General features: G+C 32.5%; 1 protein-coding gene across 2 annotated transcripts; it reads right to left on the reverse strand.

The window, feature by feature from the left end:
- Positions 1 to 26,197: 26,197 nt before the first annotated feature.
- On the reverse strand, positions 26,198 to 43,341 carry LOC110422395 (uncharacterized). 2 transcript variants are annotated; one of them, XM_021436271.1, is made up of 11 exons: positions 42,803 to 43,341; positions 41,559 to 42,327; positions 39,899 to 40,517; positions 38,941 to 39,112; positions 37,404 to 37,764; positions 36,844 to 36,921; positions 35,372 to 35,482; positions 33,752 to 34,103; positions 30,993 to 31,218; positions 27,524 to 27,745; positions 26,198 to 26,544 (listed from the first exon to the last, which is right to left on the reverse strand). In XM_021436271.1, exons 1-11 carry the CDS (start codon positions 43,312 to 43,314, stop codon positions 26,394 to 26,396), a joined length of 3,573 nt encoding a protein of 1,190 aa, XP_021291946.1. In that variant the 5' UTR covers positions 43,315 to 43,341; the 3' UTR covers positions 26,198 to 26,393. The 2 variants fall into 2 exon arrangements, with proteins under 2 accessions (XP_021291946.1, XP_021291947.1); XM_021436272.1 differs by lacking the exon at positions 36,844 to 36,921 and having other exon boundaries at positions 26,199 to 26,544.
- Between the last annotated feature and the right edge of the window lie 28,748 nt (positions 43,342 to 72,089).

A 72,089-nucleotide genomic window follows, 5' to 3' on the forward strand; every position in this document is an offset into this window, starting at 1 on the left:
TTCCTCTTACCTTAGTGAGCTTTGTAGAGAGGGAAAACCAAGTTGGGCACTGTTAGCTCTATAGCTCTCAAATTGATCCCATGTTTTGAAATGACAAAATAAAATGATCAAAACTTCATTTAAGTTTTAAAATATCATGTCTAGAGATCCCTTAGCACTTTCAAATGAGTTCGAGGAAAACAACAAAGAAAAAGGACTTTGAAAATTGCTTTTTGGTTCAAATCTACCGATACATGTTCTTTATGTATCAATACATTTTGACCAATATCAATAGAAATTGAAATCTATCCATACATGCTCTTGAAAAACGTCAATATTCGTAAAGTCAAACTCAATTTATCAATATATTCTCAAAATGTATCAGTAGAAATTCAGCAGAATGCTCACTGCATCAAAAGTATTGATACATAAATAAATGTATCAATACTTTTTCAACAGAATGTTCAAACCCTTGCAGCCAAGTTCAAAAGTATCGATACATCTTAAAATGTATCGATACATCCTAAAATGTATCGATACATTTAAGCAGGAATTCAAAAATAAAAGCAACAATGTATTGATACATCCACACATGTATCAATAAAATATGACCCTTGAAACCTATAATAAAGAAAAAAAATGACTATTTTTGCATTAAATACTGCTCCAACTACCTCAGAAGATTCAGCAACTATAACTACAAGCTTCCACAAGATCTATGAAGGTAGAGAAGTTTCAAAAACACAACTCCAAGAAATAATTTCAGCTTAAATCATTCAACACTCTTTGCACTCCTCTTCTAGCATTTAAGTCTTCTATTGTACCATTTATTGAGCCTTTTTTGCTTATTTTCTTCTTCACCAAACATTGTACTTAATCTACTACTCAGCCTTTAAGAGGCATTCTAGTCACACTTATATCTTTTATGGTATTTCCTTGAGTGGTTATACCTTAAACGATTGAAAAGCAATATTTGAGTGCTTATACCTTAAGCAAAATAAAAGGTAGAATGGTTTTTAACAAAATCACACCAAATCAAAATGCAAAACAACTATTTGTTAATCAAGCATCCATTGAACATAAATAAGCACTCAAATGGCTTGAAAACCTAACTATGATACCACTGTTGGGTGAGGGCTGATCATGCATCATATACAAATAAAACTTAATGAAAATAAAATTAACAAATTGAATTGCGCCTCATCCTCTAAGATCTCATCCGTACCAAATTGAGTGCAAAGTTAAGTTAATAAATAATATATATGATCATATCACTTTTCCTAAGCAACAAAAGTTGATGAATCCTTTATTAAACCACTAAAACATCCTTCAAAAAGCTTAACCACCTAAGTTTGCTTATTGCAAACCAAAGCTATCCAAGGAATCCTTGTGCAGCCTCTAATAGTGATCCACACCAACAAATTAGATTACCTTTCTTTAAGGATTGGGAATGCTATGCCTTGACATGAGTTTCATAAACTCAACATCCACACAAAATATTAAGGCTGAACACATAAAAGAAATCGAGTTTATGAAAACTATTTTTTCTTCACAAAAGGGACAACAAGGGAAAAAGAATTTCAAGTGTGTCGCTCTTCTAATTTTTAGTCACTCACTTATGTTTTTGTTTGGAGCTTATACCTAGTTATTTATACCTTGGATTAATTTTAAACCCTAATTACATAGCTATTATGTAACTCCTAATTAATCTAATGATTTAATTAAATAATTTAATCAAGTCCTTAAGAACCCTAATTAACTTAATTGTTTAATTTAATCAATTAGGCCCAATAACTTAATTAAATAATTTAATTAATTAGGCCTAATGACTTAATTAAACAGATTAATTAATTAAGCCCAATAACTTAATTAAACGATTTTAATCAAGTTCTTGAGAAGCTCATAACTTCTAATTTGATTAAATCCAACTTAATCACCTTTCCCATTTTATTTTCAACATTCATTTTAGGTGTGTGACTCATTAGGCTTCTAACACGTTGGCAATGAACTTAAGATATAATTCTTAAGTTACACTTAGAATTGCATAAATTTAAACTACTTTAAATTTATCATTAATCAAATCAACTACTTATAGATCATAGGCTAAGATTAGGATTTAGCAATCCATAATGGCCACCCAAATGTTAGAAGAGTCAAGATGGGTTGACTCAACCTTTTAGTCATTCGCCTTTTAGTGTAATTCATTCCCTCATCACATATCCAAAGATGATAAGAGCATGGTGCAATGTCTACACTTATTGATCTCCATATTCATTCTTGAAATTAGATCATCAGCTTTATAGAACTTTATGAAACTCCTTTCATAATCTCTAACTTACCTTGGCCAAACACTTTAATAAGCTAATATCAACCAAGAACTATTAGGATATGTCCCCTAAATCATTTTGAGTGATGATTCCTGTCTTGACCACACATTTGCTTTCACATGCTTTATGCTACAACCAATTATATCCTGATTTGGCATCCTTGGCAGGACTCAAAGGGATATGATCAAATATATAGAACTCCACATATAAGATAACCTAGTGTCTTAAGTCTAAGGAGTATTTACGCGACTGACACGAGAAATATTTGCTTAAACACTAGAGTGAGATACCAAATGCATTTTTCATGACGGGTTAGGTTTAATGAACTTGTTTAAAGATTGGCTATAAGGCCCATTCCAAAAGTACTTGCAGACCTCGAATATGTCGAGGCCAGTGTATGGGAGCTAGAGTCCAATAGTGATGAGCTTCGTAAGGAATCAACATGGTGGATACATTAATTCACCACGATGTGAGGCTAGATGAATTAATGGCAACAATGCAATAGCGACACTAGCAACTACCAAAGCATGTCAAGGGTCTCGAACAAAGGGTGCTGCATTTAGCTTACAAGTATCAAGAAGTTACACCCTACGACTTCCTAACTAGCCAATTTGATTAATCAAGCTTTGACACTGGATTAACGACCCAAGCATCAAGCTCACTCTTCGCATGTCCTATGTGTGCAACAAAAGGAGACATTGTTCATGTGGGAGCCATGTACATGGACACTACACGAGGTACCAAGGAGGATCCACAAGCCAGTCGTTAGTTAGACATCCACACAACTAAACACCTCTAGACTTAGAAGTGTTCCTGAGACAACCAATAGGAAGGCTACCTCAAACGAGCCCACCACTCTCTTGAGGAACTCGCTAAAGACTTGTGGCAATTTTAAGACTCAATCCAACTGTTCCACTCGACAACTAAAGCATTGCCAAAATCAAGTGGGAGAAAATGACACAATATGCAAATCCAACTAGCCAACCATCGAGCCAATAACTCGGCAGATGGTCAATAGCATTTCCTTATGCACAAACCACTACTACCCTAGGCATCATACGTGAGGTGCCATGTAAGAGGCTAAGCAGGATTACAGACAAGCGAGCTTGACTTGCTAGCCTAGTGTGCAAGGCTCCAACACATGAAGGTTGTGTGCTCATTTATCTTGCATAAGTAGGCCAAAGCTTTAGGGCCAAATGCATTTCACATGCCATAAGGCCAATTATTTAAGCATCACATAAATAGGCACCACACCCAAGGAAACCTATGTATGGGTTGCACACCAAGGGCATGTACTACCTCTATGATAGAGAGTTATTTAAACTTAATTTTGATAATAATTTATCTTAGTTCTTATAATAATGCATAAAAATTAATTAATTTTTATTTAATTATTTTAAGTTAGTTAATTATGCGAGTCAATCTAATCTTAGTTAATCTTGTCTTTATATTGATGAGTATATGCCTCGGATAAGTTGTTATTGATTTATTTGTTCTTTTATAGGTGTTTATTGAAGAACGACTTTTAATGGAAACAAAGAAATTTTATAGATGCCAAACTCCATTGCGTATGTCTGTATTTTGGCCATAACTTTCTCTAATGAACTCTAAATGAGGTGATTTTTGGACCATTGAAAACATAAGAGGAAATATAAATTTTTCATGCCTAGTGCTTCACCTAGTTTGTCCTAGAAAGTAGCAAAAAACCTTGTCAAATTTGAAGTAATGCAGTAGTCCTAAACAAACCAAGTAAGGCCACAACTTTTGAAGAGGTAGGCCAAAGTGCCCTAACAAGGAAATCACATTTTAAGCAATTGAATGGTCGATGTCGAGGCTCACCTAAAGGTACTATGTGACCCCAATGAGAATAGCTAAAAAAATCATAATTTAAGCCCAAAAAGTGAAAAAAAAACTCCTTATGCACATATTTTTACAAGTTACGTGGTATGGTGGAAAGGCTTATATATATTTAAATTTGAACTATACAATGATGATCAGCATGATCTTATTGAATTTAAAAATTTCAAGTCTTAAACAATTGCCATAGATAGACTTTGCTTTGAATCTTCAAGTGCTTGAATGAATAAGTGCTTGACTATTCAAATCCTTGCTGTCAAAGTGGATACACTTAAATTGCGACTGTAATGAAGGCTTAGCTTAACTGTTGTTGTCTTAACCTACTGTGGTTAGGACCTGCTGCTGCTTAACTAAGGGTGCATGAGATTTTTGCTGCATCAATTGACTTTGGTGAGCTACTAGTTAAGTTCCTTGACTTGTACTTAGATGCACTGTTTTGTCAACAGGAGTTGAGCAACGAGATTTCTCCATTATACTCATACTACTGTAATCTTTTCTTCTAGCTTTAAACTCAATAACTCTACAATTTGGTCTTGAATTTTCAAAATGTCAGGAGTCTAAGCTAAAGCTTCCATACCACTAAATCAAATATCTTAACCTCCTCAATAAGCTGCCCTAAAATTTTTGAAATGTTTTCTATATCATATAAAATTTTTAAATTTTATATATATTCTCTTAATGGCCCCTTCAAAATAATTTTTATTTCATAATTAATACAAACAAATAATAACAAAATGATCCCACTAACCTCACTAAACTTTAAAATTTCTTTATTTTCTTTTTTAAATTTATATTATTATTTTTATTTAGATTTGTTCATTTTTTATTTCTATTCTATTTGCTCATATTTTCTAAGTTTCTATAGATTTTCTTCTCCATATTTCTAAACCATCAACCATACTCTTTTCTTTCTTTTTTTGTTATGTCATATGTGAGTTCTATCTTTTACTTGCCATGTTCTTTTTTTATTATTATGTGGATTTTATTTTCTATGATTTTAATCTTTAAAAATTAATAAATTATTGTTTAGTTCTCAAATATAAGTTGTAATGTTACACTATTGTTTTTATTAACCACGATTATATAAGAAAAAATTATCTTGAGCATTTTTTTTTGTGTTTTATGTCTTATATTTCATTGAAAGGAAATTATCTCCGAATATGTATTGAATATAAGAGTTTTGGAGGTTAGGCAAGGAATTTAGAATGGGATTAGGCCTTAAAAAAATAATTTTTGCAAATTTGGACTTGAAAAGTTAACCTAATGCATTGAAGGTCAATCCTGTGAAGTAAAAAGCAAGGGCAGTCATGCATTCTGGTCCTGGATCGACTATAGGCGATCCTATGAAGGGAAAATGGAATAAATACTAACAGTCTGGTCTAAGATCGACTATTGAGGGTCTATTGTCAATCTTGTGAAGGAAAAATGAATGAAAAGTGGACATTCTAGTCCAAGATCAACTATGTACCCTCCATAGTCGATCCTAGACTACCTAGTCAGCCTAAAACAAGCTTAAAAGCCCTAAAACTAGAAATTTTCTCACTTCTCTCCTATCTCATTGTTCTTCCACCCATTCTCTTTGAAATTTTACACTTTCCAAAACCTTCAAATTCGATCAACAAATCTTCAATTCTAAGTACTAAAGGTAAGGATTTTCATTCCCAAAAACTTAGCTATAGTGATTTTTTTTCTCTCTTTAAAAGCTAGGAATTATTTTAGGTTTTCAAGATTTGATTAGATACCTTTGTTTGAAGCTCACTAAAGAGGTTTGGATGAAAGATTGATGGAAGTCATTAGGTATGTATGAAGATTAAGTAGAGTTAGAAATGGGTAATTGTTGTACCACAAAATTTTTATGGGTTTTGAGAATATTGATGATTGAACATCATTTCTAGGTGATATTGGAGTAATTTGAGTTTGTTGAAGAAACTGAGGTTTTGACAGAAAGTGCCAAGAAGAAAAAGCACACTTCAAGAGCTAGGTAGATACTGTGTTTTTAATTATTTTGATATAATTAAGTATGACTATTCTACAACCTCGTATTAAAACGTATTTTGAGTAACTTTATGATGTGAACAATGGTTTTAACTTTGTTTTACGAAATCTATGTATACTATGTAGATATGTTATTATGTATATAGTCTGAAGCATGGGGAACAAGACTTTCAATTGTTTGATGCCTCAAAATTGATAGTTTTCTATGGACAATTTCTTGATCGGTGAATTGAAATTTTGGAATGAAAAATATTTAGTTTTGCATAGACCCTAGCATCGGGCCAACTTGTCTTTCAGATAAATGATTTTGAATTAGTCTTTACTTCAAACTTCTATTGTGTAAATGATTCAATTCACCCTTTGTTTAGAAATGGATTTTTGATCTCTTTAAGCTCATTATGGTTTTGAACGCCTAATCTTGGATGCTGAATGGATTTACCTTTTCATTTGAAAATGGACACTAAGATATTTGGAATATAAAACAAAATGTTTTAGTGGAGTCTACTTAAGTTATGGACCTATAGCTAGTGACAGTAGCCACTAGCCATTATGCACAATGCTTAGCTTTGATTAGGTAGTTGGCAAAGTCCTACGCATTTCATTTGGTTTCATTTGGTAGTTGATATGATCCTACCACTTTTGATATACAATCGATAACTATCATGTATCCAATTACTTTGGTGCTGCAGCATACTTTGATTTTATTGTCTATGTTATCTAGAGCTCCATGATCAATTTAAAATGATATTCGACACTATGGAATTGGAATTTGATATTTTTTTTAAAATTTGGACTTCGACATTGATATTGTTCCAAGACTACGGTCTTTGGATTCGACATTTGTTTCGACCTTGTACTTGAGTTTTGTATTTGTCTGATGTTGGCATTTGGATTTGATCTACGTCTCGACATTGATCTTTAGATTGGGTATTTTCTCTGACTTTGGTATTTAGACTTGGCATGCTTAATTTTCTATGAATTATGTTATTTATAATATCCATTCGTTTTCTTCCATGGGTTTCTAAAGGTAATGACATTAATTCATTTTGAAACTAAACTTTTGTTTTTTGTCAACATGTTTTACAAAAACTTTTAAACTCGATATTTATTAATTGTTTTCTCGAAACTACTTGAACATTTTACAAACTATTGTTCTATTTTCAAAGGCTCATGTATTGAATTTCAATAAAACCTTATATACCATTTTAAATGAGCTACACTCATGGAGACGATTATTTGAGGCTTCTTGGATACTTGTTCATACTTAACACATAACTAGCACCTTGGGATGTTTGATTTTCTTAGGGATTGAATTCCCAAACTCTTTGAATATTGGTATTGTTTGAAAGGAAAACTTAGATATTGTTTGAAATGAATCGCTTGCATTTATTTTAATAGTATTTTTGACAAACATTCTCCCGTTTAGCTTATTCCCCTTCCTTGAATTTGCTCACGGAGTTATTTATAACTCACACATGTAAGATGCAATTGTTTTGCAGATCAATAGTTGCTTGGCTTGCTGTCCCTTGGAAAGAGCCAATACTTCAGTCATTCTTGGGTAAGTGAATATATGGCATCAAAAAAGCGTCAGCCCTTTTGTTTCGAGTCGTACTCCATTAGTCTTATTTGGTTTGGTCATTTATGTTTGATTATTACGGATAAAATTTTGCTTATGTCCTGTATCAATGACATGTATGTTGAATTGTATTTGCCACAAGATGGCCTATGGTTGTTATTTGGATATGTGTGCTTCCATATTTTGAACATGTGAACGTGTAAACTAACATAATAATCCTATGTGATTTAATATGTTCATGCATGCTTGATGTTCGGTTCCATGGTGATGAGTCCCATGAGGTAATTTCGAGTATTTGCTTTGAATTGTTCATTTTAAACTTGCATAAGTTAAAAGGGTAACTCCCATCGATACCCTTGCACCAGTCATGGCCCCTAGGTTTGGGTTATGACAAAGTTGGTATCAAAGCCCTAGGTTTATCTATGTCTTAGTTAATTTCATTTGAGTCAGCAAAGTTGGGTTTTTGTGTCATGTCATATTCTCGATTTATGTACTGTAGCACAACTCATGAATAGGACACCACATGGATTCCTTTGTTTGTTTAGAATCTACCCATTTGTTCACCATGTTGAGTTTAGTGTTTACTCCTATCCAAGTTAGGATGCCACCTCAGACACAAGCTATGGCTAGGGGCACTGTAGAGCAAGATGCTTTCGTTGATGCTTCTATAAGACCATAGGCTTCCATTGTTAGGGGACATGGTACGCATGTTTGGGCTATTAGGTTTGTTAATGATGAGCCACTTATAGGGGATAGTAATGAGGCACACATGGGGGAGCTTGCTGATGCTCAATCTCAAGAGGTGAGAGATGAAGTGCCCACTGGGTAGCCTACCTTGGAAGATGTGGTAGCTATTTTGCAAGGGATTAATAGGGTCATGGACATGATGGCCACTCATTTGGATGACCTTTAGAAGCGAGTCAAAGGTCGATAACCAATATGTGCTATGCAAAGGTCTCAGGGTCAATATGACTGATAGCACTTAAAGTTTACTAAGACTATTAAGGTTTCACTACTGGATTTCCTAAAGATGACACCACCCTTATTTTCTAGTTCCAATACAACAGAGGACCCTTAGATTTTCTTAGATGAGATGGAGAAAATCTACATTGCTTTAGGATGTTCTAGTGTGCGATCAGTAGAGTTAGCTGACTTTAATCTTAAGGATATGCCTTATCAGTGGTATCAGTCCTTACAAAGAGGTATAGTAGCTATTGCTGACCCATTGACTCGAGAGAATTCACAACGTCTTTTCTAAGTCAATTTCTACCAAATAATATGCGAGCCACTAGGGTACGTGAGTTTGAGGCACTAATGCAGGCACCTAGCATGATAGTTTTTGAGTTTGACATTCGTTTCACACAGTGATCTTGGTATACATCATACCTTGTAATTACTAAGGATATGAGGATTAGATGACTTATGGATAGGTTGACAAACCCATAGTTCAAAGTTGTGCATCACAAGCATTGGTACCTATGCCTTCGCAATCAATTGTGCGTAGAGGATTGAAAAGAGGATCACAGAAAGTTAGGTGACTTGAGACAGAGCCAAGTAAGTTAAGATTGAAGGCCATTTCGGCCAACATGGTGTTAGCATTGGACATGGACAATTTAACAGCCATCAAGGCTAGCACAGAGTTTCTTAATCACATGGATCCCAGTAAGGAGTAACATAGTCACTTTAGAGTCCTGATAGGACAAAAGGGCACGTATTCCATTTAAGTGACAGAGTTTAAGTTCTAATACTCAATTAACCTCACTTCATCCCACTTGTGGAAAGGTTCATAGAAAGGTGTGTCATCGAGTAGTAGGACTTTGTTTTGAGTGAAGACCACTTGGAAACATGAGGAAGGACTGTCATATGGCACCACAATCTTAGGAAGGCTCATGCACCTTATCCCAAGCTGCATTACCACTAACTCCTCTTGCATCTCATCCTATTCAAGTAGTTACCAGAAATAGATAATTGGGAAATTCCAAGAGTTTCCAAAAATCAAATCTATAAGTCATCAACATTCCATAATCTGCATCTACATTCCTTCTATGGATATTTGATCAAAACCAAGAAAAAGGGAATACCCATCTAAAATCAATATGAAAATATCCAACTTTTGGATCCAAAGACAATAGAAAAACTCAAACACCAAAAACATAATTATATTCATTTTGGATTAATACAAGTTGGAGCTAAACCGCTCACAAAAAAAGGATTAAATAGTTCCATCCTTATAGCTTTCAACAAAAAAAGGCATCTCCATCTCAAAGACTCCTTATTAGGAATAGTAAAAACAAGTCTATGTAGAGGACCAATACACTCCAACTGTTTTCTCAATTTTATAGTGTCATTAAAAGATAAGAATATCTTAAACTCTTTAACACTTTAAATCTAAACGCATAATTACAAAATGATGACATGGTCTGAACCACTAACCCTAGTTTATAGATTATATTATAAGGCCATGTACTCAGTAATCAATACTAAGGCTTTAATCCACAACCTAAGAGTAGAAACTCTCCTCATCCAAACAGGCATGTTCAGGTCTCATACTACCATACCAAAGACCATACATTGGCATAAAGTCCAACTTCCAAATAGTTAAAGACTTGAACGAGTTACGACTCCTATTCCTATCCAAAATGTAGAAATAAACCATGTAGCTCAAAATAGAGATGGGTCTGTAGAGTTAATGTTTAACAGACCACCAAGAAAGCCTTAAAGACAATCTTTTGATTTAGGACAAGCCACCACTTCTATTAGAAGTCTAAATATCCCGGGAAATGATTCATCCACAACAACCCATAGAACAAACTTCAAAACAGATAGACCCTCCATTTATTCAATACCATATACCATGAAGACAAATTTACAAGGGATAAATAATTCCTCAAATATACCCCAACCAATATACAATAGGCAGGAACCTAGTGTTGGGATTCGACCTCATGCTCAAACATGAAATTAATCAAGAAACTAAAAATATAACGCAGTGAAAAAATAAATTAGCATTTAATCAAAGAAACAGTTGATTCTTATAGCATAAATGTTTGTGTTTTTAATGTAATTTTCAAATTAATTATGAATATTCATAAGTTTAAGAATTACATACCTTGCTCTAGATATCGTAATCAAGAGCTAATTAAATCAAAAATGTTTGTGATGAAGCAAGTAACCCAAAAAGAGAATAAAATGGTCTAAAATCTTGCAACTGAAATCTTTGCTTCTTCACGTTTAAGATTTGTCAAATCTTCAACCACCCAAGTGTTTGGCCTCTAACAGTAATCCACACAATGATCAAATAAGACCTTCTCAAAGGTAAGATTTTACTTGTGCTAGCAAGTTTTGCTTCTAAAACGAAAAAATCAAAAGTTCTTACCGAATCTTATTTCTGTAAGACAAAGAAAACTATCTTTCTTTTCTTATTTTTATTAAACAGCTAAGAAGTGGCTGAAGGCTTAGAGTTTTAGTTCACTAACATAATATATTTACATAGCCAAACTAAGTTGTAACCCTAGATACAAGAGTTATATTCTGATTCAATTAAGTCATTGTGAACTTAATTAATTTCTCACTTTATTTTGGTTTATTCTAATTAAATCTAACTTAATTGATTATCCTTATTTAATCTCAATTATGTCACTTAATATGTGTGACCTATTAAGCTTCTAACATGTTGGTAATAAATATAAATCTTAATTAAATATCAATTTGATAATTAATTTATATTTATAGATAATAAGCAACATCTAGCAATACATCATGACCACCCAAATGTTAGAGAGTCAATTAAAAAACTTGATAAAACCTTCAATGATAAACCTCTCAATGCAATACAATCCTTTCATCAAATATCCTGGATATGTCGTCAAGCATGGCTCAGTGTCTACTTATAACATTCTATATTAGTTCTCATAATTCAGGACTAACTTTATGAATTTAGGAAGAGGACTAACTTTATGAATTTAAGAAACTAATTTTCCTCAATTCATCATGCTTTAGCCAAAGACTTTATACAAGTTATTCAAGAATTGAGAACAAGTGAGATACATCCCTTCATTTCACTTGAGGTGATGAATCTTCTCTTGACCACTCATTCACCTTTGCATGCTTCATAGCATACCCAAAAACACCATGTTTTGACATCTAGTCAACTCTAAACCTGTAAGAGTGAAATCAAAGTATGTTTTTCCCTATACAAAATGACCTAGTGTCTCAAGTTTGAGGACCAATTGCATAACTATGACATGAAAGCATATTCCATAGACACTTGAGTGAGATACCAAATGGTGTTCTCATAGTAAGTCATGTTCAGTGAACTTGTTCTTTAACAAGCACCCATATGTTATCCTCAAGTTTCCCATACACTTCAATCTATGAGATCGATTGCTTTCTTTTTAAGTAAAGAGGTTTAACATGCACCAGTTTTTTAGCATTGACAATGCCTTGTCTGGATAATACAATGACCATGAACAATTTTAAGAACACGATTTTGATGCATAGTGATCTCATAATTGTAACAACTTTACAATTCTCTTGTAAGGCCTTTATGTTCCCTAAGTTTCATCCAATTAGTACTTAATAACTTCTTATTATTGCACTGACATGAAGGAAAACCTCTATCATATATAGTTATGCAATTAAGGATGCATTAAATGACAATATATATTTCTTGACCAATCCAATTGGCTCAAGGGCATATGCTAACAATCTCCCATTTGCACTTGAGTCAATTGCTAACATACCCAATATTGAACTCTTTCACTTAGCACCTGTGTCCCTACTAGGGCAACTCAAATTGTAATCTTTGGAAATATGTTAATTTATATGTTTAACCATCTCCATTATCATAATCGAAATACTAATTTGAATCACAATGAGACCTTGATTCCATTATTATGGCTATTGTTTTTACCTTAACAACTTGGAATCATTTATTGGTTCATTAAACCAATGATTCAAATATCTCTTCTTTTATAGCCTAAACAAAAGGTTTGTATCCAATTATAAATATAATCATGTAGTTATCTCTTGTTTTGGAACCATTCCAATATAGCTGCTCAATCATGACTTTATGTCACTTTTAACATTTAGGATTCTCTTTATGTTAGACTCCTTTAACATGTCATCCTAAATTTTTTTGTTGAGTCACGTTTTAGGCTCTAACTCTTTAATCCCATTTTGTTTTTCTTAAACTAGTAAATGTATCTTATACACTTTTAATGAGTAACTTATCTTACTCCCACTAACCTTATGATTTGCACCAAATATGTTTATCTTATTCAATGTATTCAACTACTTTGAATTTTTTGAATAAAGATTATTATCCAATCATTCATGTTGGATCATTTAGTAGACTCATCCTATATGAGTAATGCATCAATGTGCATCCTACAAATGTTTTGTATTTAATGGATTTATCTCATGAATTATGCACCCTTATGCATCCCATTAAATTAATCTTTGTGCATAGATCTTATCTATTGGATTTTAGGATTTCATGTCCCTTAACCATTAAAGTATCATTAGCTCTCACTATTTTTCTCTTATCATTATGACTTAGTATTGATTATCATCTATGCAAGGTTATACTTAAAGATAAATAATTTAGAACAATTCCAAAATAAAATGAGATGTAATGTAAATATATAAATATACCTAAGTTAAGCATCTCATGCTAGCAAAATGTAAATCTATGTTTCCTAAACATAAAATAAAATATTTAGCCATAGGCCCAAAACTAAAACATCTCATCTTGGAAATCAGGCCATGAAAACATTCAATGTTCTAAAATTATTTATTGTTCCACAATCTAATCTAGGTCGACAAGCTTGGTCACCATCAACTAAAGTTGTCCCCTTCATGATCCTATTCTTCATTGCTCCATGTCATTAGTTCCTTCAATATGTCATACATATTAAAACCATTAATAAATACTCAGGTATCATATACCAAGTAGCGAAAAATAGATCATCATATGATTCATACCTGATGTGGAAGCTGCCTTTTGTTTCTTCCCTTTGATGGATTCAAGATAATCCTTGCAATTGTGCCTCCAATGTGGTAGTTTGCTCTAAAAATGGCATTTTCCATTGTCCTTGTCCTTGTTCACTCCTTCAATAGGCTTTATACCTTTCGAAGTTGATGCTTTTTCACCTTTGTCTTTCTTAGAAAAAATTTTTTCTTGTTTTTATTTTTCTTAAAAGAGACAAATTGAACTGAAGGCTTCTCCTTCCTAATGGTGTTCTCAGCTTCTGTAAGCATATTCAATAAGCCCTAAAGAGTTACCTCAATCTTGTTCATGTTGAAGTTCAACACAAACTATAAATAGCACTCTAATAGTGAGGAAAGTACGAGGTCTATGCTCAAATCATGATCCATAGCCTAACTCAATTGCTCAAGTTGAGTGATATATCCTATCATCTTAAGCACATGAGGCTTTACCGAGCTTCCCTCAAGCATCTTACATCGGAACAATTCCTTTGAACCGTTGACTCTCTCTATGCGACTTTCCTTATTGAACATTTCTCTAAAGTTTAGGATAATATCCAAGGCATTCATAGCTTCAAATTGATTTTGAAGATCTGTAGCCATATTAGCCAACATCACACATGTGGCTTGATCGAGATCATCCATATAAACTCTATAAGCCTTTGTTTCCTCATTTGTAGCACCATCGTTAGGTTCTTAGACAACAGGACCATCTAGTGTTTCAAGATAATCTTAATATTGCGAAACCAGTCAATGTAATTTGGACCTGTCAACTTGTTTGCATCAAGTATGCTTTTAAGTAACAAACTATTTGCCATGATTGATTTATATTCTATATAGATCAACATATATAAAGCTTAGTCATTAATGTAAATTATATAATCATAAAAACAAGGTTTTAGAATCTTATATGATTATTTTCAATATTTTATCAAAATAATAGCCCTCTTCTAATATTTCAAGAAATTTAACCTTTAAACTTCTTATTGAGTCAGGACCACTTTCATCCCATCAAGACCTTGAGTGACTCAACAAGGGATAATGAAACTAATTATGTAGGTAACTTAGCTTACCAATTGTATCTTGTACAACTCCTTGTCTAAACGTATCATATACATTTGGTCTAATTATGCCTATAATACTATGCGGTCATATGTGACACATCTGAACAACATGGTACTGATTGAGTAAGACCCACCAAAAACATAAATGTATTCATGTAAAAGTTTGGCTTTGAGTGACTCAAGAAGCCTCCAATTAAAAAGGTAACTGGTTTTCTTGTTATATGGTGGAAGGTAACTTTTTGACTCAATACATTAATGAGGGATTTTATTTATTAATTCATTAATTAAGGTCTCATTGATTCACGTTGTTGATATGCATAGCATTTATCACATATCAAATATATCATATATATATATATATATATATATTGCAAAATAAATCAATCACATGCCAACTACTAAGATGATTATGGACTTTACTAATTCTAATTTCCTCGAGCCATTAAGGAAATTAGTTGCTCAAATTCCTAGGGGCTTATACAAGGGATTTTACAAATATCATCTTTAAGCTTTGCTTGTAATCTCCTTAAATCTCCATGGCGCTTTTGGATTTTCATCTTCATGTTACAAAAATTTTTCTATCTAACTCTAGTTTTACACTTTGATGTAACTAATTACATTCTACAATCAAGAAACCTCGAGTTACATTTGAAGGGAGTTAGGTGAGAAAATAATTTTATAACCTAAAAAAAATAGAGATAAGGCAAGGTGCGTAGACCCTATTTTAAATAAATAAATACCATGAGAAATAAATTTAATCATCCATAACCTAATCTTCTAAGGTCTATGCCCATAATCATCTTCATGCTTTATAATCACAATCAAAAGTATAGAAATAAATGCAAGCTAAATATCACTTGGTGATAGTGTGTGTTATTTGAGAAAAGCATCAATTAACCTACTTAAAGCACTTGACTCAAATTATTTGATATTGTTTTATTTCAATTTAGTGTTTAAGAAATTTTCATTTTCAAAACACTTAAACTAAACCCTTTGCTTCTTTTTTCTTAAATAGAAATTCATTGAAATAAAACTTTGCATTTTAAGACTTTCTATTTTAATTCTTCCATAATTGAAACTCCTTTTCATTTTGGAAACCTCTTTACCTTAGGTAAACTTTCTAAAATATATCTAAGACAATATTTTAATTTCTAACATTTAAAACATTGATTAGTCATGAGCAGCATCTTGCAATACATCATGATCATCCAAATACTAGAGAAGCAATTAAAGAATTTGATAAAGTATTTTCGTGTAATACAATCTTTTCATCAAATATCCTGGATATGTCATAAAGTATGGCTCAGTGTCTACTTATAAGATTCCATATTAGTTCTCATAATTCATGACTAACCATATGAATTTGGAAAATTAACTTTCCTCAAATTCATCATACTTTAGCCAAAGACTTTATACAAGTTATTCAAGAATTGAAAACAAGTTAGATACATTCCCTCATATAACTTGGGGTGATAAATCCTTTCTTAACCACTTATTCACCTTCGTATGCTTTATGGCATACTCAAAAATTGTTAGTGTAAACCCTGCAAGCTAATCGATTTTGTGCTTGTAAAACACTACATTAAATAAATATATTATGGATATTTTATATAATGCATGAGGTATTTGTTTATCCATGAGTTTATTTATAAAGAGTTATGAGAGACTTTTGTAGATAAAGTCCTTGGAACATAATGGCCTTGCAAAGAAATTATAAAGGTTATAATTATGAGATTCTTATACATCAAAGCCTTGTTCCTAAATATGTTCTTGGTCATTGTATTGTCAAGAATAAGGGCATTGATAATGCTCAAAGACTAGTACATGCTAAGCCTCCTTACTTTAGAAGTAAGCAATTGATCTCATAGGTTGAAGTATGTGAGATACTTGGGGATAGTATGTGGCTGCTTGTTATGAAACAAGTTCACTGAGCATGACCCACTATGAGAGTTCCATTTGGTATTTCACTCAAGTGTCTATGAAAATACTCTCATGTGTCAGTAGTGTAAGTAATCCTTAGACTTGTGATACCAGGTTATCTTGTATGTGAATTGTCATGCTTTGACTTCACCTCTACAAGTCTGAAGATGACCAGATGCTTAAACACGGTGCTTTTGGGCATGGCATGAAGCATATGAAGATGAATAAGTAGTCTTGAGAGGATTCATCACCCCAAGTGATTTGAAGGGGACATATCTCATTTGCTCCTAGCTTGTATTGATTAAAAGTCTTTGGCCAAGGCAATCTTGATAGGTCAATATAGAAGATGCAAGACTAATATGGATAAGATAGAAAGTAGACACTGAGCCAGTTTTTCTATCTATCTGGGATATATGATGAAAGGATCGAATTACACTAAGATATTGTACACTGAAAGGTTAGTCAAATCATATTGACTCTCCTAACATTTGGGTGGTCATGATGTATTGCTAGATGCTGCTCATGATCTATAAATATAAGTATAAATTCTTAATTGAATTAATTTATATTTATTGCTAACATGTTGAGAACCTAATGGGTCACACACATAAGGTGAATTGTGAAAATTAATTTGAGTTCAATTGGATATAATCTAATTGATTTTATAGAGGCTTGATCCAATTAAGTATTGGGCTAAATCAAATATGATTTGATGGAGTATTAAATAAAAGCCCAATTAGCCCAACACATTTTATAATCCTTGTTGGATATAAAGTAGGTCAATTCACTGTATAAAAGAATCCCTTAGCCACCTCTTGAATAAATAGAAGAGTTCTATTTTACGTTCTCACAAGTTGAGATAGGATAACAGCCAAAAAAGAGAAACACAAGAGAGCTCAAAAGTTGAGAGTTTCCTAACACAAACTTCGACTTAGGGATTCACACACTCTTAACGAAGAGATTTTGACAAATCACTGTGTGGATCACCATTAGAGGTAGGACAACTGTGCTGCTATGATTGATAAGTCCTAGTTGGTGTACAAAAGTTAAAACGAAAAGCCAAGGAGGACTCCATCAAAGAAAGCAAACTTTCAAGTATGTCAAAATTTCTCTTATGGTTTTTTTAGATTAGTTTCAATTAAAGTGATCCATGGCTTTAGAGATTAAAATTTTAATAATATTCCGTTGTGTATGAGTTATCTTAGTATGATTTAAATCCTTAACAAAATACTTTATTTAGGCATCTGATCACCTCCAAACCCATAGGAGTGAAATTAAAGTATGTCATTCTTTACACAAGATAACCAGGTGCCTCTCGTCTAAGGACTAGTTGCATGACTGTCACATGAGAACATATTCCATAGATACTTGAGTGAAATACCAAATGGAGCTCTTATAGTAGGTCATGTTCAGTGAACTTATTCTTTAACAAGCACCTACATGTTATCCTCGAATATCCCATATACTTCAATCTATGAGATCGATTGCTTACTTCCCAGGTAAAGAGGTTTAACGTGTACCAGTCTTTGAGCATTGTCAATGCCTTGTTGTGACAATTCAATGACCAAGAACAATTTAGAAACATGGGTTTGATGCATAATAATCTCATAATTGTAACAACTTTACAATTTTCTTGCAAGGCCTTTATGTTCCATGGGCTTCATCTAGTTAATATTTAATAACTCCTTATTATTGCATTAACACGAAGGAAAACCTATATCACATATAGTTATGTGATTAAGTATGCATTAAATGACAATATATATTCCTTAACCAATCCAATTGTCTCAAGGGCATATACCAACACCTAGTCCAACCAACTCACTTAACATGTCTCTAACATATTCATCAATGACCAATAATCCAAACATAACCACAGTTGGTGAAGAAAATTGTAAAATTTTTGTACTAGAAGAAGAGTTTAAAATCAATAAAGAATGGTGTAGAAAGCATTTCCACTCTTAGAAAAATAAACAAAAAGAAAAAATTATTTAGAAACCTATAAAAATGAAAAGGATCAAACTCTACAAAAATTTTACAATTTCATGGAGAACCATAAGATTCTAATAAAATTCTTTACATGGTTTGAAGAATATTACTTAAGTTCATTAAACACAATAAAAAATATAGTCAAATGGCAAACAACTAGAGGAAAAATTGAATCTCAACATCCTCCTTGGACAAAAGTTCAATATTCTCACAAAAATGTAGCAATAAAAGCAACTCCTTGAAAGATGAGGTCCTCAGACTTAGGAGAATAAGTTTCCTCAAAAGACTTCAAAATGATAATTGAACAAAACAACTATACAAATCTAAATCTTCATACCATCGTAAAACAACTGAAAAATATAAAAACATTAATTGAAAATAAATCAAAATTCACTCAAACATAGCCAATAATCATAGAAGCCATTAAGGCCAAAGAACCAATTTTCAAACCTTTTGAAATTCCAAAAAAAATTCGTCAATCACGTCAAAATCAATTTTTGAGAGAAAATCAAAATAGAATTGATGCCCTAAAAGGCCAAACCTCAAGAATGATAGCCCTTGTGATAACTCTATTATATAGAGTTATTTTGACTCATTTTGGGAGCTTAAGTAGCTAGGTCTTTGAGATTTTAGGTTCGAATTTTAGCATTATAGGTGTTTTTTTTAGTTTAAGTTTGATTACTTGTTAAGTGATTAATTTAAGTTATTTTAGTTAAATTTTAAGTTATTTTATTTTAAATTACTTTAAGAGTAGTTATTGCTAATTTCTCTTATGACTTTTGTAGGAAATTGATGAAAAAGACTCATTTGATGAAAATCAGTGCAAGTATGGTGATAGCTTCATTTGTATATGTTTCAGTATTTTGACCATATCTCTTTCTAAAAAACTCCAAATGAGGTGATTCCTAGACCAATAGAATTATAAGAAGAAGGGATACAATGTTTATGTTCACCAATTTTCCCAGTTCTGATTGGATCATGGTCAAAATATTTGTCAATTCGGACCACTGCAGCAGTATGTAAAGACTGAACATGATGCGGTATTTGGAGAAAATCTTTCAATCCAGAAGTCCAATTGATATGATTTTTAATCCATTGGAAAGTTAAGAGACAGGGATAAAACTTTTATGTTTACTACTTTGCCCAGTTCTTAACATATCAGGGTGAAACTCACGTTTGAAGTTGATAGACTGCCACAGCGCTGGGAGAACAAGGCTGCAGCGTTGATGAAAGGAAGCACACATACAAAATTCCAGAGAGCTCAGCGCTGCAGCGCTGCAGCGCTGGAGAAGTAGCGCCGCAGCGCTACGCGACTTTCCAAAAAAAAAATAAAAGGACATTAACGGGATTTCGAAACTTAGGTTATTTGGAGCCTATTTAAGGAGCCTTTTTCAGAGATTTTTGGGAGGAGGCAGCAAGCAACTATTCTGGGAGATTTGGAGCCAAGAACAAAGCAAGGAAACAAGAGATTGGAGAGAGAATCAAGATATCAATAATTTCTAAGTATTAGTTTTCTCTCTTACCTTTGTGTTTTTTCTTATTTTCTTTGACTTGGATTCATGGCTGAATTTCTTTGGATATTGTCTTTATTAGATATTATGAGCTAATTTATTTTTCTAGGATTGCAATTGAACTCACATTTAATCTAGATTTTTAATCACTTCTTGCTTATTTTCAATGGGATTTGAATTGTTTATTCCAATTTGTTCTTAATGCTTTTAATTGCTTGGCCACCAATTAAATTGATCTAGAAACCTAAACAAACTTGGGAAAGGGAGTTTAGTGTAGACTAAAATTGGGATAGTATATGATCATATTAATTGATTTGCGTATATGATAGGGATATACCTATAGGCCATATGTAGCCAGATTAGAGCCTGAACTTAATGAGTTTGTTTTAATTTCAATTCACATAGGGATATAGTGTTTTGGTTAAAATAGATATTTTTATAAGATGAGTCGGGAGACCCTTATAAATAATTTAGGACTCTAGGTTAGCAATTCAAACCATTGAGATAAGTTAAGGAAGAGAGGTAAGATTTAGATGAAGTGTGAGGGATATTGTAATCCTAGGCTTGTTTGATTTGATATTTATTTGAGTATTTATTTTTGATTTTTCTTAATTTAATTCTGCTATAACTTAGTTTGATTTGATATTATTTTGATATTGTTTGGATAAGATTAATTTGCAATAATTTTAGTACTTAGTAAACTTTTAAATCAATTCCCTGTGGGATCGATACTCTACTTGCTAATATACTGTCTATTCGATACGTATACTTGCGTAGTAGAATTTTAACTGACAAGCCTTGATACTCCTTTACAACAAAGCCATTCAATAAATATGACAAACCAACAAATAGATTCAAAAGACACTAATGACCAACAAATTAACAAAATGGTTTGGAAGGAACTAGAAAAGCCTTACTATTTAAAACTCACAGCGCCTAATCTAAACAGATAAGAAAAACTTACTTTCTAAAATAAGTATAATGTCAACACAATTTATGAATGGAATATTGATAGAATGTCCGAATACAACATCTTCTGTGCCATTCAACGAATGACAATGGTATAAAGCATATACAAAACCCAAAATCAAACGGGCCAAACTACAAATCATTCAATAGCAACTTAAAAGATGGTGGGACAATTATCTTACCACAAAACAACAACAAGAAATATCAAAAGCTATCAAAAGGATGATGAAGGAAACAACACTCTAAAAGGAAGAGAAATCCAAGATGTTGTTGCAACCTTCATCTTCTCAATCTCAAAACACTTTCTAAGTGACCCTCTACACCTTAAAGATTGAAACTCAAAATTATTATCAAATTTAAAATGCAGAAAATAACAGATTTTAAATGGTTCAAAGGCATATTTATGGCAAGAGTAATGCAAAAATCCGATAATCAACAACTTTTCTGGAAAAAAAAAAATTCTAGCAGGACTTCCTACACTATTAGGAAAAAAGTTAAAAACCAAATAAGAGATATTTATAAAGGAATAATTCCTTATGAAAATCTTACATATGGCAAACTCATAAGCTTCACCCAAAAAGAGGGATTAAAAATTTGTCAAGATTTAAAACTTTAAAAACAATTAAAAAAGGAAAGATATCTTTACAGAAAAGAATTAGGATCATTTTGTCAACAATTTGACATCAAACATGAACCTTTTTCTTCAAAAACCTATTGTCGTATAAAACCAAAAAAAAAAGATAAACATAAAAAAGTATCCCAAATTACTACAACAAACCAAAATACAAGAGGCATAGAAAAGAGAAACAAAAGCAAAACAAAGAAAGTAAAAGAAACAAAAGAATAAAATGTTTCAAAAGTGGAAAAGCTTATCACATTTCAAAATTCTGCAAAATTAGAAGAAAAATAACAAACTTCACATAGATGAAGAAATTGAACAAAAAATTAATGAAATTCTACTAGAATTGACAACATCAGACTATGGGATGTCTATAAACACGGAATCTTTAAGTGAGTTCCAAATAGATGAAATACAAATTACATCTCAGTCTTCAACAAATAATGAAAAACAAATTAATGTCCTAACCAAAGACTAAGAACTCATTATTGAAATTATTGATAAAATTCAAGACTCAACATTGAAAAGAGAATATCGTGATAAATTAAAATTTTTAATAAAAGAAAAAACAGAAAAACCTACAATTACAAATCAAGAACACATGTATAATATAAAAGATATTCTATTTGACATATATGAATCTTCAAACCTAGACAAATAACAAATGCAGAACTATAGTCAAAAATTAAAGAAATAAAAGTGGAAATTTCCAAACTCGGGAGCTAACAAAGAGAAATTAAAAACCAAATAGAATTCCTACAAAATTCAAGAGTTCTAATAGAAAATTCTTCCTTAGATATAGAGGCAGTACTAGAAGAATCACAAAAATATATGATGGTTCTTATAGAAGAATCAATACAAAGATACTTAATTAAAATACACCTTTTAATCAACGAAAATTTCAACTAGAAACAATAGTACTTTTTAATACTGGTGTAGATCAAAATTGCATCAAAAAAAAGATGATTCCAACAAAATATTATGACAAATTATCAGAAGGCCTTAAAATTGCTAATGGTGGTAAACTTAAAATTATGCACAAAATTCCTAATGCAAAAATTTGCATCAATGGAATCAAATTTAAAACTCTTTTTCTAATGGTAAAAAATATGACCCAAGACATCATACTAGGCACATCATGCATATCCTTGCTTAAACCATATAAGATTACAAATCAAGCAATTGCTACAAAAATATTAAAAACCAAAGGAATTTTCTCCTTCATAGAAAAACCAAAAATAAGAAATCTCAATTTACTAAAATCTTTATCAACACATACAAGCCAACTCAATTCTCTAATAAATCACAAACAGAAACAAATTACTTACTTAAAAGCAAAACTCTCTTTTAAAAGGATAAATGAATAATTAGGTGATAAATTTGTTCAACAAAAAAATTGAACAAATCAAAAAAGAAATTGAAAAAACAATTTGTTTTGATATTCCCAATGCCTTTTGGGATAGGAAAAAGCATGAACTAGACTTGCCTTATGAAAAGAATTTTGATGAAAAACAAATTCCTATTACAGCAAGACCAATCCAAATGAACAAAGAAAAGGAAAAATTCTGTAGAAAAGAAATACAAGATCTTCTCGAGAAAAAACTTTTAAGGAAAGCAGTTCACTTTAAAGCTGTTCTGCTTTCCATGTTATAAAAAGTACAAAACTAGAAAAAGGAACACCAAGATTAGTAATAAATTACAAACCATTAAATAAAGTATTAATATAAATTAGATATCCAATCCCAAACAAATTTGTTACAAATATTATGTAATGCAAATATTTTCTCCAAGTTTAACATGAAATCAAGATTTTGAAAAATCTAATTTAGGAAAATGAGAGGTATAAAACAACATTTGCTGTCCCTTTTGGCCAATTTGAATGGAATGTCATGCTGTTTGGTCTAAAAAATGCATAATCAGAATTTTAAAAGATAATGAATGAAATATTTAGTCCGTATTCCTAATTTGCTATTGTTTACTTAGATGATGTCCTAGTGTTTTCTAAAAATTTAGAAAAATACTTTAAACATCTAAAAACTTTTATCAACATAATTAAAAAAATTAAATTAGTAGTCTCCATATCCAAAATTAGTCAATTCCAAACCAAAGTAAGATTTTTGGGTCATTATGTAATCTAAGGAACCATTACGCTGATAAAACGATTCATAAACCTTGTGAAAAATTTCCTGTTCAAATTTTAGATAAAACCTAACTCCAAAGATTCTTCTTAATTATGTCATTGATTTTTATTTTGGCCTTAGCAAAATATGTAAACCCTTGCATGAAAGGCTCAAAAAGAATCCTACTCCTTGGACTCCTACACACATTGATCTTGTCAAGCAAATTAAATTACATATTAAAGAACTCCCTTGTTTGCATCTAGCAAACCCAAGTACCTTAAGAATAGTAGAAATAGATGCCTTAAACATAAGATATAAGGGTATTTTTAAGCAAGTTAAAAATCAAAGGAACAAATAGTCCAATTCACTTGGAAACATTAAGCGCCTACTCAGCAAAATTACATTACTATCAAAAAGGAAATTTATATGTTATTTTATGTTTTTCAAAATTAAAAAGTGATTTACTCAATAAAAAATTTCTTCTACGAATTAATTGTCAATCAGCAAAAGAAGTTTTGTAAAAAGATGTCCAAAATATTACTTCAAAACAAATTTTTACTAGATGGCAAGCAAGTTTAAGTATTTTTGACTTTGACATTGAATATATCAAAGATTTTCTTGTTAGAGAATTTTTACAGGGAAAACCATGCCACCAAAATTGAGAGATTAAAAGAAAAAAAAAAGAAAGAAAAATAAGAGTTTCCTTCCTAAAATCTTCCCTAAAGATCAATCAAATCATGGTACAAAATTTGTATTCAAGAAAATGAACAAAAGGGAGAAAGCACCTTAAAAATATTCAAAATTTACCAAAAAGCCCAAGATCCAAATGAGCTTGACTCACAAATCAAAAAATGGATTAAGTCTCTTTCTCAATCCCCAAAAATAACTCTGGCACTCACCTCCCAAATCAATAAAGACACTCCTCGTAAACAAATTGCTATTACTACAGCAGAATCCTCAAAAGGCATAGAGGTTGTTTGCACAAACACAAACCTCTCCAAACTATTTTCCCAACATCACAAACAATGTCCTCTTTTCATAAGAGTTCTCCTCAATACTTTCGCAAAAAGTTTTATTAATTGAGGAAGGATTTTATGAAAAATCCCCCAATGTTGCAATTCAAAAAGCTTTTCAAAGATGGCACTACAAATTGTGAGATCTACAAAAACCCACCAATAGTATTATCAAAATATTTCGATTCAAACAAGGTCTGTATTGTTTAAACACTAAACAAAAAAAAAAGATTATCCTGAATTCATTACTATCCACTAAGCCAAAAATTTCAGCCTGAACCAAAATTAGATATCTCTATCCACTTCCTTTCAAAATTAACTATCTATTGGATAACTTCATGGGACCATACATATGATATTTATACCCAAAATGGTGCCTCCACAATAATGCGAACCTTCAAGACCAAGTAGTGGGACAAGTTTAATAATAGAAAATATGATGTACAATATCTTGATAACTAGTTCAATAAGAACCTAGCATTATGTAAGATAGCTACCTCAAATCAAGAAGTTGCAAGATTTTAATAAGCAAAATCAAATGCAAGTGCCCTACAAGTGCACCACTTGCCCAAGAAAAAAATAAACAAGAATACAAGATCATGACAGAAATGCTTCAATCCATTAACTCTGATGAAGAGGATAAACAAGAACATGATAAGTCATCTAACAGAACTGTTAACCAAGACCAAGACGAACACTACATACCACTAAGAATGAGCAAAAGAAAAAAAAAGTACCTTTGAAAATATAAAGGCAAAAGTATCCTTGAGACTTGCAAGACATCTTTGAAAAGTAAAAAAGACAAAATTATCTCCTGGAACTTGTAAGGCCTCTCTACAAAGCAAAAACATATCTGAAAAGCAAATGAGACAAAAACACCCTTAGGACTTGCAAGGCATCTTTTGTAAAAAAAAAAAAATTCAACATTTTAATAAATTCTCATAAATTTTTTAAAAGAGTTATTATTGACAAAAAAGAAAACCTATCTACACAAGGCTCCCATTGTATTCTAAACAAAGCAAAAGCTCAAATCGCTTTTAAAAAACTTCTTTGTAAAAACTCTTTTAAAATGAAAATTCTAAACTCTTTTCTTTAAGTTTTTTTTTAAATTTTCTTCTCGTTAAAATTTATTTTAATCTTCTTTTTAAAACAAAATTACCATCCAATGTTCCTGCTATACTTTGTAGTCAAATTTTATTGATCCAGTGATCTTGCAAGCAATCTAATGTATGTGTGTGTGTGTGTATATATATATAGACAAAGAGAGAGAGAGAGAGATTGCTTGTTTGGAATAATACATTTTGCAACTCCTCGAGCCAAGACTGATTGCAATCCTTACTAAATTTGCCATACACCCTTACATTGGAAATAACATTTTCATTACAGTTATTCACATTTTTCATATAATTCCGTACAACATATTTCTTGAGTTACATATTACATCGAGGTCATGCAACCACCAATCATTATCCAAGCTCATCTTGCAGAAGAATCTCGTAAATATCTGTCCTCAGATTCAATTCCTTATCCCTCATGACTTCTTGAAGGTCTGACAGCTCTTTTGCCGTTAGGATGGAGTCTAATTTGAGGAAACCATCAAGCCATAGCTTTTTCGACCTGGGAATTATATGGATCAACGTTAAGATGAGGATTACAAAAAAGTGGAACCTACATCTTAAAAGTTTAAATGTACTAAAAGTTGTGAGGCCCACTAATCCTACTCGAATCTATAGCAATTTTCATACATACAATACATGCAGAATAAGGCTTGAGCATGCACCAATAAGAAATGCTTCCCTTAAAGCCAGGTCAACTAATTAAGTAATGAAGGTTTATTCTATGATGACTGACTATGTCAAAACACGTCAGGTGAGAACAAAGATGCAGCACAAGAGAATCTAAGCAGCTGAAAAGAACTTTATTCCAACTATTCTGAATTCATTGATTCAGAAGTTACCTAAAACATTTAATCCAGCTTCTTGCAGCAATTATCAAACTTCTTTTTCCTCTTAATTATATAATCCTATGCAGATTTCCTATTTATGATGCTTCACCAACTTTTATCATTTCTTCATACAGAACCACTTGTACTAGCCACAAATAGAAATGTTAATATATTTCCAAATAGAAAGCATTTATAATATTTTCCTGATTTTTTTTGAAATGCGGAATTTATTGGCCATTAACCGATAAACCATTGATGGTCTCGAACTGGAGCTGCCAGAGACTTTCATTGGTATGAAAGAAAACCGGTATGGCAAGAAAAGCCAGAACAAAAAGGTTCACACACTGCTTACATAATATTTTCCTGATAACATCAATCCCCTACATCTTAAGCTTATGGTCAAAGTAAAGAAGCCTCTCCATAAGCCTCCTTCTAAACTTCTTTATTTGTTGGTCCTCACTTTTCATTCCAATTTACCACTATTTTAGACTCACAAATTGGAGGAAGTTGCAAATGACTAGCAGGTTAACTGCATTGGTTTGAGATTGTAGTTCATGAAGCTTTGGTCTATGGCCTTCCACATTATAGCCAGTTCTTTCAATCATAAGCAGCCAGTATGGTTTACATAACATCAAGGGAGAAACCACTAACCATGGGCAGGCATGAATAGCACGAAAGAAAGTTCGCCTTGCTGCAGATGGATTGCGCATTATGTTAATCTCATATGAAATGTACCAACGCCAGAGTATAACTGAATTATGCAATTGATCATTGGCTAGTGCCCTCTCAAACAATCCATGGATCCTATGCATGGAGCCCCTCCGACTCATCTCAAATATTAATGCAAAAAGCCAAACAATAACTGATGGTTTCCTGAGAATGTTTACAGAATAACAATGTCACTATAAGTTAAAAGAAATATGGAGAAAATCATGACCCAAATCAATGCAATTTGTTCCAAACCCAAAAGATAACTTGCAACAAATTGCTAAATTTAAAGAAAAAATTCATTCAAAATATCTGGTTAATTCATTTATGTAAAGAGAAATGGAAGGCAAAATATGACTTTTATGACTCATGTATTATGACTGAACAATAGAAATACTCAATCAAAATTAAAAAATATGTACATAAAAATTCACTTAATGAAGCTGGCAGTTCCCAAAGGTAAAAAAGAGAGCCCAGATATGACAATCTCCAACATGAATTACTTCAACTGTTGAGCATACATTTTGATTTTCAATAGCTTTAATAAAGAGCCAATTTCCATTCAAAAACAAGTCCAATTTAAAGGGAAGTAGAATGTCAAAGAAAAGATTTAAAGCTTCTTATTAACATCAGTGTCCAAAAAATTTAACGTAAAAATAAACAGTTAAATGCCCTTACTTAAATGGTTTTTAACATAAGATTTAGCATTGTTTGTCAAAAATAGAGTGACTTTCCCTTCACATGAGTCTATTACTCTATTTACCATTGTTCAACCCATTGATTATGATGATAACAAAACACTCCAAATGATAATTGATGAAGCGGTTAAGGCTTATTTGAGCTAAAATGGAGTCTTCATTATCATCAACTCCAAAAGAACATACTTGAAGGTGAAAAGAACAAAGTTAGTTGGATGAATATGATTGATAAAGAACAAGTTCAACTTAACCAGATAAAGTGTTTTTCTTAATGATTAAGTGCAATTGAGGCAAAAAAGGAAGAAAAACTGAGGGAATAAAACTTAACTAGTTAAATGTTTTTACTTAACTAGTTAAATCTAGACAGAAGCTTAAAAGAAGTATGAGCAACGCACCTCAACCAGTTAAGAGTTTTGGTTTAGTTAAGTGCATATAGGAAGTCTAACTAACTAGTTAAAGGAAGTTACATAACTAGTTACAATTTTAAATTTCAGTTCAGGGTCACTTCTTATCTAGTTAAATTATTTTTGTCAAGTATTCCAGAACAAAACCAAACTGTTGTCATTTCAGAAATGTGACACATCTATAATAGCCATTTCCCTCTCAAATGGCTAAATTTTGAAGACCCACTATAAAAGTGACCACAAAGCGATATCTAAAGTAACTAGAATGTTGAAGGATTAGAGCTGAAAAATCAAATGTTATCTAGTTCTTTATGCTTATGCTCATATTCAGTGTTGTAAGCTTGAACCGTATTGGTGTATACAAACATTTTGAGTGATTAGTTAGACATTCTTTGAGCTGTAAACTTATGAGATTGAATGTGGAAAACAATCTTTGGGATTGTAATTTGGTTTTCTTTGAGTGTAAACTTATGAGATTGAATGTGGAAAACAGTCTTTGGGATTGTAAATTTGGTTTTCTTTGAGTGTAAACTTATGAGATTGAATGTGGAAAACAGTCTTTGGGATTGTAGTTTGGTTTTTCAAACTTCGTTAGCTCCCTTATAAATGTTTTGTGTAGGCTGTTAACTCCACTGGTTTAGTGAAAATTTAGATTGAAAATCCTTGACAAGGGTTGTTGAGGAAGAAAATGAAGGTCAAGCAAACAGAACTACTATTTATCACTTTGCATTGTCTACTCTCAACCCTTCCTTATTTGGTGAACTCTACACCTAATTCATATACTTACTTTTCTTAGGTTTCGTCTTATTTCAGCTTAAAGTTTCAAATTTCTATAGAAGTGCTATTCACCCCCTTTCTAGCACTGCCCACTTAGGATCAACAACCACCAAAACATTTTAAATGCTTACATGGCAAAATCAACATTCTCTATAGATAAGTGTCTTCCCCAATCAACTTTTGCAATATATAAACAAGAAACAATGCCTACACATTGCAAGGTAGATTCCTTTTTATATGATAAATAGATATTGATATGAAATGAAGAAAATAAGTTAGGAGATAATTAATTGATTAATTTCACCTAATATTTTATTTATATAGAGTTTGTATATTTGTTTAAACTAACAAGTACCTAAACCATTCTAAAAATGGAAGCAGATCTGAGTTTTTTGTTACTGTATGCATAAGGTAGAAGAAAATGCTTGGTTATAAATTCAACAACTAATATAAGATTCTTCCCTTTCAAAAAGTTTGCATAATGAAGTTAAAGGGTACTAAAACAAATATCATTTTAAAGATGATGAAAACAACATATATAGATATTTAAGACATTGTAAAATCTTGTCAGTTTCCAACACTTGCATATTATTTACCACCTTCGAAACTGTACTCATCAACAAAAATTATAAAGTAACTCTATTTGAACTTCCACACTTACATAGAGTTTTTGCCTTTACTTTATGACCTAGTCAGCCCACAATTTTTACATACTAAATTTTCCATAAATTTCCTTTAATGATTTTTCTACTTTTGCCTTCTTGGCATTTCCTTCCACTATATATTATCACAAATTTTACACCAAAAGTTCTCAATGCTTGGATTCAATCTTTTAGCAAAAATTAAATTTCAGGAAACTTCAATAATGAAATCTTCTCATTTGTCACTCATTTCATTTTATTTCTCTATCAAGTTTGATCAATTTCCTTAACATTTTCTACTCAAATTCCTGTCAGTTTATAGTTGTGTTTGTTTTGTTTATTTTTCAAAAATTCTTCTGGGCAATGGAAAATGTACTTTATATAAATGATTAAATTGGTGGCGGGAAACCACTCTGGACCTGCCTTGAGTCTCAACAGTTGGAATATTACCACATCAGAAATAAAAGAAAAATAAGAAAGAAGTTGAAAATCAAGGATGAAATTTATAAACTAAAGTACCATACAGAAATAAAAGTAAAAATGAGAATAAATGTTATGTTTTCAAAACTTTATAATGAGTTTGAGCCTTATCCAACTGGGTTTATAATGAGAATAAACCCTCATCATTCCCACCTTTTTTCTTCATTTACCTTATTTAGTCACACGCATAGCATCTGACAAGATTTTCTAGTATAATAATGTTATAGAATATAAACAACGAAAACAGGGAGGACTACTTGTTTACTTCAACAAAGATGGGATCTCCATCCTCTGCACTTCTTCCATTAAATTAAGATAATTTCCTCACAAAATATATAACATATGGCATGTGCTTCCTAAAACTGAAAGCAGGACCTCGAACAGTTTACAGACACAAGGAAGATGATCTTACTTGTGACAGTAGTCATCAAACATCCGCCGCAATTTATTAGGAGTTGTGTAAAGACAGCTGATCTCCACTAACGCATTAAAGAGTTCTGGGCTGGAAGGATATATTTTTAGCCCGTGTGTGACAGACTCCCAAGCTTTGGACAAAGTAAATTGCCCATGATGTCTCTGAAGCATCCTAATATAATAGTTGAATAGGCATTCCAGATGGTAACTTTGGCTTCTTCTTTCTGCAAATCACAAGAATTTAGCCTGTTGCATTAAAGGAACCAGGTAGCACTATCAATCAAATTATAGGGAAAATTTTTTGGTCCAACTGCCTTTGTGAAAAAATATTTTTCCTACAGATTAATATACTTCAAATATTGAATGACATATCACCAGAAGAACACTCCAGCATATAGAAATTGAGATCCCTACTTGCAGGTTTCATGTTTAAATACTAGAAGGAGAGGGGTAAGGTTTCCGGAATGGGCGAGGTTACCTCCCATTATGAAGCTCAAGATCATTTATACCCAAAAAAAAAAATAAAAATTCACATGACATGCAGTACAATTATAGTTGAAACCGGTTGGTATTAGAATCAATACCTCGTTATTAGAATCAATAAATAAACCCATCTTGAACTGCAATACATAGCTAAAACTTGTACCATAAGACCTAGAAAGTCCTTTTTGGGTGGAGACTCCTGCATTACTCTTTTTAACAGATCCTCTGATACATTCATAATTGCCATTCATGTCCACGAGACTCCCATACATGTGAATTATCATGACAGGTGCATTAGATAGTGTTGGATTAAACACTAATGAAAATGAGCCAATAAGTCTTTTTCCTTATACGAAGCAACACTAATGCTATCCTAAGGAAGAATTCTTAACACTAACAAGTGTAAATCTATCGTCCTGTCAAGCATGAGATGCACAACTAAAACTACCATGTCCTCAATAGTAATGGACAAGGCCAATAACTAATATCACTTCACAATCAGAGACTTTGCGAATTGCAAAATCATATTATTCATTAATGATTATACTTACAGCCTGTTTGGTTAGCTGAACAATCAAATTTACAACCCTAAAACCATCAATTTGGACTGAACCACAATCAAATATCTATCAAACCCACTACCGAAATTCACATCAACCCCAAAGAGTATGGTAACCTCGATTCGTTGGTTTGGATGATTATGTTTTAATATTTAAGACAAAAAGGTTGAAATCAAGGGAGATTTGGAGACACTGATGACTGGTTTAGAACAAAAAGATGGGATTGGTTAAAGATGAGAGGAGGCCAAAGGGAAAAAAAATTTAAAGGGCTATAAGTTTGTGCCAACAAGTGCTACCACCAACAATGACAAAAACAGAAAAAGAAAGAGAAGGAAAAAGCAATGATGGGAGAAAGAGCCGCTTGAGAAAGAAACTAAAGTAGAGGCTGTGGGAGAAAGGGAAGCCAAAAAGAGTGAAGGAAGGGAGATCGGGGGAGGGAAAAGAAGTCACCAGCGAAGGGAAAGCGCGGTAGTGGTGGCTGGTCTAGTCTTGGATTAAGAAATTTTGGGGTTTGTGCAAAAGAAGAAAGAGCCTTTGGCTCTTTGGAAATTGTCTTCCATTCTAAAAAGACAAACAAAATGGATGACGATTCCCTTGGTTTTTGGTCTTCCTTTCAGTTGACCATGACAATTTTTGATATCCAAACACCAGAAAATCAGAAAAATGACTTCTAGAAGCCATTTTCCTAATTACAAATGGAGCCTAAACAACTTGATCTTTTCCAACCAAGCCTTGAACAAAGAAATATAGATTTGGATGAATCAGCCCCCAAGAATTCCTCAAAATTCTTCAAATGTCTCCTATAAAACATGCAATCTCAAAAAAACACTCAAGAGAATAATCTCAATTGCAAAATCTCAAGTCACTAGTCTCAATATTCATTTCTCAATATCAAAATAATACTAGTCAAATGCCAAAATCTAAAGTCTAACTAAACCCCTATTTATATGACCTTCAAAATGCTAAATTTAAGGCCACATAAATAATATAAACCCACCTAAATAAATAAAACAAATCCAAACCAGCCCAAATAATAAAAAATCCAGTTTTCTAAATTTACACCTAGCATCTATCATCTGAAAACTTGGATCTCATGCTTATTTGCAAGATTTGCCTAGTCATTTAATTATTAGTCCTGTTTCCAGTGCGGAAGACTTGTTACCTTATAGAGGTACCTTTGAGCCTCCAATATTACCTTAGAGTAATTGACCTGTTTTCTAGGGGTGTCAGTTTCAATTTCAGGAAAAGAAGAAAATTTTAGACTGTATTTCAGATAGGCAGACTATATTTTCCACTTATGGCCCGTCATTTATGACAATATCTTGTTTAGTGGAAACACCAATGATGCGGGATAGCAAGAGGCTAGGATTTATGTGGTTATTTTATCTAAATACTTGAGTAAAACAGGAAATTTAAATCATGACAAGGGAAAAGAAACAAGATCCCTAAACTTCACATCTAGAGTTTCTTGATCACAATTGAGAAGAAAGAAAAGAATCTAAGTTTCATACTCATATAGCATTATTTCAAAAATCATGCAGCTACTTTAGTATTACTTTTCTGGTAACTTCTACAAATAAAAGTTTGTCAAAGAAAAATGTCCATAGAATGGGTAAATAAGCTAATTTACGAAGAAAAGGTAAAGAACCTTGAAGGTGTTAACAGTATTAAAGAATAAAAGGGAAAAAAAAAAAGAAAAAGACATGATGAATACCTGGAAGCACCAATGTAAAAACACCATCTATTATTTCAATACCCGCAGCCCATCCAGCAGTCAACTCTTCAAACAAAGCTGCCGCACAAACTAGGGCAACTGACTGATCATCAACAAAACCTCGCATCCATTTTGATCTTAATGCGCTTATTTTTTCTTTATACCCTTGGCGTGCTCTCAAAAGTTGCAAGCTCGATGGATGACCTTTAAATGGACTGTAAGTCACACCACTTCCTAGGCACGACAGAATATGCATCGCACGTGAAGATGATTCAAAATTATAACCATGATTGTGTCCAAGTTCAGCCTCAGCATACCATAAATATAGAAGAGGAGAATTAGCCTGTAGATCCTGCTCTTATGAATAAGACTATTATTAACATCTTTATATTGAAAGAAGACAAAAGGATTAAATGACTGCATTTTTGCACACAGAAAATGGGTGAAAATTTTCAAAAATTTGTGATGTCAAATCATGTATAATAAACTTCAAGCATTCCTTTTTACATAACGGGGAGGAAAACCAAAGATAGCATTGCTAAAACAAAAAGTTAGATCAGAGAAATAAACAGCTAGAACAGTTTAGAACAGAAAATCATCATAAGTCTACAAAGATCACTGGAAACGAAGATAACTTGAAAAAAAAAAATCAAAGGAACTGAATGAATTTGTGACAGCAAAAAAAGCTAAACTATTTAATTGCCATCAATATAAGCATTTAAATAAAGAAATAAAAACAATTTAATCTCATAAAAGGCGAATACTACTCACTGCTATAGCAAAGCTGTCAACACCAATCTGTCTCCTTATTAAAACAAAATTTAAATTTATTTCATTGTAGCCAATCATATGTACATGGTCTGACGCATAGAAATCAATGGCACTTGTGTAATTCATGTGTTGTGTACTGACTGAGAAGAAAATTTTAATTTCAATGACGTTTTTCAATACTTTTGGTTACTCATCTTGAAAACTATTTAATAAGATATCTTTAACCAAACACTATTGAAATGTTAAGTGTTAAAACCTACTTAATGAATTTAATCAGTATTATTATCATTTGGCTAAATTACTCCTTTGCTTCAACTTTCAATTAAAATTTCAGCACCTCAGTTCCAAGGCATTAGTAACATCATGGGCATTAGTATTGGCAATGGAGGTTATTGTGCAGAACTGCAGGAGCAGTGGTGACTATGGTGGCTACAGTGGCTACTGTTTTGCCATTAACATATACTGGAAATAGGGAGGTGAAAAAATACTGATCCCTGCCACCCTCCTCAATCAGGGATCAACCTTGATCCTTGTCCCTGCCTCCACTCTAAATATTCATACTATATCATTATATATTTACCATATAAAAACATACAATGGGGACAGGGTGCGACAAGCAAGGACGGATCCATAGTGGGGGCAGCTGGGGCAGCTACCCATACTGAGATTTTAAACATCTTTTAAGGTATAGGAAAAAGAACCTCAAAATTATTTTATTCAACTTGTCCCCCCACTACAGATTCTTTTGTCATATTTGCCCTCACTAAATATCCACGGCAAGCAGAATTCCACACCTACAGTGAATATGTTGGGTCAGTAATTCTATTCATCAGAGCATTAAAAACTCACCAATGGAAGCCCAGGAAGTGACAACAATGCCATGTCAAATACTCTCCTGGCGTGATCCATATTCCCATACACAGCCTCTCTACGAGCATAGATTCCACAGAGCAAGAGATCCTACAATAACAAAGTACTAAAATAGATATACTAAAAGCAGAAACCAGAAAAAGAACTCCATATTGCAAGAGCAAATCAAATTACATTTTTGATTTGATTTCTGAAAAATTCAGACATTTGACAAACCAAAGGACTCCAACCATGCCATGAACATGTTAAATTGCTCCCACATTCCTGAACATACTCCGCCATTACTTGCTATTTATTTTAGCAAGCTAGTCTCAATCAGATGCCATGATAATGACAACATATTGTATTTAGGTGACGTTTAGTACTTTACAATGCAATGTGATTACAAGTAATGTGATTGCAAGCAATGTGATTGTAGAAAAGATAACATTGCAGTGTTTTAATATATAAGCAAAGATTGAAATATAGGAAAGATAACATTGCAGCATTTGATTTACAAGTACTTTACTAGGAATGTAATGTCAATTTTCAGAATTACCCCTATTTATTAAAATACAAGTTTAATATACTTGTATTTTTTATTATTAATTTTTATATAATATCATCTCTTAAATATAATTTTAATATCATATATTTTATTTTTATTTTTTATTATAATTTTATATATTTTATTTTCATTTCTTAATATAATTTTCTATATTATATTTCATTTAAATTTCTTTTTCCTTTAAAAGATAATATAAATTTTATTGACAATCACCATGACTACTGAAAATAATAAAAAGACATCCTCGAAATCTATATAAAAAAAAACAAATTATAACATTATAAAATATTTTTAACAAAGTAACAAAGTTGAAGGGCAAAAATGCCTTTAATAACGTTGTAGAATGCAATGCAATCTGATTGCGCTGCAATCTCACATTACAGTGATTTATTGTAAAATAAGCACTACAATGTAATTTAATTGAACACATTGCAAAGAATGTACTCCCACTTCCCTTATACCAAACGCTACCTTATGTTTATTCAATCTTCATTTCATCATTATTTTTGCTACTTGCATTTTGTTATTTGCTTTTGCTTCCAAGGAAATTGCTAAAAAGCAAAAACAAATGCAAATTGGAAAAAGAATCATAATTGATCAAAAATGAATAAACACCTAAAATTTAATACCAATCCAAACATAACCATTATACATAAAAGTAAAAGCATGCATTTTGTTCTCTAGAATAATTACAGTGTTCTTTTTTATTATTCAAAGATATTATTCGCTTTCATAACAAAAAAGTCTAACAAAAGCATTAAACCAACGGAGTCTTAATACACCAAAATGTGAAAACAAGAAAAGGACAAAGAAAAGATCATGAATAATTTGAAGCAAAAGCATCTTATCCTTTTTTTTTTTTATGGTATATATGGGAGTTACAAGGGAGAGTAAGGATTCCAACCTTGCACCCAAGAAATGTAATAATCACTAGGCCAAGCTGAATTGTTGTAAAATCATCCCATCCGATAAGTAGAAAAAGCTTAAAAAAGATATTTTCCTATAATCAATAAAACAACAGAAGAAATCTAAATTTGCATCACTACATAAACTAACATGACACAAACATTCAATGGTGGATAAAGACTAAATATACCACTATGCACCGTAAACTTTTAGCAACCTAAGGATATGTTCAAACAAAAGAAAAAACTGGAGAAACAATTGAAAGAACTTGGAAGCAAACTTGTATTCTATCACCCAAGTGAAAGAACTCAAATGAAAACTTGTTATTCTATCACCAACTGTATTATTTCTTTCCCAATGACAGAAAAAAATACAAAGACACTTCACAGAGAACATCACTATTGCTGCTGAATTAATGGAAACTATCTAAAATATTCACTATGAGCGTATTATCAGTTGCAACAAAAAGAAATCATGCATTTCATGATAATAAATTAAAAATTTCTGCCAAAGGAGTTACAAGATCCCCTTTAGACAGGTTGAACAAATAAAAAATACCTGCCGATCACATTTTAGAAGGTGCTTTGCCAAAGCCTGACATGGGGTGACTGAACAGCTAGATGAGTTCATTTTTGTTACGAAGAGTTCTTCTGCCAAAAGAGTAGCTTCTTCCAATATATGATTACGGGGAAAGGCAGTTAAGCAAAGTAATGCAGCATTGCGAAGAAATTTCATCATTTCAGTCCTCTGAGGGATGCCTCTTGCACTGTCCCAAAGGAATTCCAAACCAAATTGACCAGATTTATTCTGTAATTTGGTCAAGTCATCATGCATTCTTCTCATATTTTCCCCAATACAACCTGGTAGCTCCTCCAGGCCAAGAATTTTCTCAGTCCAACTGGAACTGTTGGTACAAACCCTAGAAAGAAAAAGAGAGAGAGAGAGAGAGAGCAAGGTTGCTGTAAATGACTTATTCATTTAAACCTGAAAATGTTAATATATCCTTACTAACACATTAACACGGTGTTACAAGTTTGCACTCTCCTGCAGCCATCCTTTCTAAACAACCTAAAACCAGGTCACTCTTGATTTTGAACAAAAAAATAACCCTAATATGAAGCATCATGCATTGACAAGCTAAAACAAAAGAATATAGTAGTGGCCCATTAAGCGCTCATACAAAAAATCAGCCATCTTTAAATACCAGAAATATGCATCTTCAGGTAACTTTTTCACATGGAAAGCATCTTGAGTAAAAATTCTGACCATTGACAGCATCCAAAACAGAGAAAATTATTGCAAATGAGTGTTTTCTGTGTAAGTCAACAGCATAATCAGTTTTCTTTCTGGGTAAAATCATTTTCTTCCTTCAAAGAATTTGAATATTCGTAATTCAAATATTTTAACTAAATTAGAGGTTCTAGGATACAAATTCGAAGTGAATCCATTTTTGGAAAGTTGTCAAAGCAGACTAGATAATCACATATACCTAAAAAACCAATAAGTACTGTCAGATTCAAACAAGTCTAAAAAAAATTGGCAATATTGAGAAATTTCAACCTAACTGAATCAATGCACAGTGCTGCTCAATTCTAATTACAAGAACAATCAACTCATACTATTTTCCTCTAGCAATACAAGCCTACACATTACACAAGCACTCTTTCATAAATGCATCAAAAAGTGGTTATCATCCATAGATTATGCTACCTTTACCATGTGGGGATCCAGTCAAATCAAATTAATTACCTGTTTGTATAAGATCACCAGTAACAAGCTATAACTACTGTTAGTCATTCTTCAAGCCTAAGCATACCATAATTCTATCATATAAACCAAACAGAAAATTAAGAGAGCATGTGAAGACTGAGATAAACCATCATCTGCCTACATATTTTCCAGCATCATACGTAAGAACCAAATTTTAAATATTTGTTTTGTGTGTACATGAGTATGTGTGCATGTTACAAAAACAGACAAAAAGGACAAGATGGTGGAGAGTTTATCACAGAACAGTGATGAAACAAAACAAAAAAGGACAGATTTGACACAAGAGCGCATCAAATTATTCAAAGGTGAATAAGGCGAAACTTACCAAGAGGAGATTTTCCCACCATAAAAATCAATGAACTGGAATACTAGAGATAAGCGAGCCTCTGCTGAGCTCAAAGAGAACAAGTATTCACTTACGTCTTCATATAATATCTCTCTCATAAGCTGTCCATCCACTTCTTCATTGGGTGTCCCATGAATTGAAGTAACTGCACCTGTTTTATACCAGCAAATTAACTACGTATGAATAGTTGCTCCAGATAATTGCAAATCATAATGTGAAAAAATATACTTACACATTACAAAAATAATACGACAAAATATGTAAAAATCTTGCATCTCAAAATAACAGAGATTAAATACTGTAGGAATAGGGACATATTAACAACAAAATATAAGCTTTTATATCCATATACCATAAATATTATATTTTTCCTAAAACAAAACAAATTCTTTAAAAAATGTAAAACTAATTACAAAGTAATAACAAAACAGACCCAAAGGAAAGCAGATCCTTAGTCCTAAATATACAGTCCAGATGACAAGTGAGGTTTCTTTGTCATTATAAATCAGAATAAATCAAAACAAAAAATGATGTCAAAAGAACAAGAACAAGATATAATATCCTAGAAAGTACAAATATAAATAAAAACTAGAGCAGCCAAAAGCTATAAACTTAGAGGCTCTCCACATATTTCCAGAAAAAATTAGAATTGACATAAGCTCTGATAGTAAGTTAAGAGTGGAGAGTACATATAGACAAGCCCAAGTTGAAAAATTTGAGATTGATGCTTGCATGATAAGTCATTTTACCAGAAAAATATATAAGTGTACCCTTTCCATATAAAATAAAAATATGATGTAAACCTCATATACGTCCACAAGTATCCAAACATAGCCCACTTGGAGTAAGGTAGAGGAGTGCACACAAATATGTACATACATACCTACATACATACACACATACATATATATCTATATATATAGAGAGAGAGAGAGACCAGGTTTTGCACGAACAGGCATCCATTGATCAGAGTCCCTTGCTGACTCTTCTTCTGACCACCTAGCCCATGTCAAAGTGTCTTTAACCTCGGCACTGGCCCCAGCATCAACATCAATGCCCAACTGTTTCAGCAAAGCTTCAGTATCATCTTCTTGCTTAATATCTTCATTCTCAATTTCCTCATCAAACTCCTCAGCTGTCACATCATTGTTAGCAATATTTTCAATATTTGTGCTAGTTTTCTTACTTTTGGACAATGGTTCTGACCAGCCAGTCCAACCACCCTCATCATTCTTATCTAAACCCTCCTCTTTCATAACTCTCTGCCTATTTTCTTCTTCTTTTTCCAACCACATCGACCAACCAAGGGCCCCTTCTTCCCCAACTCGTGCATCATCACTATCCCAGAAGTGCTTAAATAGTCTCTGCTTACCATGCTCATTTAAGAATAGAGAAGGGCAAAACAAACTAAATTCAATTTCAGCTTGAAATAAAGCAGTGGCCAACTCCTGGTGCCCAGTCTGCCACTCAAATCTACAGAGGGAAAGAAATATATCGACCAGACCAAGCTCCAGATGGACCATAGCAGAGTCAGGACGTTTACTTGTTTGATGAATCTGCATCAAAGTGACCGTGCATAAAAACCAAGATAAAGAAACTTGTCTTATTTTGAATTAGTTTCTTGCAATATCAAAGTCCATAAAATGTAAAAGCCAGGAAAAGACTGGAAAATGAATGCTGATTAAAGATATCTAATTCATATCAACTAATAGTATCAACAAACGCATGAACAACAAAGAACTAACAAACAAGCCACTGTTATTTTTATGGGCTCCACACATGACATTAAATCCAGATGAGTATTCCCAAACTTCGACAATTGGTACAATATTTCAAGGTTAAATCAGTTCATAGCAGAGTCATTAATGAAGGATTCTCTGGAGTTATAGGCCCTTCTGCAAAGTGACGATTTTTCAAGGCACATTCTTATCGAGGACATTTTGGTGATTTGTATCAGTTTGGAGCTTGCTGATAGTTGATAGGTTCCTTTCTAGGTTCATGCTTGCCCTCTAAACCATTATCAAGGCAATTTAAGTTTGAAAGATATCAGAGGCCTAATTCTAGAGGTATGAACCAACATAGAAAGTGATTCAAGTTTGAACACATTTTACGCAAATGATGTAGTCATGGAGGGGCAACTTTTTTATGACATTTATTATGCAATTTAGCCAATCAGAAGCTTTCACCTCCAAGGACAAACTTGTTCTGTCATGCAATTTCTAGAAATGAAGGTTACTCTGGTAACCTATTCAAGGAAAGATATAAACTCCTAGTCATCAACTTATGAGTTCTGCTAATAGGCATTGGTATCAATACTCAGGACCGAGTAATGAATTATTATTTTGTACTAAATCAGGCATCAACTTGCATTATCTGCTCAAAAGAAATGACAGAGTTATAACATCACATGACCAAATCAGCAAACTTAGCAATCATAAATGCAATGCTGGACATAAAACTTGACACAATACATAATCGAGGCATTACTTGACAGCAGTTAAATAAAAAACAATAGAAAATCAATCACAAAGAGAATATCATTCATATTACAACCAGAAGAAATAAAGTAAAAAACTAAAATGCACTAAATTAAGAACCTGCCTAAACTGCTTGCTGAAGGTAGCAGATAGAGCTTGGATTGCATGTGCATACATTTTTCTCATATCTGAAACCTTAAATCTGGAGAACTCCCCTTGAACAACATGCAAGAATTCTTTCCACAACACATAACTGCCTGAATGCTGCCTAAGTATGCTTTGCCATCTCCCAACTAACACGTCAGTATTATCCCTTTTTTGATAGGCCTTCATAAGACAGAGCAAGAGTTGTTCATTATCCGGATTAAGCTCAGTTGCCTTCTCAAGTATGCTAATCTTCTTTTCAAGAGTCTGTAGGCGAACACCTTTCTGTCGTTGCATACTGGCAACCTTGTCCTGGAACTCTGCAAAAGCTAGCCATGCTTTTTCATCATGAGGATGCTCCCTAGTCAATTTGTTGAATTCCCGTGTTTTGCGTAGCACTTCATCCTCCCAGGATTCTTCAATAATTGAATTGTTTGAGATTGAACTTTCATCATCAAGTTGATCTGATGATTGACTATCTGATAAAGGAATGAAATCAGCAGGAACAAAATGTGAAGAATTTTTGGGGGCAAAAAGGCGAAGGCGCTTTAAGTTGTTATGGCGCTCGAGGGCAGCATTGTTGGGAGACCAGTATCGACCAGCAGACTTTAGTTTAGTATCCAGGGCATCAATATCAGCATCCTTATCAAATGTTGAAGCCCTCTGAGTCCAACGGTACAACCCTTGGGATAAAAATGCAGATAATTGTTGAGGGCTATAAAGTTTATAGCGTGGAACATCCATCCTGCAATAGAAAATGATGGAAAACCAAATGTTAAATGTTTCAGATTTGGCAGTTTGGTCGTTAGGGGAATCAAGGCAAGTCTTAAAACACTTAGCTACTTTTTCATCAAATTTTTCTCTGACATTACACAGCGAAAACAAGTCCAACAGGGAGAAGCAGAATCAATACGAAATTCAACAATGAAAAGCCAAATTTGCCGGAGAGAATTAAGGTAATATCAGATTTTCAATTTATGCGACCTGTACTTTGATTCCTAAAACAAAAGGTGAATTTTGGACAAAATATAAACAATACTGTTGAAGAATTGAGATTACAAATGCAGTAAAAAATTTTCAAGACAAGATACATAATTTTACATAGCAAGTATAGAGCAGTTATATAAGCACGTAATTAAAGTAAGAACTGGTACTGCATTTCCCATAGCAAGAGACGGAGCCTAACAAAACGAGAGAAGGAATGAAGAGAGATAGAGAACCGGTAGAGAGAGCCGTAGGCCAAGTTATCATGATCTGGATGAGAATCAAAGTAATAATCTTTAGCATGAATGGATTTGGAATCACCAAGTTCTTTCAACATCCTTCGCTTCTTATTCCTCTTCTTACTCTTTTTCTTATTCTTTTGTCTCTCGTCGTACTTTTCTCCATCAGAATCAGAATCTTCCTCATCGTCTTCTTCTTCCTCAAGTAGCTCATAAGAATGGTAATTCTTCTGCTGCTGTTGTTGCTTTCCTCCTCCATCTTCATCTTCACCTTCATCTTCCTCCTCTACGTTCAGGGCGCGGGGAAGGGAGGAAACGGCGTCGTTAATGAGGGAAAGGTCGCTGGTGAAGCTAGGGTTGCAAAGCCATTCAGGGCCGCTCGCAGTAGCAGCTGTAGTAGCAGTAACAGAGGCAGCGGCAGCGCCGGCGGCAGGAAAGAGAGGGAAGAGAGAGGGCCTTGGGTCTTGTGGGTTTTGTTGGTCGTCCATTGCGTTTGCGTTTCCATCCATTTTTCGTATCTACCCCCTCACCGCCGCTTGTATACATTTTCTAATTTTCCTCATGAAAACGATGTCTTTATGGCCGAGCGCACGTGGAGCAAAACTGACCCGCACTTGTGACCCAGTTGGACTCGTTTACCCGAACCCCAACCCGAACTAATTTGATATAAAACATCAACAAATTGAACAACTCCTGCACGAACTCCGATCAACTCGACCAACAAATTAACAAAATTAATAAAGATAAATAAGAATATATATGCACCATGAAACAGGTTTGTAGAAATTTATAAACAATTGATATTAAAAATTTAGTATAAAATTTTTAAATCAGTAAATATCAAAAATTATTTATTAATATTAACAAATTTTCATATTATAGTGGTTATAAATTGTTTAAAAAAATAATTAAAATAATGTATTTGTTATAATGCAACCCTAAAAGGTGGATTATCCAATAAAAAGCTACCCCATTTGATAGATTCTATCACACGACAACTGTCATTATTGTAGAATCATAAAATTAGATGGAATAAAAACATAAACAGTTTGTCAAGGATATTCTTCAATTCACCATCAAGCCCAACCACAGAATGCAAAAAATTTTCTCAACAATGCCTCAAAATAGAACAATCACAATAAAATTCAATGCATCCCATACGTTAATTATGATTTTTTCTTGTTTGTGAATATGTCAATAAAGAAATGAGGTAAAGTTATTTTTAATTTTAAAGCTCGGTTGCATTGAACAAATTATACATTATGTAAAAGGTTAGAAAATAACATAAAAGAGTGTAGGAGTAATAGACAAGAGCGAATTCTATAGTAAGATCAAGATATTTGCCCTTAGTATAAGGTCAATAAATAATGACCATTTGATTTATAAGATAAAACCGCAACCATGGATTAAAAGCCAATATCAAAACCGTTAAACACAGTTAACCAATTTCTAAGAAAAAATAAAATTATAAAAATTTAAAGAGTCTAAGAAAGATGAGGACTCTCCCTAAGAGAAAAGTTTACTCAATGTATTTTTTATGATAACAAAACATTCTTTATTTATTAATGTCTAATTGCATTACTTAAATGTGTAAGATAAAGTTTAATTCTCTAAATAAACCTGATGTTTAAAAGCAAGTCAAGAAACTTGCTCATTTAGAAGATAATTAATTAAAGATGAAAAAACTTAGTAAAAACAAAATGTTGTTAATTAAATAACGTGAAGCTTTAATCAGTTAAGGTAAAGTTAGGTGCTACACTTAAAAGGAAAATAAAAAGGCTTTAATTAGTTAGCATTAGACTTAAATAAACGAGGTAGTACTAGGTGCAAAATAGAAAGTTGCTAATCGATTGATTAAAAGGATTAATTGGTTAAAGCTCATGCTTGAAGTAACCCAAAGGGTCAAAATTCAAATTCAAAGTGATGATTCAGCATTAAAGAGCACCAAAGGAGGAGATCCAAATTTAAAGATTTCTTAATTGGTTGAAGCATATTTTAATCAGTTAAGGATAAAGAAAGATAAGTTTCAATCAGTTAAAGAATCAACTAATCAGTAGAAAGAAAGCTAGCCAAATACAATGCTTGACGGTGTTTCAAAATAGAAAGTTCTTAATTGTTTAAAATTTCTTTTAACTAGTTAATATAGTGAAGAGAACTACTAGACATTGCAAGTTAAAGAAGGCTTAATCGGTTAAAGTCTACCTTTAACCAGTTAATGAAGCATTGTTTACACTTTTGAATTTAAGTACAAAAGGACAAAATAGCGATTAGAATTGAGCCAAAACTATTTCCAACAGGCAAAATTTGTCTTCAACAACCAAATGTGATCTTCCAAGCATAAAAGCTCCTCTAATGGTTAAAAAAAGGTTTAAGAAGTTCCAAAGAGTTTGAGAGAGCTGAAAAGAGAAAAAATCTTCTTTTATACACTTATTTTTCACTCATATCCTTTTGTAAAGTGTTTGAGCTTAAACTTGTACATTTTAAATTAGCTAGGTGATCAATTGTGCTCCATCATTTCTTCATATCTTGATTAATTAGAGCGTATAAGGCATTCTAAAGGTTGTTGTAAGGGTTTAAAACTTGGGTTAGAAACTCACATTGTAAAAGCTTAGTAAAAGCTGTCACTTCTACTAGTTTAGTAAAATTGAGTTAAAAATCTTTGATTGGAAGATCAAGGGAGCGGATATAGGTCCACGGGACCAAACTACTATAAATGTTTGTGTTTTGTCCACTTCTCTTTCACTTCTCTTTAACTTCTTTGTACTTGGTGCCTGATAATTATATTTTATAGAATTATTTTAGTCTCATTTTGTTATTAAATATTAACTAAGTCCGTAATTTTTAATTATAATTTTGTTAATTTTAGTTATTTTTATAATTAATTTATTTTTAGTGAGTTATTTTAATTCTATGTTTATTTACTTTAGTTTGATTATTATTTATTAGTTTTTATGCTTTTGTAGGATTTAAGGGAATTGGGTTTAATTTTGGAAAGGAAGATGTTTGAAGGACCCAAAATTCTGCTTGCATATGCTACAATATTTTGATCATAACTTGCACTCTGGATGTCCAAATGATGCAATTAGATGCTATTGGAAAGCTAAGAGATAGAGGTACAACTATTATGAAGACCATTCTTAGTTCTGCTTTGAAGTTAGAGAAAATTATGTTGGAAGATGACAAGGTGTAATGCTGCGGGAATGCAAAATTTGAAGATGATATTTGATGTTTGGGCCTCATTATACTTTTAAGCCCAAAAGTTGAGTTGATAGTTTAATTTAGGGAATTTTAGGTTAAGCATGGTAGTATAAATAAGATGTTTTAAGAGACATCGAGAGAACCCTTAAAGATTCAAGAAGTTAAAAGTTAAGGCGGAAACTCAAAAAGTAAGAATGCAATTAATCGTTTTGTTTTCTTTTTTAGCTTTTATTTTTCTTATAACTCTCAATGGTTAAAATTTATATAATGTTATTTGTCTTTGCAATTATAAGTAGCTATTTTTATTTTTCTAAGATTGCAATTGAACTCATATAATCTAAATTTTTAATCTATTTTTTTGCTTATCTTTAATAGGATTTGAATTGTTTATTGTAATTTATTTTTAATGCTCTTTAATTGATTGGCCACCAATTAAATTAATTTAGGAACTTAAACAAACTTGGAAAAGAGAGTTTAGTGTAAACTAAAATTAAAATAGCATATGATCATATTAATTAATTTGCTTATAAGATAGAGATATATTTATGTGCCATATGTGACTAGATTAGAACTTGAACTTAATGAGTTTATTTTAATTTTAATTCATATAGACATATACTATTTTGATTAAAATAGATATTTTTATAAGATGAGTCGAAAGACCCTTATAAATAATTAAAGACTCTAGATTAACAATTCAACTCATTGAAATAAAGAAGAGAGATAATATTTAAATGAAATGTGAAAGATATTATAATCCTAGCTTGTTTGATTAGACTTTTACCCAAGTTTTTATTACTTTGATTTTTTTTAAAATTTTGGTTAATTATTTAGTTGATTAATTTAGTTTTTTGATTTTGATTGTTTCGATAAAATTAAATTGTTCTAATACTAAGTAATATTCTAGATCAATTCTCTATAGGATCAATACTCTGTTTACCATTATATTATCTTTTCGATATGTATACTTGCGTAAATAGAAATTTAACTAACAATGCCTTTCAGCTTCAATAAGTTTTTAACCTCCCATTTCAATTATACAGAAATTTTAAAGTTTAAAAGTTGATTTCAAAATATCTTTTAAGTGTTATTCACCCTCTCTAGCATTCTATTGGGGCCAATAAGTGGCATCAAAGCCTAACCTTTAATATTAAAGGCTTAACATCCTTAGAGGAGATCCAATGGCTATGCAAAAGTCTTATGTTGCCTTAGGTTAATTCAGAAATAGGCTTTCTCTATTTGATGGAACAAATGACCCATATTGGAGCATTAAAATATCCATTTACATTTTAAGTTATGAGATGTGGGATGTGATCACTCAAGGTCCTTACATTCCCACTAGTGTGAACTTTATCTCTAGTGAGAAAATGCCCAAGGCTAGAAAAGAGTGGACTAAGATAGAAATAAAAAAAGTCTAAATAAATTTCAAGGCCATTAACATTCAACATTACAAACAAGCTCAAACAACTTGGCAAACTCTTCTCATAACATGAATTAGTAAAAAGACTACTTAGAAGCCTTTTAAAAGGCTAAAAACATAGTCACTGCTATATGAGAAGCTAAAGACCTTAACACAATAACTTTTGATGAAATTTGTGGGTTTCTTCTCACATATGAGCTAGAATGAAAGAAAAAGAAGAAGAAAGAGGAGAATAAGAAGAAAAAGAAAATAAGGAAGCTAAGGAAAAGAAGAAAAATTTTGCTTTAAAGGTAAGTACATTTAAAAAAGTATTGGAAAATCTTTCAATTGATAAAGATGAAGAGCTGGCTATGATAGCTAGAATATTCAAGAAGATCATAGGGCAAAGCGATTGAAGATTTAGAAAAAGAAATCAAAGAAAGGATCAAGGTTTTTCATGGAAAAACAAATACAAAAATGAGTCCTATAAAAAAGGATGAGATGGTGTGCTTTAAATGTAAGAAACTAGGTCACTTCAGATCCAAATGTCTATAGCTCAGGGAAGAATTCTCGAAGAAGAACAAGAAACCAAAGAAGACAATGGTGCTTGCAACTAGGTTAGATAGTGATTCTTCTAGTTCAGAGGATGAGAAAGAAAACATAGAAGAAAAAGCCAACTTTTGCTTAATGCACAAAAGGTGAACAACCCGAGGTAAATTCCAATTAATTTGAAATTTTTTTATGATGAATTTCAAGATGAGTATTATTTGCTTTATACTTTTAAATCAATCTTGAGTTTTGAAATGATAAAAAGAAAATTATCAAAATTCATTTAAGTCCTAAAATATCAAGTCTAGACATCTTTTAACACTTTCAAATGAGTTTGATAAGAAGAATAGTGAAAAGGGACTTTAAAAAAATGCATTCTGGTTTAACTTTATCGATACATGTTTTTCACATATCGATGCATTTGGATAAGTATCGATAAATATAAAAATGCATCGATCCATGTTCTTGAAAAAAGTCAAATTTTGAAAAGGTAAACTCAATCTATCAATACATTCTCAAATGTATCGATAAAAATGCAACAAAGTACTTACTACCTTAAAAATATTGACACACTTTTAATATAATGTTTGCTACCTCAAAAGTATCAATACATTAGCAAATATATCAATACATGTTCAATAAAATGGCCAAATCCTTGTAGGAAAGTTCAAAAGTATCGATACATGGTAAAATATATCAATACATCATAGCGAGAATTCAAAAATAAAAGAGGCAATGTATCGATACAATATGGCCATTGGAGCCTTGAATGAAGAGAAGAATGACTATTTTCACATTTAATAAACTTTCAACTACCCTTAAAGCTACAACAACTATAAATATAATCTCCTACATCATTTATGAAGGTTGGAAGACTTTGAAACATAACTCTAAGATAAGATTTCAACTCAAATAATTAAACATTCTTTGTATTCTTTTTCTTGCATTTAAGTATTCAATTTTACCATCTAGAGTGCCTTTTTTGCTTATTCTTTTCTCACCAAACATAGTAATATTCAAGAACAACATCTCCTCTTTAAATATGATCTCTTAAAAAGTGATGCCTTATTTCTATGTGTTTAGTCCTGGAGTGATGGATGGGATTTTTTGTGAGATTTATGACACCAGTATTATCACATTTTATGGGAATTCTTTCCATAGCTTGTCTATAATCTTCTAATTGTTGTTTCATCCATAACACTTGAGCACAATAACTTTTGGTAGCCACAAATTCAACTGTAGCAATGGATTGAGCTACATTATTTTGTTTATTTGAGAACAATGAGATCAATATACTACCTAAAAGTTAACATGTAATGGATGTGCCTTTTCTATCTATTTTACATCCACCAAAGTCGACATCCGAATATGAGTGGAAATTGCAAATGGAACTCCTTAGATAGTTTAGTCTTAGGTTAGATATGTCTTTCAAATATCTAAAAATTCTTTTGACAGCACTTAAGTGTGGTTCTCTATAAGATGATTGAAACCTAGCACATAGGCTTACACTAAAACTCATATCCAGTCTACTAGTAGTGAACTAAAGTGAGGAACCAATCATTGATCTATAAAGCTTTTGATCAGCAGGTGTACCTTTTTCATCCATGTCAAGCATTGTTGATGTGCTCATTGGTGTGTGGTAAGTTCTTGTGCCTTCCATAGCAAACTTCTTGAGCATGTCTTGTGTATACTTAGCTTGACTTATGAATATGCCATCTTCCTTTTGTTTGATTTGTAGTCTAAGAAAATAATTTAGCTCACCCATCATGCTCATCTCAAATTCTCTTTGTATAATCTTAGCAAACTCTTGATAAAAAAGCTCATTAGTAGCACCAAAAATAATATCATCAATATAAACTTGCACAATTAAAATGTCTTTCCGTTTACTTTCAATGAAAAGAGTTTATCAACCTTCCTTATATTAAAATCATTTTTGATTAAGAATTTTGACAATGTTTCATACCAAGCTCTAGAAGCTTGCTTTAAACCATACAATGGTTTTCTTAATCTAAAAACATAATTTGGAAATGTTGGACTTTTAAACCTGGGAGGTTGTTTAACATACACTTCATTATTAATTAACCTATTTAGTAAAGCATTTTTTACATCCATTTGATATAGCTTAAAGTTCATATAGCATGCAAAGTCCAAGAGCATTCTAATTGGCTTTAGTCTAGCTACCGAAGCATCAGTTTCATCATAATCTATTCCTTCTTCTCTATCCTTTTGGCAACTAAACTAGCTTTTTTTTCTAGTAATGGCTCCATTTTCATCCATTTTATTCCTAAAGACCCATTTAGTACCTACAATTGGGTGGTCACTTGGCTTAAGAATTAACTCCCATACTTGACACCTTTCAAATTGATTTAATTCTGCTTGCATAGCTAGTATACAATAGTTAAAATCTAAAGCTTTATCAATGTTCTTAAGCTCAATTTGTGTGATAAAGGCAATATATTCACAATCATTTTGAACTTTAGATCTAGTTCTTACCCCTTGATTAGAATCACTAATGATTTTTCTTTCATTAACTTCTTTTTTACCATTGGATAAAAAGGCTTACTTTCTTCAATAGTTTGTTCAGTTTGTTGCTCTTCTTTTTGTGGTGCCTCTTCAATTAATTTGAATCTTTCAATATTGAGATCAAGCTCTTCAACTTGTTCTTGAAAGATACCTACATCATCATTATAATTTTCTTTTCTAGAAGGAGGGTTAGAATCATCAAATAATACATGAATAGATTTATCAACAACTAAGGTCCTTTTGTTAAACACTTAGCTTTGGAAGTCAAAGAATATCCTAGAAAAATTCTTTCATCACTTTTAGCCTCAAATTTACCGAGGTTATCCTTTTCATTATTTAATTCATAACATTTACAACCAAATGGATGAAAGTAAGCAATGCTAGGTTTCTTCCCTTTATAAAGTTCATAGAGAGTTTTCTTTAAGGTTGGCTTAACCATTAATTTATTTACGATATAACAAGAAGTATTAATAGCTTCAGCCTAAACATATCTTAGTAAATTGTTTTCACATAGCTTGGTTTTAGTCATCTCTTTTAAAGTTTTATTTTTTCTTTCCATTACTCCATTTTGTTATGGGGTTTTAGAAGCTAAAATTTATGGCTCTACCCATTTTCATCACAAAGTTGCTCAAAACCTAAGTTCTCAAATTCTTTTCCATGATCACTCCTAACATTTGTTATTTTGTACCTTTTCTCATTTTCATCACTTTTGCAAAAAAAAAGTGAAAATTTTTAAAGCTTCATCTTTGTAAGCAAAAAAGACAACCCAAGAACATCTAGTATAGTTATACACAATCACTAAACCATAATTCTTTCCACCTAAGCTAGTGGTCCTAGCTGGTCTAAAGAGATCCATGTAAAGCAATTGTAAGTCTCTAATAGTAGTTACATCCTTTCGGATTTAAATGAATTTTTCCTATGTTTGCCTTTGGCACAACCATCACAAAGTTGATCATGTTCAAAGTTTAGCTTAGGGAGTCTTATTACAAAATGTAGATAGTAATGTTGAAATTAAGTTCATGCTAGCATGTCCTAGTTTCCTATGCCATAACCAACTATCTTCATTTTTTTTAGCCATGAAACATACATTGTTAGAAGATAAATCATCCAAGAAAACAACATATGTATTACCTTGTTTATGTCCAACAAATAGAGTTTCATTTGTTTTAATATCAACAACATGACAAGTCAATGATTCAAATATGACTTTAAAACCCTTGTCACAAAGTTGACTACCACTCAACAAGTTATGCTTAAGACCATTTACAAATTGAACATTTTCAATTTGAGCAGAGGAATTTTTAGTAATGGTACCAATACCTTTAATGTGTCATTTTGAGTTACCATCAAAGGTTACATTTCCTCCTTTCTTTGGCCTTAATTCCTTGAAAAATTCCTTAGTTCCGATCATGTGTCTAAAGCATCCACTATCAAGATACCATTTTCCTTTTTCTTGTGCTTTTGACTTTAGGCAAGTGAGCTCCTCTTATGAAGACAAAATTCAAACATGACTTTGTTACTCAAATTTCTTGGGTCCATATGAGTTAGTGTCTTTGGTTCCTTTTAGAACTCATTCCAATTTTACCACCTTCCGATGTAGAGGTTTGGTTCTTTTTGGAACCCACACACTTTTGATTTTCTTACCTCCATCAGTGGTAATTCTCAAGGGACAAGAATAAGTAGAGTATCTTACTTTATGACAGTAAATACATCTAGTGAATGAGTTATGTTGTTCATTCCTTTTAACAAAGAAATTTTAAAAATGAATTTCCTTTTGAATACCATCATATCCTATTCCTTCTTTGTCAAAGAATTCTCTTTGTGTTTCTAACATGTCATTTAATTTTTGTTGACTCATGTTGAATTTTGAGAATGTAATGTGTAAATTCTCATATTTCTTTTTTAGCTCATTTCTCTCAATTCCCAAGTCTAGTTATATTTTTGTCTTGACTAATAACTCATTTTCTACCTTAAGCTTCGATATGATGTTCTTATATTTCCATGTCTTTTCTTTAATTCAAATACTAAGTCATCATATGCACTTTATAGTTCATCGAATGAGCATGAGTCTTGATCTAAAGTACATGAACTAGAATCATGAGAGTTAGAGCATACGTTGGTGTCTTCAAGTGCCATGAAGCAAAGGTTGGCAACTTCATTTTATTCATCTTGAGAGTCATCATTATCACTCTAAGTGGCAACCATGGCTTTCTTCTTGAAATTCTCAATTTTTTTTTTAAACTCTATGTTTCCAATTTTCAAATTTATGGAAATTGATCATTTTTAAGATGAGTTGCATTGAATAAAAGTCCTCACAATAGCCTTTTAGCATTTCTATCAATACTTTTTTCTTTAAAAACTCTTTAAAATTCAAAACTCAAATGGCCTCCCTATCCAAACAGACAAAGTCCACTACTTCCCACTAACGGGTCTCCGACTAAGATGCTGCCACCTCTTCGCAGCCACCATCACCATCGGCACTATGCAATAATGATAGCTCTTTCAAGTGGAACTTCTCTCACCCTTCCTTAGAGCGTAAATTTGACAAACACTAAGCCAAACGAAACATCAAGTTTGGAAAGGTAATCGACTTTAACTATCTCGAGCGCATTAATTTTCCATACATTGATAACTTTCAAGAACTAAGTTGGCTTAATTACCTTTCCATGAGCTGAACCTATTATGCAAACTTAGTTAGGGTGTTTTACTTTAATGCCACCACTAAATTCCAAGACTATGAGGGTAGCAAACCTATGCAGCACACTGATAGGTTTTGTACCTACGTCATAAGTAAGAAGATTGTGGTAGCCGAACACAACCTAGATTTTATCCTAGATTTTGATATTCATCAAGGGGATTGGGGCTTTGTCGAGGTCATGTCTAATGAGATCTTGTCCACTGTTTATACCTGCCCTCTGACCAGTGAGAAGAATACCACCAGTGTCAAACACTTGTCTTTTTACGATCATATTCTTCACCTTGTCTTGTCCCATACCCTTAGCCCTCGTGACACAAATTATTCCACTATCAAAAGTGGGCATTTTTGGTTCTTTTATCATATCAAATCCAACAATTGTGTCAACGTAACAAAATTATCCTTGAAGATATGTTGACAATCATTAACAAGTTTGGGAAAACATTACTTTATGGCATGGCTATTAGTACCATCATTAACTCTGTGGGCATCGACACTAAGTGTGACCCACCTAAACAACATGGTATGCACATAAAGATCAATGAGCATGCCATCATCAAGCTTGGATCTATGTATGTCAACCATAATTGGGTACACAAAGAAACTATAAATGAACTTGATATTGTTAAGGATGAAGGTAATGAGGACACCTATGTTAAACCTAGTGTAGCTCTTAATGCAACCCTTAGTGCTAGTTTGAGTGTACACCCGAGTGTCGCCCTAGCTTTCCTCCTATGTTCATTGCCTTTGATTTTGAGCAAGCTTTTACTTGATTGTTAACTTTGATGCAATCTATGGATGCTTATGTGGTTAACAGGTTGGATGCTTTGGAAGCCCAGAATCAGGAGTTACTTTATCACTAATAGTTGCTAGAGGAGTAATTCCAAGCTCACTTTCAACCACCATTTTGAGTTCAACACAAGGGACAATGCCTACTCTCAACACATACTACCTTTTTTTGAATTACACGGCCACATTGTCATACCATTTTCATCATCATTGATCACAATCATTGCATTCATTTTGTTACCTTCAAATTTTATGTACTGAATTCACCTTGTCATTGGTGACTAATTTTTGACTATTTTTTGCTTTTCTGTTACTCTATGCTCATGGATAGCTTGTTTATGTTTAGGCTCGTGGGCAGCTTGTTTATGTGTATGCTATCTTGTTTATGCTTCTTTTAATGGTCATATTTTTATTCTACTCCAATATTATTCTACCTTGTTTCCTCTTTATGATTCATTTATTATCTCTATATTCTGTACTTCTCTTATTGTGCATGACATTGTTATGGATTGAAGGTTCACCATTTTTTTTACATTGACCTATGCCTTTAAATGCAATCGGCTATCTCTTTTTGACATAACAAAAAGAGGGAGAATGAGGTTAATGAGTAAATTTTACATTACTTTCTTGTCAAAACAGTCAAATCTTTTTCAAAATTAGAAATTCTTAAAAAGTCTTAAATTGTGAAGGAGCATTGAGAAAGGGAAAGATTCAAATTGCATAAAACTTTTAGATTTTTAAAATTCAAAAGAGTCTATTTTCAAAAGCTCGAACAAATTTTGCTTATTGTTTTGTCATATAAAAAAAAAGAGATTGTTATCTTTATATTTTTCAAATCGATCTCGTGTTTTGAAATAACAAAAAAAATTATCAAAATTCATTTAAGTCTTGGAATATCAAGTCTAGACATCCCCTAACACTTTCAAATGAGTTCGAGCAGAAAGACAATGAAAATGGACTCTGAAAAAATGCATTTTGGTCCAACTATATCGATACATATTCTTCATGTATAAATACATTTGGACAAGTATCGATAGATATTGAAATCTATCAATACATGTTCTTAAGAAAAGTCAAATTTTGAAAAGTCAAACTCAATCTATTAATACTTTCTCAAATCTATTGATAGAAATGAAACAGAATGCTTACTACCTTAAACATATTGATACATGTTCAACAAAATGTTGCTACCTCAAAAGTAATAATACATTAGCCAATGTATTGATACATGTTCAATAGAATGGCCAAACTCTTGTAGGAAAGTTCAAAAGTATCGATACATGGTAAAGCGTATCGATGGATCATAGTAGGAATTCAAAAATAAAAGAGGTAATAAATCGATATATTCATATATGTATCGATACAATATGACCGTTGGAGCTTTAAATGAAGAGAAGAACAACTATTTTCACATTTAATGAACCTCTAACTACCCTTGAAGATTTAGCAACTATAATACAAGCTCCTACAGCATTTATGAAGGTTGAAAGACTTTGAAACACAACTCTAAAAGAAAATTTCAGCTTAAATCATTAACATTCTTTGTACTCTTCTTCTTGCATTTAAGTCTTCAATTGTACCATCTAAAGTGCCTTTATTGCTTATTCTTTTTCTCACCAAACATGGCACTAACTTGGTGTTCAACTTATTTAAAGGCATTCCAGCTACACTTACATTCTTTTCATTGTATTCATTTAAGTGGTTATACCTTAATCAAGATAAAAAAGTAGAGTGGTTGTGCTTTAACCATAAAAAGGGATTGTATTGAAAGGTTATGCTCAATCCATAAAAGGCATTGTATTGAATTTTAATTCAATAGTGGGTTTTAAACATCTAAGTGAATCTAAGAGAGAGGAAGTAAGCAAAAAGGCCAAAGCTCTATAAAAACTATTGTGTTGATTTATCCCTCTTTTTCCTTCTTTAATTTCATTCACATTTCAATTTTTTCTTATTTTTCAAGAAGTTAATTATCTTGCTCATTATCAAATTGGGAATTTGGACTAAAAGAATTCTATTTTTTTAAAATTGAAAAGGAGTCTTCAAAATTTCAAAAACATTTCAATTCACCCTTCTCTTAGAAATATTCACATCGAGCTTATTACACTATCAAGTATGATTGCCTATATGCTGAATTTGAAAAGCTTGCACTAAAGATGAATTAAATAAAATCAAGTATGGATTCAACTCTATTTTTAATCGAAGGAATATTTTCAAATTGAACTTGAGCACTCCAAAATAGATTTTGAATCTTTGAAACTGGAACTTAAAGGTAAAAATGAAGCCTTACAAAAAGCATTGAATGAAAATGCTAGTCTCAAAGCTTCAAAAGAAGAGAGTTTAAAATATAATTTGAACAAAGAAAAGGAACCTAGGAGAAATGTACTTTTTAGAAGGAAAAATGATGCATCTTCAATTTATTGCTATGTATGTGGCAAAAAAAGACATCTTTCTTATCACTATTATCATAAGGGAAACAACCTCCCTAGGACCAAATTGGTTTAGGTGTCTAAAGGTTCTTATGTGCTTACTAACCTTCAAGGACCCATCACAGCATGGGTACCTTTAAAGAAAAATTGAAAACTTATATTGTAAGTTAAGCAAAGATAGAAAAAACAACATTTGCAAGCTCAACCAAAGGAATGGCAACCTTGATACATGGTCAACGGCTACTCAAAACATATGATTCAAAATTAAAGATTATTTGCCAATCTTGATAGAAAGAAAAGTGAAAGTGTCTCTTTTTGGGATGGATCCAAAGGTATTATTTAAGGAATTGAAACCATCGGTAACATTTCTTAAAATTAAATCAAGCATGTTTTACTTGTTATATGTCTAAAGCATAATTTATTAAGCATTAGTCAACATTGTGACAAAAGATATAGAGTTTGTTTTGAATCCTATGGATGCCAAGTATTGACATTAACACTAATAAACTAATATTCATAGGCAAAAGAATTGAGAACATGCATGTAATTTTTCTTGATGAAATTAGGAATGAATCATGTCTTATGGCTAACGATGTATGTGATAGTTGGTTGTGGCATAGAAGACTTAGGTATGCTAGCATGCATATTATCTCAAAAGTATTAAAAAAAGGCTTGGTTATTAGACTTCTAAAGATTTCTTTTGAAAATGATAAAATTTACAATGTATGTCAATTTGGAAAAAACAAGTTACTTGTTTAGACCTATCAATGTTGTTAATCTAGGTGGCAAGTCATTATCATTTACAGGTTCAGATGGGGAGGAAGATCTGTAAAGATTTTTGGAAGATATGGCAAGAATAAAAGATGCTCCACACATTGATCAGTGGAATTGGTGGGATTCAGACTAAAAGATATGGTTAGAATATGATTTATATCACTCAAGAGATGTAACCCATCAAAGTAAACTCCAATAGCATGGTAGATATTTGTCCAAGTTTTTCTAGAATGCTTTTTTCCTAAAAGCGTGAAAGATGCAAAGGCACAAGAGTTTAAGACGTTGGTATAAACTCCGGATATGACAATGATGGAGTATGATCTCCGCTTCACCCAGTTATCTAAAATTGCTCCTTACTTGGTCTTAACTAAGCAAAAGATGATCAAGAGATTTATTAGGGGACTAATTGAGTTGCTGTTTAAAGTTCTTGCCACTTAGTGATTTGCTTCTTATGTGGCAATAGTGGATGTGGCTAGAATGATTGAAACTAGGAGAATGGAATCCAAAATGAAAAGAGGTAGTGGCCGAAGAGCTTAAAAACAATGCCAACAAGGCCAAAGAGATTCTAACATGACTAGGAATCTAACATTTATGCACCATTAGAGTCGTGAGAGAACTACACTTACGTGTAGGCCACCACAGAACAATGATTCGTTTAGCCCACCTTTCAGATGAGAATGGTTTAGTAGAGCATCTAATTTGGGCCCCAAACAAAGGTGTGTTTTATGTAGCTCTGTGGAAAGGCAAATGGGGAACTGTGCCACAAAGTAGATGGGTTATGTTTTGGATGTGGCCAATTTGGGCATTTGATGAAAGATTGCCCCATGTGGAGGCAATCAACAGAAGTTGACCATGGATATGTAAAACAAGTGGCAACTACCAGCCTAGAACGGCACTAGTTGGGAGTAATGTCAAAAGTAATAAAGGGCAAGGTTATAGCCTTATCATCTCGAGGTCGACTGGCATAACCGGAAAATGATGTTAGAGGTCAAGTGCAAATGTTTACTCTGACACCACAAAATGCTCAAACTTCCAATGCAAAGTCACAGGTACACTTCTTATTTGTGGTGCCGAGGCATTAGTATTATTTGATCTCAAATCAACACATTCTTTTATGTTCCCTCATTTTGTATCAAAGTTAGACTATTTGTATAGTAACATGGAGAAACCCCTAATTATGACTACTTCTTTAGAAGAGATATTTATGGCAAAATATGTGTATAAGTCTTTTGTGGTCCACATCAAGGACAAAAACATGTTAGCAGACTTGGTATTGTTGTTAACTTTGGAATTGGACATAATCCTGGGAATGGACTAATTGATATCCTACTTTGTTAAAGTGGATTGCCACTATAAGCTTGTGAAAGTTAAGTTCATAAGGGAACCCCTGTTTATAATTGATGGGCATGGTAGGCTGATGTTTGCGACAGTCATGTCAATTATGGCTACTAGACACATGTCGAGGCAAGAATGCTAAGGGCATCTAACGATGATGAGAGATATTTCTAGGGACAATGGGAGTGTGGATTATGTACCAGTAGTAGGTGAGTATTCGGATGTATTTCCAAATGAATTGTTTAAATTGCCTCCTGAGAAGGAGATTGAATTTTGTATTGATTTGATTTCGGATACGAAGCCAATTTCTATACCTCTCTATTAAATGGTACCAACTGAATTAAGAGAGCTTAAGAAGCAATTAGAGGATTTATTGAATAAAGGCTTTATATGCCCAAGTGTGTTGCCTTGAGAAGCTCCAGTGCTGTTCATAAAGAAAAAGAATAGTAGCCTTCAATTATGCATTGATTATCGATAACTTAATAAAGTGATAGTTAAGAATAAATGTCCACTCCCGAGAATTGAGCATTCGTTTGATCAATTGTAAGGTGCGATGTGCTTTTCTAAGGTTGATTTGAGCTAGGGGTATTACCAGTTGAGAATTTGGGAATGATATCCCCAAGTCAACGTTTCGCACATGTTACAGACATTATGAATTCTTAATAATGTCATTTGGACTCATCAATGCACCTATAGCATATATGGACTTAATGAATATGGTCCTTCGAGCATATTAGGACAGATTTATAGTCATGTTCATATACGACATGTTAGTATATTCTAAGAGCCTAGAGGAACATGCACATCATTTAATAATCGTGCTTCAGACTTTGAGAGAGCATCAATTGTATACTAAATTTTTGAAGTGTGAATTTTGGCTAAATAAAGTCAATTTCTTAGGACACATTGTGTTTGAGAAAGGAGTACAAGTCAATCCCAATAAGATAGAAGTTGTGGAGAATTGGCCAAGGCCCACATTTGTAATGGAAGTTAGAAATTTTTTTAGGTTTAGCTGGATACTACAAACGGTTTGTGTAAGATTTTTCTAAGATTGCATTTCCTTTGACAAGACTAACACAGAAAGCAGTCAAGTTTGACTAGTTTGATGCATGTGAGGCTAGCTTTTAGTGGCTTAAAGCTTGCCTCACTTCTACACTGATGTTAAGCCTGTCGTGTTGATCTTGAGGCTATACTATGTATTGAGATACATCAAGGGTTAGATGAGGTTGCGTGTTGATGCAACATGGAAAAGTCATAGCATACGCCTCTCGACAATTAAAGAGGCATGAATAGAACTACCCTATGCACGACCTAGAGATGGCCATCATTGTATTACTTTGAAATGGTGCCATTATCTCTATGGTAAACTTACGAAATATATACCAATTACAAGAGTTTAAAGTATATATTTCAGGAGAAAGATTTGAATCTGAGACAATGTAGGTGGTTGGAGTTATTAAAAGAATGTGACTACACTGTACTCTAGCATCCTGACAAAGCAAAGATGCCCTGAGACGAAAGTCGACAACAGTTGGGCACATATAACCCTGGAAAGGTGATCCTTGGTGCAGAATTTGTATGACTTGGGCAATATGGGGGTAGACTTGGAGATTAATCATTCAAACACCTTGTTAGCGCTTTTTAAAGTCTGAACCATGATATTCAATTCGATTAAACCTGCTTAGGACCAAAATGAATATATGGTGAAAATATTTTGGGATAGAGCAAAGATAAAACTTGAGACTTTGAGTATGGCATTGATGGTTTAATGAGATATCAATCACAAGTTTATGTGCCAAATATAGATGGTCTAAGAAATGAGATTTTGGAAGAGGTTCATGTGGCAACCTATACGATACACCCTAGAGCCACCAAGATGTATAATGATTTCAAGTTTATTTATTGGTGTTTGGGATTAAAAAGAGACGTGGCTAAATATGTCTTTAAGTGTTTGACTTGTTAGCAAGTGAAGGCTAAACATCAAAGGCTTTCAAGATTACTACAATTGTTACCAATACCCGAATGCAAGTGGGAACATGAAACAACGGATTATAGGATGGGATTACCATGAGCTAGGGGTGGCTATGATGCCATGTGGGTGATAATTGATCAGCTAACTAAGTCATCTCACTTTCTGCCAATCAAGACTAAGTATGGATCATGTCAGTATGCCTAAATTTATATCAATGAGATTATGAGGCTACAGTGTGTTTTGATAACAATCGTGTCTGGAAGAGGACCATAGTTCATGAGTCAATTTTGGAAGAAGCTACAAAAGGCTAAGCACAAGATTGGATTTAAGTATGGCTTTCCACTCACAAATGGATAGGCAATCCGAACACATCATTCAGACCCTTGAAGATATGTTAAGAGCGATTGCACTTGACTTTGGAGTTTCATGGAACCATTATTTGCCTTTGGCCAAGTTTGCTTATAACAATAGCTATCAAGCCATGATTAATATGGCACCATATGAGGCTTTATATGGGCGAAGATGTAGGTCATCTATTGGTTGGCTTGAAGTTGGAGAAAGAAAGCTTTTAAGGCCAAATATGGTTCAAGATGTTGAGTAAGGCATCCACGTAATTTGAGAGAGGATACTAATGGCTTAAAGTCGCCAGAAATCTTACACTAACAATAAGTGCATACCTTTCGACATTAAAGTTGGCGATTTTGTGTTCTTGAAAATCTTGCCAATCAAAAGAGTTAAAAGATTTGGAAAAAAGGGTAAGTTAAGCCCTAGGTACATCAAACCCTTTGAGGTATTAAGGCACATTTGACGCAGCTGCTTATCATTTGGCATTACTGCCTAATTTGTTTGATGTTTATCTGGTTTTCCATGTATCCGTGCTTAGGAAGTATGTTTTCAATCCTTCACATGTGATACGATATGATGAGATCTAGTTACAAGATGGACTTAATTATAAAGAGCAACCCATAGCCATTTTGGATCGAAAAGTAAAACAGCTTCGCTCTAAAGATATTACTACGATGAAAGTACTATAGCAATGCTATTAGATTTAAAGAGCCACATGGAAACTTTAAGAGAAAATGCGAGAGAAATATCCCTATCTTTTTTAGGATTAGTATACGCTTTAACTCATGATGTGTAATTAAATTTGGGGACGAATCTCCTATAAAGAGGGGAGAATGTAACACCTTCGATTTTGATGTGAACTAAGTTACTTAAGAGTATGCCCATTGATAACTCTATGATATAGAGTTATTTGGGCTTAATTTTGATAGTAATTTAGCGTAGTTCTTGTAGTAATGCATAAAAATTAGTATATTTATTTAAATTATTTTAGGTTAGTTATTTTAGGTGAGTCAATCTAATTTTAGTGAATTTTATGCTTAATTTTTTGTTAATGTGATTAAGATAGGTTGTTGCTAATTTATTAATGCTTTTGTAGGTGTTTAATGGAGGAAAAATTTTAATGGAAAAAAGAGAGCAATTTTGAGGTATAGACTTCCATTACATATGTTTTTCTATTTCGACCATAACTCTCTCTACAAAATTCCAAATGAGATAATTCTTAGATGATTGGAAAAATAAGAAAAAAAGCTACAACTTTCATGTTTACCACTTCACCCAGGTCGGGCTAAAATGTGGTCAAAAATCTAGTTAAATTTGACTTACAATAGTAGTCTTAGAGCAATTACAATTTCTACTAATTAATTGGTTAAAGCCCTGGCCCACGTAGTCTAATAAGGAAATCCTAATTAGAATTTACTTCTTTCTTTACCTAACTTGACCCAACTTCAAAACCTACAAAAATCAACCTTTCGGAGGACTTTGAGGAGAAAATGAGACACTATATTGACAGTTGAGATTCAAGTAACAAAATTGTTGAAAAAAAGAATCTCATTGGAGCTGAAAAGAAATTGAAGGATTCAAGAAGATTTGGAGATCTAGAGTTTCACTCTTGGCGTTTCTTTATTATTTATTTTTCTTAGTTTGGTTTCAATATTTAGACTTATTTTGATGATAATGCGTGACTTGATAATGAACTAAATTATTTATCTAAGGTTATGATTGAACTCAATATGCAATCTAATTTATTTATCTATCTTTTGCTTATGTTTTATGGATTTAAGTTGTTTATTTTATTCTGTTCTTAATGCTTTTAGTTAACTGGCCACCAATTAGATTGAATTGAAAACCTAAGTTAAACTTTGACGAAGAAGATTTAGGTAGACCTTGAATATAATAATGTATGATCAAATACATTTAGTTGATTAGGTGGTTTGATTTGCATACAAGATAGACATACACCTATAAGCCATACGTAGCTAGGATTAGGCTTTGAACTTAATGAATCTATATTTAATTAATTTGCATAGACATATAGTAAATTAATTAAGAGATATTTTTATCAGAAACATACTTGAGACTTGTAAATAATTTAGGACTCTAGATTAGCAACTTAATTCATTAAGCTAGGTTAAGAAAAATAGACAATAACCAGATGAAGTATTGAGGGACATCATAATTTTAGGTTTAAAAGTCAATCAAATTTAATAAATAATTTTGTTGGTTAATTTAAATTAGTTTTAGTTTTTAGTTTGTTTTTCTTTTTAATGTAATTTTTAATTATTTGGATAAAATTAGGGTGTTATAATTTTTGTAGTCAACAATAGGAATTAAAACAATCTTCGTTGGGAATGATACTCTACTTTATCATTATATTACTTGTCAACGATATGTACACTTGCGTAAGAAAATCAACAACACCTATGTGTATGGAAGATGATTTTGAGAATTTATGATATCATTGAGGACTTTGGTAGCATCTGATAACTCTACAATATAAAATTATTTTACCTTATTTTTATGATCAAACATAGCTAACTCTTTGTGTTTTCAAGTTAATTTTAGGTAGTTGTTATATATTTCTTTATTTAGTTTAATGCATTTGAATTTCTTTTTTTTTTTTAATTTGAGTTCATTTTCATATTAACAACCTTAATTTGAGAAATTACTGATTCAATCTCTATTTTGAAGGTTTTCAAGTATAAAGAAATTCATGGAAGTGAAACACGGCAAATGGTTAGGTGCAGAATTTGTGTAACGATCGCCCCTTGATCGTTACCAGTGTCCAAGTCTTGCGAGAGAACTCGTCACATCATACTCATGCCATTAATCTATGAAATTACTTTGAACCAAAGTCGTAATAAGTCATCTTAACCTTCATTCACCATAATTGTAAAAATACATTTTAGTTTAAAATCTCCAATTGTACATTTACATTGAGACTAATGTCTATTTAGAAAAGTAAAACACACTACGGATGACTCAATCTCTAGCAGCGGAGCAACTTAGAATAATTGCTATGAGATGCCTTTACCTATCCGTGGTGGACAATAAACGTCGATGAATGCATGCTAGACTGATCACTTTCTGCAAAAGGGAGATAAAAGGGTGAGTCTCACAAACTCAGTGATCATTAGCTCCATGAGTAGGGCGTAGATGAGAAACAAGCTTAAAGCGGATCATTTGAATAATAAAAAAAGAATATAAAATGATAGTCTTATAAAAATCAAATCACAAGTAGGGTATTTGTGCCTTGTAAAAATGATACCATAAAATCATAATGCAATACTTTCCTTGGCAAAACGATGCCAAAAACAAGCGTAGTAACATAAAATTTCAATCATCAAAATTATCGATTTTATTCAAAAATACAATAGTCGTATAAAAGCATGCACACTTCCAAAATGTGTGACATATAAAACAATCATATACATCCACATATATAAACTCATGATCAACGTATAAAGCACTGAAAGCTTTTAACCAGATAAAGGAGTTACAGAAAAACATTAACTCTTCAACATGCAAAAGAGAGCGAGTCACAAAACTCTTAAGGCTCTCGAGTAGGTAAACATAGATAATCATCCCTTGGACCCTCTTCCATGTAATAACAATCTAGGAGGGCCCTCTCCACCAGATTCCCACAGCCATGGTAGTCTCGACGATGTTGATCGATATTAGAGAAATCATGTGGTCTCAACCACATATATCAACTTGTGACCTAGCCACATATATCAACCCGTGGCCTTGCCACGTATAATCACAGACTGTGGCCTAGCCATGTCTAATAACCTATCAGTGAACCAAAGGTTCTCTAGCTAGAGCTCATTTGTGCACAAGGGTCACACTATCCTGATGTAACATTCGGCCTACTCTTGATGCTTTCTGTTTGTCAAAATCGTTTTCAAAACTAAATCTAAGTTTCCAAGACTTTTGTTTTAAATTATTGGAAAACAAGGTTCGGTAACCCTTCAAATTGCTTTTCACATTAAAATGCATGGTGTAAACATTTACGTAAAGATCGGACTAAAATCAACTCTCAAAAGTTTGCATTTAAAACCATCTATCAAGTGCATTTAACTATGCATGTCACATAAAGACACAAGTCACAGATTTGATGTAAAACATTGCAAAAAGGCATGTTTCCCAGTTTCTAAAGCACTTTACATATATGTATATATATGTTTTACGTAAAAACTTTCAATTCAATTTACATCCCCAATTGTCTATGTTCTACTAGCTCATGTTTTCCATAAAGACATTGGATAGTACTATATATACTTTGATATAGTAAGAATCCTCTGAAATAGACACCCCTTACTAACCTTACAATAGCGGGATATTACTTTGCCACTAATATTTCCTCAAATGCTTACTATACGCTTGCAGCAATAATCCATGCTTTGTCAGCTTCTTGACATCATTTCAATCCAATGCATTTAATGAGCTTTGTTGCCATTATATTCTACACTTGCTGTTCATATTTAATTTTATACTTTCGCTTTTATTCTTAAGAGATAACCAGTTACACTAAATCCTTAGTGTGAACTTTGAATTACACAAACCCAGCATCTTGTTTATGACTTCAAATGCCCATATCAATCTTTCTAATAATATTTATCATATTGAAACTATTATTTTCATACCATTAATCACATATATGGTAGCAAGTATGAATCCGATTTCACCAAGTAATTTCTAAGTTTATTTGCACCATTATTCACATTTAACATGCTGCCACTAAGCACAATATCAATTTCCACTCATGTTAGACCAACATTCTTAACCTTTTCAATCTTTCAAAACACAACATGTCCACAATTTCCTTTTTCAAGCTTTCAACTAGCATAATTGTTTCCTACCTTTTGTGATGGCTTAGATCTTGCATGCAATCTCAATATTCTTTCAAAGCTCCAATCACCACAAACCTATGCACAATCAACATGCATGCATCCGGTCCTTTGATTCTTTGAAGATCTTGCTGCCAACATTATGCATAAATTATTTTTTTAATGATTTTACCAATCGTAGGGCTTAAAACACAATACCATGCTTACCGTTTCTCTTTCACTTTCAATCCATCAAGCATCTAATAGTTTGATAGCTTGCATGTCACTAAATCCTCTCCAATCAAGCTAATCTTTGCTGCCACAAATCATTTCTTATAGTTACCAACCCATTTTCAAAGAACATTCAAGCTAACCATAATCCTTACCTTGTTTCTCTTGTATCTTAAAACCAAGCTTTACACCTCCATCAACACCCCATGGTTTCTCTCTTGAATGTTGAAGACTCTTTGGTTGGTAGAATATCACAACTCTAAAAGATAAAGGAAGGAATCCTCATGGTTTCTCTTAATCCTCACAACCCGAGCCTTTCCCACTTTCCTCTCTTTTTCTTTCTCTTTTTCTTCCTCTCGAGTGGAGCTTCTCAAAGGCACTTTCTTCTTTCTTTTCCTCTCTCAATGGCTGGCTCTCTCTTAACTTCTCAAGGTAAATTCCTTTTTCTCCTTTTTACTCTTGAATCTTGGTATTTGTACAGCCACCCATTTAACCAATCACAATACATGCACACATTTACCTTTTATGTTCATTTGGCCATTTTGCCAACCAATGGATTTTCATGCACCAATTTACTTTCTCCCACATTGGTTAAAAATCCTCTTTTACTTATCCATATTCATTCTTTAATTAATTTTCACTTAATTCCACCTTATTTGTACCCAATGGTCTTTCATGCAACTTTCCCACCTTAATCTTCATTTGGCCTCCTCCTTGGCCAATGACATTACATGGAACTATATTTTCTTTTTCTTTTAGTTTAATTGCCACCAAGTGTTCATCATGCATAAATCCTTCATGCATTCTTTTAACTTTAAAACCCACATGCACGTGTCATTTTATTCATTTGTCTCATACCTTTTTGTTTGTCACATTATGGGGGTCCCACCTGTTCCCCACTACAAGTACATCCTTGAATGCATACCTCTCTTATGCTAGTATTTGTTACATGCATATTCCATCCTTCCACATATTATAATTTTCTTTGGTTAGTTAGTTTCCATTTAACTTTAAATATTGAAAATGCACATAAGTATTCAAATTTTTCCTTATTTACCATTTGACCTTCTAACTTTCATCTTTTTCAATTTGGTCCTTCAATCATTTCTTTAATTTCAATTTCCTTCTATTTTTCTTCCTTTACACTTGTACAAATAAAATATAAAATTGACACTTTACCAAGGTATCATCATAATATTTAAATATATACTTACCCTCTCTTACTTTATTTAATAAAAGCACGCGGGCTCCACTTACATTGTTTTTCTTCAAAATTCTTTCTTAATTATTCTTCCCCACTTAAATTAGTTATATAGTCCTCCTTCATGAATAATTTCAATAGTAAATAAAATATTAATATTTTAATATTATTTTATTAATAAATATTATTTTATTTTAAAATTCTCCACTTGTCTCCTCGGACCTCAAAGTGTCCCATTTTGTCCCGTTTCACTTCCAAATCGCCTTTTATCTTGCTAATTCATTCTTAATAAAATATTATTATTTAATTATTATTTTCTCGTGTATGAAATATTTTATTTTAAAATATTTTTTTCACCCGCCACCATTCTTTCGTACTTAAATTAGCATCAATTGACCCTTTGTCTTGTCGATAAGGGCACATTGACTTCTATAGGAGGGCATGTGGTATCATAATTTGTTGAGCACGTTGTAGTCTTTTTACCATAACTTTCTCTACCAAACTGAAAACGAGGTGATTCTTGAACCACTAGAAAGTTGAAAGGAAGGGCTACAACTTTTTTGTTTTTAATTTTGCTCAATTTGGACTAAAAGGTTGTAAAAAATACATGTCAAAGTGAGAGCTGCAGCATTGGATGCATATTCCACAAATAAATTGCTGACAAGAAATTTTGGAATTAGGTTAATTTGTGATTATTGAAAAGAATTTTTTAGAGAATTTTAAGGAGAGAACGACATCAACTTTTTTAAAGATTTGGGGCTAAGAATCATGTAAGAGAACAAGAGCAATTGAGAGAGATTTGAGATCTCAAAGCTTCAACATTAGCTTCTTTCTTTATTTTGTGTTATTCTTATTTTCTTTGACTTGAATTCATGGTTGAATTTCTTTGGATAATGTTTCATTTAGGTATCATGAACAAATTTGTTTTTCTAGGATTATGACGGAATTCAACATGTAGTTTGAATATTAGCTTCTCTTTTATTTATCAAAAATGGGTACAATTTTGCTTATTCAAGTATGTTCTTAATGCTTTTAATTGCTTGATCAACAATTAATTTATTTGTAAATCTAATTGAAACTCGAGTAGTGTATGTTCATATCACTTAAGTGATCTGATTCGTAATTCGAGTAGGCAAACACCAATTGCCATACATAACTAAATTAGAATACTAGCTTAATGAACTTAATTTGATTGATTCTTACAGATATATAATGAACTAATTAAGATAGGTATTTGTGCAAGCATCTCGATGAAGACTTGTATATAGCTTTGGATTCTAGTTACTAAAACCACATAGGAAGATAAATAATTAGAGAAGCTACTATCAAATGAAGTGTTGAATGAACCTATAATCCTAAGTATTTAGTCTATTGTCTTTCTCAAATCAATTTAATTTTTATTAGTTAATTTAATGCTTATTTTAATTTTGTTTTATTCAATTTTCTGTATTCAGTTACTTAAATAAAATTGATTTGTTATAAAATTTTTGTGCTTAATAAAATTTAGGAACAAATCTCTGTGGAATGATATTCTAATTTTTGCTATATTACTTGTTGCAATAAGGTGCACTTCCGTGAAAATTAAACAACAAGTTTTTGGCACCATTGCTAGTGATTTTGTTTTCTTTATTATTTGTTAATATTAAAATTCCACAATTAGTCTTAAATGAAGTTTTATTTTTTTGTTTTACTAGTTTGTTTCATCAGTGTATGAGAAGAGCAAAAGGCTTGGAGATTGTACCTTGTGATCTAGAGATAGAGAGAATATTTCACATACTTTGATGAAAAAATCAACAAGGTTTTGCTCAAACAAATACAATGGTTGATCGACAAGACAAACAGCAAATCTAAGAGCAAGTAGTAGCTAAATATCATTGCTTAAGGAACTATGTTGTTCCGTTAGTGCAAAGGATTCCATCGAGTATTCAAAAGCCAGCTATTCAAGCTAACAATTTTGAAATCAAGCCAGCCATCATCACCATGATTCAAGCTTTAGTCCAATTTAGGGGTCTACCAAACAATTATCCAAATGGCCATATGTCAAACTTCTTGGAGATATGTGACACTTTCAAACACAATGGTGTCACAGATGATGCAATTCATTTAAGGCTTTTCGTTTCCTTGTTGAGAAATAAAGTTAAAGTATGGTTGAATGCGTTCCCCGCTGGCTCAATAACAACATGGGATGATCTTGCTCAAAAGTTCTTTGCCAAGGTCTTTCTTCGGGCCAAGATAGGGAAAATGAGGAATGATATCACATCATTCATGCAACAAAATTCTAAATAGTAGTATGAGGCTTGAGAAAGATAGAAACAATTACTTCGGCGTTGTCTTTATCATGGTCTTCCAAAGTGGCTTCAAGTGCAGACATTCTACAATGATTTGAGTGGTCATGTTCGGATACCATTAATTCCGCTACAAGAGGAGCTTTAATGATTAAATCAATTGATGAGGCATATGATTTATTTGGAAGACATGGTCACAAACTACTACCAATGGCTAGCAAAGCAATCAATGCATAAGAGAGTAGTTTGAATTCATGATGTAGATGCCGTTTTGGCACTATCCGCATAAGTAGTAGTTTTAACTCATAAACTTGTGTCTTTTGGTACTAACTCCATTCAAAGTCCTTTAGTAGCTTATGAGTATTGTGGAGATGATCATGCAAGGCATCAGTGTCCAGGTTTGACAAAAATAGTTCAATTTGTGGGGAATAGATAACAAAATAACCCATGCGCCAACATTTATAATCTAGGGTGGAGAAACCATCCAAACTTCTCTTGGGCCAATAATCAAAGGTCATTTTCAACTTTAAGGCCGAATGCACCATCAAGATTCCAACAGTAAGCAAGAGTGCCTGTCTTTGAAAAGAAGTCAATTGTGGAGGATTTGCCAAGGTAATACATGACATAGACTGATAGTATCATCCAAAGTCAAGCAGCATCACTACGAAACCTCGAGACTCAAGTTGGTCAAATTACCAATTTATTAAACTACAGAGCTTAAGGAACATTACCTAATGATACAGAAGTAAATCTAAAGAGGAAAGGTAAAGAACATGTCAAGGTCATCACTTTGAGAAATGGTAAAGAGGTTGAAAATGAACCATAGCAAGCTGAACAGAAAGATAATACCATTGAGAGTGGGACTCATATTGCATGGTTTAGTGAACAGTGTCAAGTGAAAGAGACAAAGGTAACTTTACCCCCACCATTTTTTCCTTAACGTTTCAAGAAGCAACAAGAGGAAAGCTAGTTTCAAAATTTTATGGAGGTATTTAAAAAGCTTCACATCAACATTTCATTTACAGAGGTGTTGGAGCAAATACTTTCATATGTTAAATTTTTGAAAGACATTTTACCCAAAAAGAAAAGGTTGGATGAGCTTGAGACAATAGCATTCATTGAGGAGTGCAGTGCAATTATTCAAAATAAACTCCTTACAAAACTTAAGGACTTAGGCAGCTTTACTATTTCATGAACAATTGGTGTTTTATTCTTTGCTAAGGCTTTGAATGATTTAAGGTAAGTGTTAATTTGATACCTTTGTTAATTTACAAAAAGTTGGTTTTGGGGGAGATTATGCCCACCACTATGACTCTACAATTGGTAGATAAAACTCTCATATATCCTAGAGGTATAGTGGAAGATGTGCTTGTAAAGGTGGATAAATTCATATTTTCAGCAAATTTTATAGTTCTTGATATAGAAGAGGATAAAATGGTTTTTATTATTTTTGGGAGACTTTTTTTATGCACTATCAAAGCACTCATTGATGTTGAGAAGGGAGAACTTACCTTGCGAGTACAAGATCAAGAGATAACATTCAATATTTTTCAAGCTTTAAAGTTTACTAATGATCATGATGGGTGTTTTGCAGTTAGTGTGGTTGATAAGGCCACAAATGAAGTCTTCATGGAAAGTCATCCTACTGAACCAATTGAAGTATCATTGATTTCAAAATCTAAGTCAAATAATGAGGATGCCATAGGATGTGTCAATGAATTGAATTCCTCATCTTGCGTATTAGGAACTAAATTTAAGCTATTAAATTTGTCTTTATCATCACTAATAAAGCCTTCAATTGAAGAACTTCCTCAATTAGAACTCAAACCATTGCATATCTTGGAGACTCATTTACTGTTCTGGTTATTATTGCATCTGATCTTACTAACAAACAAGAAGATAAGTTGTTGAGAGTTTTAAGAGAGCACAAAAAGGCACTTGGTTTGATGATAGCATATATAAAGGAAATAAGTCCTTCAATATGCACGCACAAAATTTTATTAAAGGATAATCACAAAGCCATTATTGAGCATCAAAGAAGATTGAATCTAATCATGGAAGAGGTGGTAAAGAAGGAAATAATCAAGTGGTTAGATACTGGCATCATTTCTCCTATTTCGAATAGTGAGTGGGTAAGGTTAGTGTAATATGTACCAAAGAAAGGTGGGATGATAGTGGTTGCAAATAAAAACCATGAGCTCATTCCCACAAGGGCAGTCACTAAATGGAGAGTATGCATGGATTTCAGAAAGTTAAACAAGGCCATTTTATGGTACTAAATTAAGAGAAGTGCCATTTTGATGATGTTTGTTAAATCTTGACAGGGTGTTGCAAAGATGTGAAGAGACAAACATGGTACTAAATTAGGAGAAATGCGATTTTATGGTACAAGAGGGAATCATTTTTGGTCACAAGGTGTCAAATAAAGGATTGGAGGTGGACAAAGCGAAGATTGAGACCATTGAAAACCTTCCACCACCAATCTCGGTAAAAGGTATTATGAGGTTCCTTGGACACACTAGTTTTTATCGATGATTTATTAAGGATTTTTCTAAAATTGCTAAACCCTTGTGCAATCCTTTAGAAAAGGATATCCCATTTAAATTTGATGATGCCTGTCATGCTGCATTCATAGAATTGAAAAAAAAAAGTTGACATTTGCACCCATTATTGTAGTTCCTAGTTGGTCACTCCAATTTGAGCTTATATGTGATGCTATTGATCATACTATCAGTG

Source organism: Theobroma umbraticum, unplaced genomic scaffold (genome assembly GCF_002168275.2).
Source record: "Theobroma umbraticum cultivar Fairchild unplaced genomic scaffold, ASM216827v3 scaffold_146.0, whole genome shotgun sequence".
NCBI lineage: Eukaryota > Viridiplantae > Streptophyta > Magnoliopsida > Malvales > Malvaceae > Theobroma > Theobroma umbraticum.

What these genes read in the sequence shown, in the direction of transcription:
- LOC110422395 (XM_021436271.1), bottom strand. Translation starts at nt 43,314, where the DNA reads ATGGATGGAAACGCAAACGCAATGGACGACCAACAAAACCCACAAGAC. An exon ending in GGTGGGAAAATCTCCTCTTG is followed by an intron (nt 37,765 to 38,940) that starts GTAAGTTTCGCC and finishes TTTTCTTTCTAG; the next exon opens with GGTTTGTACCAACAGTTCCA. An exon ending in TTCTAAAATGTGATCGGCAG is followed by an intron (nt 36,922 to 37,403) that starts GTATTTTTTATT and finishes ATCTTTTTTAAG; the next exon opens with CTTTTTCTACTTATCGGATG.